Here is a 70,828-nt window from a genome sequence, read left to right as displayed (position 1 = left end):
GAGTTGTTATGGGTTTGTTGGGGGGGTACACAGGGTTGTTATGGGTTTGTTGGGGGGTACACAGGGTTGTTATGGGTTTATTTGGGGGGTACACAGGGTTGTTATGGGTTTGTTGGGGGGGTACACAGGGTTGTTATGGGTTTGTTTGGGGGGTACACAGGGTTGTTATGGGTTTGTTGGGGGGGTACACAGGGTTGTTATGGGTTTGTTTGGGGGGTACACAGAGTTGTTATGGGTTTGTTGGGGGGGTACACAGGGTTGTTATGGGTTTGTTTGGGGGGTACACAGGGTTGTTATTGGTTTGTTGGGGGGGTACACAGGGTTGTTATGGGTTTGTTGGGGGGGTACACAGGGTTGTTATGGGTTTGTTTGGGGGGTACACAGGGTTGTTGTGGGTTTGTATAATTGTTCTGACTCTTTTTGTCCCTCCCAGCACCCGTACCCATCAGAGGAGCAGAAGAAGCAGCTTGCTCAGGACACAGGCCTCACCATCCTGCAGGTCAACAACTGGTGAGACACACACACAGACACACACACACACACACACACACACACACACACACACACACACACACACACACACACACTCACACACTCACACACTCACACACAGACTCAGCAGAAATAAACATGTTTACTTTCTTACCACACTGTTCAAATGAAACAGTGTGGTTGTGAAAAGCTCCCTTTTTTATTGATCACACCTGTGGTGAAAGTCATGTGACAGGATGTATCTACACATTTGCATAACTGTTTTTTGTTTCAGGTTCATCAATGCGAGGAGGAGAATAGTTCAGCCAATGATCGATCAGTCCAACAGAGCAGGTAAGTCTGAAATCAAAGTACTAACATTAGGTTTTAACACTCCTGATGTTCGCTGAAGGGAGTTTCATGTTTTAATGCAAACAGTCAACCGACAGTTTCTCCTGCCAGAACGCAAGTATTTTTTCTGCTGCAAGTCTGAAAGATGCAGGAAGAGGGACGTTTATTGTCTGACTGCTGAACGGTGCATAGAGTCTATGTATGCGCCTACTATCTCCATGTACGGACTGAAGCAGCTGCATAATGTTTTCTGTTGCAGTATGGTCTTCTCCACAGGACAATATTCTGACATTATCTAGATATTTTCAGAATAACGGCTATACTTCAGATTGTGTGGGTGTGTGAGTGTGTGTGTGTTCGTCTCTCTTACACTGTGCCCTGTCGTCTCAGTGAGTCAGAGTACCGCCTACAGTCCAGACGGCCAGCCAATGGGTGGCTTCGTACTTGACGGACAGCAGCACATGGGCCTCAGAGGAGGTAAGACAACATCAGGACGTTTAAATATCACAGATCTTCTAGACAGTGTGATGGTTCACATGTTTGTATTTCCTGGAGATCTTCTGTCAACATCTTTTTTCTGTCTGTCCTCATTGTGTCCTCTTGGTGTCCTCTTCTGTCCTCTATTTCTTCCTGTCAGGTCCAATGGGTGGCATGGGGATGAACATGGGGATGGATGGACAGTGGCACTACATGTAGAGCTGCCCACCGAGGCCTGAATCTCTCACAGGGTTATGTAAGTAACGTATGTCACTTGTATGTCATAACACTGCAAATATTTTCAGTTTTCTATTTCAGAAATGTTTTGTGTCCCTGTAGATTTATTCTGCAACGTTTTTTAAATCTGCAATCAACGAGAGAATATTTAAACATATCCCTTTTTAGAGTCGGGTAGGGGAGATTCTGAGATCAATTATAAAGTATTAAAAATATTCAGCCGACACACACTCGATGATCCCCCCCCACCACCACTGACAGTTATAAATGAAGATGTATGGCAGGCTGAAGGAATGGAGCTCTGAGTTTTATTTAAGAGCTGCTGAGCTCAATGAGCCTCGCTGTAATGACACTCAGAGTGATTAATAGAGCTCTTTATATGGAAATAAGACACATTTTTCTCCCCAAAGCCTGATACCCCCCCTCTCTGTCTGTTACCCCCCTCTCTGTCTGTTACACCCCTCCCTGTCTGATACCCCCTCTCTGTCTGTTACACCCCTCCCTGCCTGATACCCCCCACACTGTCTGTTACACCCCTCCCTGTCTGATACCCTCCCTCCCTGCCTGATACCCCTCTCTCTCTGATACCCTCCCTCTCTCTGACAGAAAAGAAACATCATTGTGTACTAAGCAACCTGCATGTAATCATTTCTCTTTTGGATCATTAAACAAACGGTATTTTCATTAAAGCGTGACACTGTCACTATGATGACAGCAGCCATGTTTGTAGTCATACGAAAATTCATACACGATAAAAGTTGAACCATAACCATACGAGTGAACCATTTCAACCATTTCATTATTTATATGTTAAATAATGACACATGTACATGAGTATGTAAACACTGAGGCTCTGATTCACAGAATAATCAGTTTCCAATATCTCCATAAATCATTCAGAAATCTGCTCCATCTCTGAGTTTAGTGCAATCACACCAGGTAATCCGTACCCTGCCTAAGCACACTTCGAGTGAGCGCTCTGCTCTGTGCTTAATCACTTCCTTTACCCTGGCACACTGTATACTCAGCGTGGACAGCCTCCTGATCAAGAAATCCCGGCTGTATCTGACAAACATGAATAAGCCTCAAAGTCAGTAAAGCAGCCGTCCTGTTCTTTGTGTTGTTCTCCATGTGCACACACGGACTCCACAGTGCGTCCCTTCATTTTCTATCATTTTTACCTTTGAGTCTGCCTGTCTTGTAAACAAAGTATGCTACCTGATCACGTAGGATGATGATGTCAGGGGGGACAACTTTGCATACTTTTAGTGCGCTCTAATTCTCAAAGAAGAGTTCTGCTGATATTCACAGTTAGCTCTTGTTTAAAGTGTGAATAAGGAGAGAAGCTATCTGCAGCTTTATTCAGCATGGAGTCATACTCTCATGCTAACAGAGTGATACTCTCATGCTAACAGAGTGATACTCTCTTGCTAACAGAGCTATACTCTCATGCTAACAGAGTGATACTCTCATGCTAACAGAGCTATACTCTCATGCTAACAGAGTGATAGTCTCATGCTAACAGAGTTATACTCTCATGCTAACAGAGTGATACTCTCATGCTAACAGATTTATACTCTCATGCTAACAGAGTTATACTCTCATGCTAACAGAGCTATACTCTCATGCTAACAGAGTTATACTCATGTTAACAGAGCTATACTCTCATGCTAACAGAGCTATACTCTCATGCTAACAGAGTTATACTCATGTTAACAGAGCTATACTCTCATGCTACCATAGTTATACTCTCATGCTAACAGAGCTATACTCTCATGCTAACAGAGTTATACTCTCATGCTAACAGAGTTATACTCATGTTAACAGAGCTATACTCTCATGCTAACAGAGCTATACTCTCATGCTAACAGAGTGATACTCTCATGCTAACAGAGTTATACTCTCATGCTACCAGAGTTATACTCTCATGCTAACAGAGTTATACTCTCATGCTAACAGAGTTATACTCTCATGCTAGCAGAGCTATACTCTCATGTTAACAGACTTATACTCTCATGCTAACAGAGCTATACTCTCATGTTAACAGAGTTATACTCTCATGCTAACAGATTTATACTCTCATGCTAACAGAGTTATACTCTCATGCTAGCAGAGCTATACTCTCATGTTAACAGACTTATACTCTCATGTTAACAGAGTTTTACTCTTATGTTAGCAGAGTTATACTCTCATGTTAGCAGAGTTATACTCTCATGATAACAGAGCTATACTCTCATGCTAACAGAGTTATACTCTCATGTTAACAGAGTTTTACTCTTATGTTAGCAGAGTTATACTCTCATGTTAGCAGAGTTATACTCTCATGATAACAGAGCTATACTCTCATGCTAACAGAGTTTTACTCTCATGCTAACAGAGTTATACTCTCATATTAACAGAGTTATACTCTCATGCTAACAGAGCTGTACTCTCATGTTAACAGAGTTATACTCTCATGCTAACAGAGTTATACTCTCATGTTAACAGAGTTTTACTCTCATGTTAGCAGAGTTATACTCTCATGTTAACAGAGCTATACTCTCATGTTAACAGAGCTATACTCTCATGTTAACAGAGTTATACTCTCATGTTAACAGAGCTATACTCTCATGTTAACAGAGCTATACTCTCATGTTAACAGAGCTATACTCTCATGCTAACAGAGTTATACTCTCATGCTAACAGAATTTTACTCTCATGTTAGCAGAGTTATACTCTCATGTTAACAGAGCTATACTGTCATGTTAACAGATTTATACTCTCATGTTAACAGAGCTATACTGTCATGTTAACAGAGCTATACTCTCATGTTAACAGATTTATACGCTCATGTTAACAGAGCTATACTCTCATGTTAACAGATTTATACGCTCATGTTAACAGAGCTATACTCTCATGTTAACAGATTTATACTCTCATGTTAACAGAGCTATACTGTCATGTTAACAGATTTATACTCTCATGTTAACAGAGCTATACTGTCATGTTAACAGAGCTATACTCTCATGTTAACAGATTTATACGCTCATGTTAACAGAGCTATACTCTCATGTTAACAGATTTATACGCTCATGTTAACAGAGCTATACTCTCATGTTAACAGAGTTATACTCTCATGTTAACAGAGTTGTACTCTCATGCTGTGGTCTGCGCGTTGCATGAGCTTGCTCACTAAATGGAGCGAGAAAGGATGGCTCAAAGACAAGAGCAAACACTATCATCGTTACCATGGAAGCAGTTTCACTCTCTTAAAGTTCAGAAATAAAACCAGGCTTCACATTGGTTCATAGCGGGGCCCCAGCAAGGGGGAGTGTAGTCTTATACATCTTGAAATATCTGAAAGTATTTGGATTTACATCCGTACTCATCTGAACTCCCCCTCCCATCGGCAGGTCTCCATGGTGACTCAGGGCTCTTCTTCTATCACGCTGTGAGCAGAGGACCACATACCCCATCGGACTGGATCACCCCTCCACCAACACACTTACACACAGGGGGCATGCCGCAGAGGATCACCATGGAACACCCCCCCCCCCAACGAAGAAATACTTAGCAGAGATTTGACTATGGGAGGTCTCACTCCTCTACATTCCCTTTAAATTATTTATTTATTTATTTATTTTGTTGGTACGGGTGTACTGTATCACCATAGGAGCAAGTGACGTTTTGACGTTTTGTATTTGTAAATAAATGTTTGTGTGTGTCTGTAGATGTTAGAGTGACCTTTGACCCTTGACACAAACGTTTTCTAAAACAGATTTGTAAACAAAAGAAACAGTTCAAGTTTGTGTTCATCACTTTTTACAAAAATGTTAAAAACTGTGTTTTTTTATCATCGAGTGCGCACTCACACCAAATAAACACTCTCTGATGAAGAGCCACAGCAATGTGTTTTATTGTGAAAGGGTCTGCTTCCTGCCTTACCATCACATTCTCACCCCGGGTTGTCACATACTGGTGCCTTTAAAGACCTGTGTGTGTTAGTTTGAAATAAAACCCATGTGCAGTTCAGACGAAACAAAACAAACAGACAAACTGTTTTATTTGTTTGTTTGTTTTCTTTCTCTCTGCTAATGAGCCGTCGACCTGCAGAGCTGGAAAAGCTGAATTTACATTTTTAAATGTGTGTTTGTCAAACACACAAACGTCTGAAAACATGACAGAATTATCGTCTGATTTTGTACGAAACCATTGACAATATTCTTCCACAGTTTAATTATTGGTTTGATTCTGCCTGTCATATTTTGTCATTTGTGTTATTTCAGTGTCATTTAATCCTGATGCACACTAAAGCTTCTTGCTGCACCTCTCTGCACCATGTTGCACCTTCCTGTATCCTGCTGCAGGCTGAACTAAAGCAGGATGCAGACTCTGCTTTAAGCGCTGCACACCATAAATGAAGATAAATGCGTTTTGAGAGCTGCCGGAAACATGTGTGTGTGTCAGTGTGAAATGTGGGTCAGAGCTCTGCAGAAACCTGCATCATCACACGATGCACAAACGGAGCTTTACTCATGACCCTTCCCCAGAACGAAAACACAAGCTGATGGAGGTTCTGCAAGAAGAAACATTCATAAAACAGTTTATTAAGACAACACTGAGAAAACAGATGAACAAAAGTTCGAATGAAGATGATGAAGATGGAGATGATGAAGATAATAAGGTGATCAGACTCAGTGTCCCTCCAGTTTACTTTCAACTGAAGCTGCTGTTCTGTCAGCGCCTGCAGCTCTGTCAATCCTGCTCTGGATCCACAGTTCTCTCCATGACGGGGGCAGAGGATGATTTGGGCGGGGGGGGGGGGGGTCAGAGGAGGATTCATACGGACGTTCGGACTCTAACCTCTCAGTGCCGACCTCGACTCCAGATTCAAAGTGACACCTGTCATCACAGGTTCTTCACCTGACAGTTTTGGCTCCTCTGTTGTCAAGTGTGTAGGACAGTTCCTCTCTCTGAAGTTGGCAGATCTTTGCAGCCCCTGACCCTGCTGACTCCCCCCCCCCCCCCCCCTCCTCTCTTTTTGTCGATGTTATCCTCAGTTTGTGATGTCCTAATGAACCCGAAACACTGTGTGGAGCTGAAGTAGGTATCTCAGACTCTGATAGGTCGGACCGGGACTGAATGGTCAACAATGACTTCCACCTTCCATCAGTGGCTCCTCCAGAAAGAGGACCCGTCCTGTCAGTGCTTCATCAGCTGTGAGAGTCTTTACATTTTATATGCTTCCTCTGGGTGAGATGATGAGGACACACTCCATACATGTTCATTGTTATGTAGACAATACTCAGCTATACGTATCAATGAAGCCAGAAGACCAGCTACGTAAACTGGAACGGGATTAATGGGGGCGGATCTGTGGGCAGAGTTCTGGACCCGTTAAAAGAGAAGGGAGCTGCAGTAGTCACTGAAACGAGTGTGTTAGCATGCTGGGTGTGTGTGTGAGGGGGGGCAGAGAGGATTACTGTTACACAGATGGAAATAAGCAGACAGAGTGACATTACTGATGTCAGCTTGGATTCTCAACCTGAGGGGAGGAAGAAACTGAGGAGTGATCAGTAGTGAGAGAAAAACATTCACATGTTGAAACAGCAGATTGGTGCCGATGAGGAGAACCTCGGTTTGGTCAAGTTTAAGGATTTGATTTATTGAAGGCAAACAGAAAGGAAAGGAGGTGGGATGGAGGAGGAGGGTTTGGTGGACATGTAGAGCTGGGTGTCTTCTGTGAAGCAATGGAACTGGATGTTATATATATAGAAGATATGGCCACATATGGACAGAAGGACAGAACCCTGAGGGACACCGGCAGTGACATGAGAACCTTTCCTGCTGTGGACTGACCCATCTGAGCAACCTTTGACCTTTGAGCAGGAAGGTGAAGGTGTGTTTGGTCAGAGGGACGAGGTGGACGTGGATCTGTCCTTGTGTTTGAGATAATATGGTCAGAACTTGAGTGCATGGATGTTTTACATGTCAAGTTCAGGTGACTGGTGTGAACGCAGCGTTTTCCTCCAGGTGTGAACGCAGCGTTTTCCTCCAGGTGTGAGCGCAGCGTTTTCCTCCAGGTGTAAACGCAGCGTTTTCCTCCAGGTGTGAGCGCAGCGTTTTCCTCCAGGTGTGAGCGCAGCGTTTTCCTCCAGGTGTGAGCGCAGCGTTTTCCTCCAGGTGTGAGCGCAGCGTTGGTCAGTAGGAGTTCATCTGTAAAGCTCAGACCGTGGAGAACATTCTGACCATCGTTTGAATGTTTCCTCCCCATCTGAGTGAGAGGAGGAACGAGCGGTCTGACCAACAATCAGACGATCTGTGAGTGATGGATCGGTTCACAAACACACAGTCACTGAGGCGTCCTCATCCATCACTGCCGCTCCGCCCGCACGCTCCACCCTGACAGCCGCGGTCAAATAACGTTTAGCCCGGGATCCCCGTGTTTGGCCCTGATCGTAACTGTCAGCGCTGTAATGGATCAGCTCAGACCAGCTCAGGCTCAGCCAATGAGGCGCGAGGAAGCAGCATTAGCATCGCTATCAGGGGACGGCCGGCCAGCAGCAGGTCGGTGATTGACAGATGAGAACGCCGCCCAGCAGACACACAGCCGGTCTGAGAGCAGGATCCAACAGCCAATTATACGGAGGAACAGGGCCATTCATCATCCAGTTACACACCTGTCCGCCGACACAAAGAGGGCGGGGAGACACACACACACACAGAGAGAAGCATGCAGACAGAGAGCGTCTTCTGTTTCCTCAAAACATTTTCAAAGAGTGAGTATGAACAAACAGACAACTCTGAAAAATAAATACAATTAAACTTATTTAGATCAAATCAACATTTTCCACAGAACATCAATTCCTCCTACAAACTGAGGAGCAGGAACGCTTTAGGATCATGCCAACACTTTCAGCTGAGAGTCAAGAAGGTGTCTTCATGTTTTATTAACACGAGGGGCGGGACTTGATTTCAAAAAGGAATTTACTCACAGCGTTCTAATTCATTAATACAAATTAATCACATCAGTTCAGCCGGTGAATTTCAGGCTTGGTCGAGTTTGGGCTGCAAACGCTTCTTGTCTGTACTCGTACCGGAGCTGCTAATGCTAGCACCCTCATAGATATAATGTACATAGACCCTGACAGACATAATGTACATAGACCCTCATAGACATAATGTACATAGACCATCATAGACATAATGTACATAGACCCTCATAGACATAATGTACATAGACCATCATATAGACATAATGTACATAGACCATCATATAGACATAATGTACATAGACCATCATATAGACATAATGTACATAGACCCTCATAGACCCTCATAGACATAATGTACATAGACCATCATAGACATGATGTACATAGACCATCATAGACATGATGTACATAGACCATCATAGACATGATGTACATAGACCCTCATAGACATAATGTACATAGACCATCATAGACATAATGTACATAGATCATCATAGACATAATATACATAGACCATCATAGACATAATATACATAGACCATCATAGACATAATGTACATAGACCATCATAGACATGATGTACATAGACCATCATAGACATAATATACATAGACCATCATAGACATAATGTACATAGACCCTCATAGACATAATGTACATAGACCATCATAGACATGATGTACATAGACCATCATAGACATGATGTACATAGACCCTCATAGACATAATGTACATAGACCATCATAGACATGATGTACATAGACCATCATAGACATAATATACATAGACCCTCATAGACATAATGTACACAGACCATCATAGACATAATGTACATAGACCATCATAGACATAATATACATAGACCATCATAGACATGATGTACATAGACCATCATAGACATGATGTACATAGACCATCATAGACATAATATACATACACCCTCATAGACCCTCATAGACATAATATACATAGACCATCATAGACATAATGTACATAGACCCTCATAGACATAATGTACATAGACCTCATAGACATAATATACATAGACCCTGACAGACATCATATACATAGACCATCATAGACATAATATACATAGACCATCATAGACATAATATACATAGACCCTCATAGACATCATATACATAGACCCTCATAGAAATAATATACATAGAATCTCATAGACATAATATACATAGAATCTCATAGACCCTCATAGACATAATATACATAGACCCTGACAGACATAATGTATATAGACCATCATATAGACATAATGTACATAGACCCTCATAGACATAATGTACATAGACCATCATAGACATGATGTACATAGACCCTCATAGACATAATGTACATAGACCATCATAGACATGATGTACATAGACCATCATAGACATGATGTACAGAGACCATCATAGACATAATGTACATAGACCCTCATAGACATAATGTACATAGACCATCATAGACATGATGTACAGAGACCATCATAGACATAATGTACATAGACCATCATAGACATAATATACATAGACCCTCATAGACATAATATACATAGACCCTCATAGACATAATATACATAGACCATCATAGACATAATGTACATAGACCATCATAGACATGATGTACATAGACCCTCATAGACATAATATACATAGACCCTCATAGACATAATATACATAGACCATCATAGACATAATGTACATAGACCATCATAGACATGATGTACATAGACCATCATAGACATGATGTACATAGACCATCATAGACATAATATACATAGACCCTCATAGACCCTCATAGACATAATATACATAGACCATCATAGACATAATATACATAGACCCTCATAGACCCTCATAGACATAATTTAGATAGACCATCATAGACATAATGTACATAGACCCTCATAGACATAATGTACATAGACCTCATAGACATAATATACATAGACCCTGACAGACATCATATACATAGACCATCATAGACATAATATACATAGACCATCATAGACATAATATACATAGAATCTCATAGACATAATATACATAGAATCTCATAGACCCTCATAGACATAATATACATAGACCCTGACAGACAAAATGTACATGGACCCTCATAGACCATCATAGACATAATGTACATAGACCCTCATAGACCCTCATAGACATAATGTACATAGACCCTCATAGACCATCATAGACATAATCTACATAGACCCTCATAGACCCTCATAGACATAATGTACATAGACCCTCATAGACATAATGTACATAGACCCTCATAGACTGACGTGGTCTGTTGGAGCGTATCAGTGCGGGTGCCATCTTGGATGAGGCGTCTCCATATATCATGTGTGTGCTCGCTGTGACATGCGATGGTACTGGTTGAATTGCTTCAGTGGTATGTAAAGTCTTTCTCTGTTTGCTGTTATCAAGGCTCAAGTGTCCGTCAGCCTTTAGCTACACGTGTGCATCAGTGTAACCACGACAACAACCAGCTCCAGGCCGTTTGTGAAACCAACTGATGACATGTAAAACGTAATGTGTAATTAACATGTTAAAGTCCCAGCACCAGTTAATACCTCCACCCGAACATCTGTGTCTCTGTCTGTCTGTGTGTGTGTGTGTGTGTCTGTCTGTGTGTGTGTGTGTGTGTGTGTGTGTGTGTGTGTGTCTGTCTGTGTGTGTGTGTGTGTGTGTGTGTGTGTGTGTGTGTGTGTGTTTGTGTCTGTGTGTGTCTGTGTGGGTCTGTCTGTGTGTGTGTGTGTGTGTGTGTGTGTGTGTGTGTGTGTGTGTGTGTGTGTGTGTGTGTGTGTGTGTGTTTGTGTCTGTGTGTGTCTGTGTGGGTCTGTCTGTGTGTGTGTGTGTGTGTGTGTGTGTGTGTGTGTGTGTGTGTGTGTGTGTTTGTCAGGATGATGGATGATGGGGGAGTCTCTCTCTCCCCCCCCTCGCTCTGTCAGATAAACAGTTCCTGTGCAGCAGAGCGTTTTCTTCATCCTCCTACTCTTCCTCACTGACCACCCCCCTCCATAGAACAGAACAAGGTCCTCCCAGCATGCACCACTGCACCCCCCCCCCCCCCCACACACACACACACAGCTTCCCCTTTAATTATGAAACAGATTCAATCTGATTTCACAGAATAATTAAAATATTAATCAGAATATTTTATAACACACTCTTTGTGTACACATACAAAGAAACACACACACACACCCAAGGACACGCACTCACACATACACTCACACTCACATATACTCACTCTCTCACACACACACACACACACACACACACACGAACAAAGAAACACACACTCACTCTCTCACACAAACACAATCAAACACACACTCTCTCACACACACACAGAAACACAGACACTCACACACACACACACACTCTCTCACACACACACAGAAACACAGACACTCACACACACACACACACCCTCACAAATACACACACACACAGACACACACACAGACACTCACACACACACTCTCTCTCACACACAGACACTCACACACACACTCTCTCTCACACACAGACATAGACACACACACACACACTCTCACACACACAGACACACACACACACACACACAGACACACACACACACACACACACACACACACACACTCTCTCACACACAGACACACACACACACACACACACACACAGACACACACACAGACACTCACACACACTCACACACACACACACACAGACTCTGGTCATCATTAATCTTAGTCAGCAGCGGTCTCAGTGACAAATGCAGCGGCGGGACGAGGGGGTCGCAGCTCCTCGCCTTCATTTCCTGTTAATGTCACATCCATCATGGCGCCCGGACCTCCAGCTGCAGCCATGACACTGGACGACGGGGTGGGGTGGGGGAGGAAAGAGGCCGGCCACAGGAAGTGACTTCAAGACAAGACGTGAAGAAGACTTGGAGTGAAGTCCTTAAATCCTTATTTCAGATGATGCAGGAATATTCTCACAAACATTTAAGATCAACTTCATTCTGAAATGACGTGACGTCAACGAGCCCTCGTGCCCACTGAGCACGCAGCAGGCCACACAGGTTGTTATTCTACCCTCAGCAGAGCCGCTACCACACAGCACAATGATGACGATGATGAAGGCCCCGCCAAGCAGCTCCTTTTTTCAGCTTCACTTCTCACGTGTCAGTGAAGACACGTCATCAAACAACAGCCCAGACTGAGTGTGCAGGCAGAGAGCACACAGCTCAGACTGAGTGTGCAGAGAGCACACAGCCCAGACTGAGTGTGCAGACAGAGAGCACACAGCTCAGACTGAGTGTGCAGACAGAGAGCACACAGCTCAGACTGAGTGTGCAGAGAGCACACAGCTCAGACTGAGTGTGCAGTGAGCACACAGCCCAGACTGAGTGTGCAGGCAGAGAGCACACAGCCCAGACTGAGTGTGCAGAGAGCACACAGCTCAGACTGAGTGTGCAGGCAGAGAGCACACAGCTCAGACTGAGTGTGCAGGCAGAGAGCACACAGCTCAGACTGAGTGTGCAGGCAGAGAGCACACAGCCCAGACTTAGTGTGCAGGCAGAGAGCACACAGCCCAGACTTAGTGTGCAGGCAGAGAGCACACAGCCCAGACTGAGTGTGCAGAGAGCACACAGCTCAGACTGAGTGTGCAGAGAGCACACAGCTCAGACTGAGTGTGCAGGCAGAGAGCACACAGCCCAGACTGAGTGTGCAGGCAGAGAGCACACAGCTCAGACTGAGTGTGCAGGCAGAGAGCACACAGCTCAGACTGAGTGTGCAGGCAGAGAGCACACAGCCCAGACTTAGTGTGCAGGCAGAGAGCACACAGCTCAGACTGAGTGTGCAGGCAGAGAGCACACAGCTCAGACTGAGTGTGCAGAGAGCACACAGCTCAGACTGAGTGTGCAGGCAGAGAGCACACAGCCCAGACTGAGTGTGCAGGCAGAGAGCACACAGCCCAGACTGAGTGTGCAGGCAGAGAGCACACAGCTCAGACTGAGTGTGCAGGCAGAGAGCACACAGCTCAGACTGAGTGTGCAGGCAGAGAGCACACAGCTCAGACTGAGTGTGCAGGCAGAGAGCACACAGCCCAGACTGAGTGTGCAGGCAGAGAGCACACAGCTCAGACTGAGTGTGCAGGCAGAGAGCACACAGCTCAGACTGAGTGTGCAGGCAGAGAGCACACAGCCCAGACTTAGTGTGCAGGCAGAGAGCACACAGCTCAGACTGAGTGTGCAGGCAGAGAGCACACAGCTCAGACTGAGTGTGCAGACAGAGAGCACACAGCTCAGACTGAGTGTGCAGACAGAGAGCACACAGCTCAGACTGAGTGTGCAGACAGAGAGCACACAGCTCAGACTGAGTGTGCAGAGAGCACACAGCTCAGACTGAGTGTGCAGAGACTACACAGCATCATCTTCCTCTTCATCCTCTTCATCATTAACTGGCTCCCTCCAAGCTCTTCTCGAAGGTCTAAGAAGTGTGGTATCCTGATAATTAGACCTTTAACCCTCGATTACCCGACCCGAGGCTGCCAACCTCACAGGCCTCACTCTCCATCATCTTCATCCTCGTCTTCATCAACTGGCTCCTTCAGAGGAAAGGACGAGTGGCTCGGCTCCATCCTCAGACACCACACTCTTCATCATCTTCATCAATAAGGCTGTATGTTTACCGTGTTTGGTAGACAGCTCAGCCACGCACACACACACACACACACACACACACACACACGCACACACACACACACACACACACACACACACACACACAGAAGATGATGATTATTGATATGATAATTACATGTGTATTTATTACAGTGTAGATATACTGTTATTACAGGTATGAAAATAAAGTCTTTTTAATGACCATTCCCCTTAAACTGCAGAGATATGTCACCATCTAGTGGTCACAGTGACTCATTGCATGAATGACAGAAAGGAGGGTTTGATTAAAAATGAATCCAAAGAACAGTGATCAATACGGAATTAATAACATCAACGCGGGGTCACAATCATAATCATGAGCTTTAACATTTTGCACTTTAATATTTGACCACTTCAACAACATGAAACTTCAGCTGAAACCCAGCGCTGCTCTCTCTAATGTGCTGCTGCAGTTTGACCACAAGGGGGCAGCGTGTTTCTGCAGAGAGAGAGGAAGCACTGAGGGAAACTGTGACCTGAAGGAAAACATTTAGTGCACTCAGGGGTTTGAGTCTGTGGGCTCGATCACACACGTTCCTCTTGTTTATGTTTCTCACACATCCTGGTACTTTGGGTCCAGGAGGGGACCCCTGAGCTCTGAGGTTGAGGTCCAGTGTCCGCGGGGGTCAGGTTGAACCCTCCCTCTCTCTCTCCTTGCTCCTAGCTTCTGGCCCTTCAGTGTCAAAACGTTTTCGCACTTCTTTTTGACCACATTTTCCTCCACTATGAAGAAGCCTTGGTATCTGAAGCCATCTCTGTCACAGACCAGGCTTTGAGGAAGAACGAGGAGGCGTTCACTCCTACTGCAGTTTACCTTTGCAGCAGATATAACATCTTGTTTTTTATAGAACAACAACACCATCAACATGAGCAGGGAAAACTAGACTGCTATGAAAACCTGGTCCATAAATCCAGCCTGCTGGGACACTGGATGAGGCTCTGCATGATTACAGTCAAACAGCTCATTCTCTGTCATACACACAAACAAATAAAAACAGAATCAGATCACAATCCTTCACGTTTTCTCTGACCTTTCAAAAAAACATTTTCACTTGTATGAAACATAAATCTTCATAAAACGTTCTAATTTAAAGACGCCTGCCCCGAAAAACATGTTGCACCTCGAAGGACTTTGGATGAAGAAGAAGTAAGGCTTTAACCAATCACCATCAGAGGGTTTACCTTCATCAGACCGACAGACAGACAGACAGACAGACAGACAGACAGACAGACAGACACACAGACAGACAGACAGACAGACAGACAGACGTTAATCTGATAATCCACACACGCTTCTGTGCGGCGGAGTGATTAAATGGGACAGACCCAGTTGTGCTGTAAATAAATTCACTAATATTCCCAGATGGTTCATGGAGGGACGGCCAGATGTGCCTGATGTTGGAGTCAGACAGTGACAGCTGACAGCAGGTAGGACATGATGAACTACATGTATAAAAGTACACAGTGCAGCCTGCTGTGATCCAGAAACATGACAATACATCATTCTAGCTGCTCTTACATGTTTATCATGCTGAGGTCTTGGATGGTGAAGATGTAAAATGATGCCTGTTCCATTTGGAGGCAGGGATGATAAAATAAAGCCTCCTCTGACCTTTATCCACTCACTGATATCCACCCATGTCTGTGTGTCTCCTCTTTGGTCACTTAACTCTGTGGCTGGTATTCAGGGGGCGTCACAAAGGAAACTGACTCTTCTGCTATCATGTCAGTCTGTGTCCAATCAGAGAGCTGCTCTCTTCCTCTGTGATGATGAAGGAAACCTGCTGTGTTGAAGCTTCTCTGACAACAATGCAGCAGCCAGTATGTCCTCCTTCTAACTTTAGATTCTGCTCCTGAATGCTCTGGATCTGATTGGACCAGAGAAGGTAGGCGGGGCTTTGAAGGCCGTTTTGGACGCCCCTGGGTTTGCCAGATATGAGAGCAGTTATCAGGTCAACAGGTGTTGCAGCGATGGAAGCGGGCAGTGGAACTGCTTCAGATAGAAGTGATTGTACCCGAAACAAAAAGAACTTGAGTTGTTTTGTTGTGCTAGCAGGCTAATGGAAGTGCTCTTTCGTTAGCTTGTAGCTTCACATTCATACATTTACATAAAATGAGCATGATCTAAAACGCTATCGTTACATTTAAAAAAGGAGTGAGTACAGTATTCTTCTATAGACTCGTATAGTAATGACGTATTTTTGAAGGCCAACACAAAAAAATGGCGCCTGTGGTTCCTACGAAGATTCGTCTATGGGATTTTTACATTGGATTTTGGATCATTGCAGAAAATAAGCTCTGCGTCAAACACACATTTCTGACGCGTTGTTGTTTAGTTCAGCAGGATAATCTTTACAGATGAACATCATTTATATGAAGTCTGAAGAGTTAATGCAGCCAAGAGAAGTAAAAAGCTAACGTTATGCGCTACCAAACTACACCGCGGTCAGTTTGTAATGACGTCACGACCGTTATGCTTCATCGATCTAATCATCGGATTTGACAAGATAGCTAAACGTTAGCTTAATAAGTTGTTTATTAACCTAATATTTACAAGAACACTGAAAAACATGACTAGAGGCTGTAAGGAGGATTAGGGAGAGAGTTCCCAGTGTGATGACGTTTAATGTCTGTGACAACCACTGTAGTTTCAGTTAGCTACTCGTTAGCAACCGCAGTTTAAAGTTTGTGTAAAAACTTTAAAATTCTCAAGTGGGGTCTTAGCTAACGTAGTTTATCTTTTCTAACAAAACATCTCTTCAGCTCGTGTTAACCACAGACCTTATTTCAGGCATCTAAACACAAACACATTCAAAATCCACATTGACTTTTAGAGGTTAGAACCCATGGAGCTAACATGCTAACTCACTTCCTGGTTTTAGGACTCAAAACTACACCAGTCTATAGTCCCTCAACTAAACAGCGTTTATACACAAATGGAAGAGCCATCCGGTCTGTGTAACCACGGTGTAGATACAGTTCTACAGTTCCTGAATTTCCCTCGGGATCAATAAAGTATCTATCTATCTATCTATCTATCTATCTATCTATCTATCTATCTATCTATCTATCTATCTATCTATCTATCTATCTATCTATCTTCAGACAGCATCACAGACAGACGACCAGGTCTCACTCATTGTAGACAGTCATAACTCACACAGTTACTGTCAGAGGATAGACTGGATTTCTGCTGTATTTATGTTGCATGTGTCTCATCTGGCTTGCAGCATAAACTCTGTGGATGGAAAGTGTTTAAGTCTTTCACTTTTCATCACCTGTCAGACATTAAATCACAGCATGGGGTCGTTTTTATCAAAAACAATCATTTATTATCAGAATAAAAATCATGATAAGGAACAGCTGCTGGAGACCAGCTTGATATAACAGATAAAAACTCTCATCATTGAACCTGGAGGACATCATTTATCTATCAACATGTAATATACAGTATGAACATGTTAGGCACTTTCAGGAGGAAGAGCAGAGATCATCTTCATCATCAGGTTAAAGGTCCACACTGGTTTGACCAGTGTTAGTAAGTGCACAGCTCTGGAAACACACCTGGTGTCACACAGGTGTGAAAACAAGGAGCAGCGTAGGCCACATGTAGGCTCAGTTAAAAATACAAACAGAAACCAGGTGAAACCAGAAACCAGCCTCGTCATGTCTGTCCTGCAGCCTCGTCATGTTTGTCCTGCAGCCTCGTCATGTCCGTCCTGCAGCCTCGTCATGTCCGTCCTGCAGCCTCGTCATGTCCGTCCTGCAGCCTCGTCACGTCTGTCCTGCAGCCTCGTCATGTCTGTCCTGCAGCCTTGTCATGTCTGTCCTGCAGCCTCGTCATGTCCTGCAGCCTCGTCACGTCTGTCCTGCAGCCTCGTCATGTCTGTCCTGCAGCCTTGTCATGTCTGTCCTGCAACCTCGTCATGTCTGTCCTGCAACCTCGTCATGTCTGTCCTGCAGCCTCGTCACGTCTGTCCTGCAGCCACGTCACATCTGTCCTGCAGCCACGTCATGTTTGTCCTGCAGCCTCGTCATGTTTGTCCTGCAGCCTCGTCATGTCTGTCCTGCAGCCTCGTCATGTCCGTCCTGTAGCCCCGTCATGTCTGTCCTGCAGCCTCGTCATGTCCGTCCTGCAGCCTCGTCATGTCCGTCCTGCAGCCTCGTCACGTCTGTCCTGCAGCCTCGTCACGTCTGTCCTGCAGCCACGTCACATCTGCCCTGCAGCCACGTCATGTTTGTCCTGCAGCCTCGTCATGTTTGTCCTGCAGCCTCGTCACGTCCGTCCTGCAGCCTCGTCATGTCCGTCCTGCAGCCTCGTCATGTCTGTCCTGCAACCCTGTCATGTCCTCTTTGTGTCTGTCCTGCAACCATTGTGTCCACCTAGCAGTCTTGTCTTGTCACACGTAAGCAGAGTCAACAGACTGAGTGCGTGCAAAGCTGGGCATACTCCTCCGGGGCGGGTCTTTATTCCGGATCTCATAGATGGACTTCCTGCGGGCCTGCACGCCTCTCACAGCAGTCTTTATCTTCCTCCAGCCCAGGTGGTTCAGCTCGGCCAGGTTTAGGACCACACAGATCCCACTGACTGCGAACATGAAGACCAGGAACACTGTCTTCTCTGTGGGCCTGGACACGTAACACTCTACGTCTTTAATGCAGGGGTATCGATCACACTCGTACACCGCTGGGACGTTGAATCCATACAGGAAATACTGACCCACCAGAAAGCCAATCTCCAGGCCGTTCCTGAACACCACCTGGATAATGTAGAATCTGGAGATGCCCTCCTGCCGTCTCATCTTAGACTTAGTGTTCCTCAGTGGAGGGTTAGGTATGTCTTTGACCTCCATGCAGTCAGGCTCAGTCTCCTTGTTGGAGTTCTCTGTATTCTGCAGGACTCCGTTCACGATGGTGTTCTTGATCTTTTTGCTGTTGTCCCTCTTGGGGTCGTTGTCTCTGTCCAGAGACAGGAATATGGTGGAGGAGCCGCGCTCCTTCTGCTTGGCAGACTGGTGCACAGAGTAGGTGATGAAGCAGAGACTGGGGCAGCACACCATGATGATCTGGAACACCCAGTACCTAATGTGTGAGATGGGGAAGGCCTGGTCATAGCAGGCCTGGTTACAGCCAGGCTGTAAGGTGTTACAAACGAACATGGACTGTTCATCGTTGTAGACTGTTTCTCCAACAATCGCCACGACCAGGATCCTGAAGATCACCACCACCGTCAGCAGGATCCTGTGGGGACATCAGAGAGGTTAGCATATACATGCTTTTCAAGCTAAGCATCTCTCCATGAATGGCTTTTATAAATAAACTGGGAGATAATCTCCTCCTTCAAAATGACCTCATGAACAGGATATCAACATGAAGTATTGTTTTTTACAGGGCTAAATTGAAAAGTTCCAAATTGTTCTGGATCATTTTAATGAAGTTTTGTCACGACTCCAGAAGATGACTTAACCCTTTTCTGTCATAAAACTGTAAGAGAAATGTTGGAGCTATTTACCAGCTGCACATATATGAAGACTGAGTTTTCACCAGACTCAGACTGACTGATCCTGAACCCTTCATTTCAAAGACATGAGTGTATACTATAGAGAGTTTTATTATTGTTGTTGTATCTTGTGATGCTTTGCAGCATTTTCCCTGTGTGATGAATTAGCTTCTGAAGGTTTGCTTCCTATTCCAGCAGAGTCTAAGAACAGCTCCAGGTTCATGGAGATGTCCAGTCATGAACCTCCACTTTCAGTCTGAACCTGCTCCACCCTCCATCCCACTTCAAGCCCAGCACAGTTTAGCAGATGGCTGTTCATCATGATCCGGGTCTGCTGAAGATTTCTGCCTGTTAAAGGGAAGTTTGTTCTTCTATGACGGATTAAGCTGGGCTCTTGTAATATAGTCATAAGTAAGGTCCTTTACCTGCTTTTTGTAAACATAACAATGAGCATATCTGCTGTTTGATTGATTGATAAAAACATAAACACCTACATTCAAATCATTACAAGACGTGTTTCAGTCTCTCTTTTCTCTCTTCATCCTACCTGCCGATCATGGTGGAGTGCTGCTGGACCGCTGCCTCCAGGAGACGCTCCAGGATGGTCCACTCCCCCATGACTGATCATCCAGAGCTGACTCACCTCAGACGGAGAAAAACTAGAGAAAGAATCCTGAAAGTATCCAGAAAAAAAGAAATATCTCCGGAAAAAATCCTGCTATACTGATCCTGAGCGCTCCGACTGCCTCCACTCACTGTACAGTGTGTGTGTGTGTGTGTGTGCAGCTCAGTCATAATCCCTCTTTAAGTAGACTTCTTTGCGTCACACACACACACACACACACACACACACACACACACAGAGGGGGAGGAGACACACAGCCACACGTCATCCATTCATTCATCGACACTCATTCATCCACTGACACAGCCTCCATCCATCAACCATCAGCAGTGAACCTGTTTCATTTTCAAACATCACCATGGTAGCAACCTGTCAATCACAGGGAGCCCACACTAACTCCTCCCACATTCCTGCTCCACCATTTATTAAATGAATATCATGCAGTGTTGAAGAAGACTTGAGTCTCGAGCTTGAGACCATAAACTCTTTAAGAAAACGTTTACTGAGGGAACCCATCAGCTGACAGGAAGTCATGTTTTATCATAGACCTCTATGGAATCATTCGCCCTTAGCTTAAGGTTACAGAGAACACAGGTTTAAACAAAGAGCTGAGCTTCAGCCGTGTGTGTGTGTGTGGGTGTGTGTGTTGAGTCCGCAGTCTAATCTGTTCTATATGTGGACAGGTAAAGATACACTTAAACAGATTATCACACACACACGCGCACACATGCACACACACACACACATTGCAGGTGAAGAAGATGAATGACAGGAGGATGAAATCAGAGTTTACTCTCTGTCTGGGTGTCAGAGGTTTGTTGTGGAGATCTGAGAGGTCATGTGGGCGAGCGGTTCTGTTCTTCTTATTTGTTTCAAACAACAGATGGGTTAAAGTTTGTTCCAGTAGCTAACACACTAAAAGGACATGCTCGATTCTTTAAAGTGACACACAGAGAGCCAAACCTCTTCTCAAGTCTCCTGCACTGACTGGTTCAGTAAAAATAAAAAATAAATGTTTCTACATGTCTGTGCATGTGAGCGATCATTTCACCTGTTTCAGTATTATGGCACAGCCTACTAAAGACCAGAGTCCTCTTCACTCTGCCTCACAGTGTGTCGTTGGTTGGACAACAGTCTGGTAACGTGAGTGAAGTCTGTGCCGTTTGATACCATTGTTTGATTTATCTGTAGTTTTGGTTGCAGCGCTTCATTTTGCAAGATATATGAGATATTTTGCAGTTTGGCTTGTGAATTGCAATAAGTCCATCCATTTTCTGCTGCTTTCGGCCAGGTCGCGGGGCAGCAGTCTAAGCAGAGACACTTCCTCCAGCTCTTCCGGTGGGACCCTGAGGTGTTCCCAGGCCAGCTGAGAGACATCCAGCGTGTCCTGGGTCGACCCCGAGGCCTCCTCCCAGAGGGACATGCCCTTTATAAAAGATTTTACTCACTGCTAAGACAGATGGTAGAGAGGGGGATGGGATCATATGCAGGAAGGATTTCTTCTGTTGTCCACACTTCCTGGCCGTTCAGGTCGAAGGCGCACGTTCCTTCAGCTGAAGATCCAAAACCACAGAGACATTTCAAGTAATCCTTGATGAACCAACAAAGTAAACATAAACCCCTTATTGTACAGGTGAGGAGTTCATACTTACCAGGTGATCTATACAGGTGATGAGTTTAGACTTAGTCACCATGGTGATCTGTCCCTGGTTGTACACCTCTTGGAGACAGTTACCATGGAGATCTGTGCCTGGTTGTACACCTCATGGAGACAGTTACCATGGAGATATGTGCCTGGTTGTACACCTCTTGGAGACAGTTACCATGGTGATCTTTGCCTGGTTGTACACCTCTTGGAGACAGTTACCATGGTGATCTGTGCCTGGTTGCACAACTCTTGGAGACAGTTACCATGGTGATCTTTGCCTGGTTGTACACCTCTTGGAGACAGTTACCATGGTGATCTGAGCCTGGTTGTACACCTCTTGGAGACAGTTACCATGGTGATCTGGGCCTGGTTGCACACCTCCTGGAGGTGACCATCCAGTTACCATGGTGATCTGTCCAGGCGATGATTCTGGCGTTTTTCTAGTTTTCTGACTACTCAAAGGTCTTTTACACAGCAGGTCACACGTCACATTCACACACTGATGGTCGAGGCTTCTAAGTGGAATCAATGTTTGAACGAAGCCGGAATAATTCCGGAAAGTTCACAGAGAGGGAGTAGGCAGGGAAGATGTTCACATCAGCAGCAGAGCACAGCAAGTGACTCCTGCTAGTATCCAGCCGCCTGCCTGGCCTCCCAGTATTCGGCCTCCAGCCGACTGCCCGGCCTGCCAGTATCCGGCCTCCGGCCTCCTGCCCGGTCTGCCAGTCTCCAGCCGCCTGCCCGGCCTGCCAGTCTCCAGCCTCCAGCCGCCTGCCCGGCCTGCCAGTATTCGGCCTCCAGCCGCCTGCCTGGCCTACCAGTATCCGGCCTCCGGCCACCTGCCCGGCCTGCCAGTATCCAGCCTCTGACCACCTGCCCGGCCTGCCAGTATCCGGCCTCCGGCCACCTGCCCGGCCTGCCAGTATCCAGCCCCCGACCACCTGCCCGGCCTGCCAGTATCCGGCCTCCGGCCACCTGCCCGGCCTACCGGATCAGGATCACAGAGTTACCAGGCCATCACCACCACAGCAGCCAGTAGCAGGAGCTACCAGCCCACCACAGCTACACAAGGGGCTTAAACTTAAACTTAAAGCTAGCTAAGCGCGCCACAACTATGGCTACTCCCCTGCTCTCCCAGACTTCATAACACCAAACATAACAAATAAAGACATAACTGACCTTGAGGAGGATGTTCGCCGGCTTAAGGCTGAGCTGGAGGCTAAATCCGCCATGCTTGTAGAATGTTTGAACATCGCGCACGAGCAATCCCGCCGGATCTCGTCAATGACAGCGGCTCTCCACGACACGGCGCACTGGGACGGCTCCATCTATGAATATTGAATATCACGCAATTGTTTTTAGCAACCCTCCGATTTTATGTGTCACCTTTTATCGTCCACCTAAAAGGTGTAGTCTTTTTATTCAGGAATTTTCAGAATTCTTAGCAATTTTACACAGTTCTTTTAACATGATTATTTTAACCGGTGATTTTAACCTTCATGTAGACAACCTATTAGACCCTCTGTCTAATGAGTTTTTAAATATTCTTAATGTCATGGATTTTACCCAACACGTCACACAGCCGACTCACAACAGAGGGCACACCCTGGACCTGGTCATCACATATGGCCTGTCCTGTCCTTTGTTGTTGACCTGGCTGTGTCGGACCACTACTGCGTGTTTTTTAACATCACTGGTTTTATTCAGCGGGAGACCTCTGTGAGAACTGTAACGAAACGTCATCTAACCCCTGAAGTGGCTGCAAATTTTAAAGAGGTTTTAGAAAAATGTCCACCTACTGTTTTACCTGCCCCCTGCGATCTTATTATTGATGATTTTAACAGCAGACTACGGTCAGCCATCAACACAGTTGCCCCACTTCAAACAAAAATCATCAGTAATAAACCAATACCTCCCTGGATAAATGAAGTACTTAAGAAACTGAAACGTAATTGTAGGGTCGCAGAGAGAAGATGGAGAAAAAACAAAATTACAATAAACCATCAAATGTATGCCGAACAGCAAAAAATATACAATAAAGCAATAAGAAACTCACGCAATAATTATTTCTCAAACCTTATCAATAACCATAAAAATAACACCAAAATTCTCTTCTCAACAATAGACAATCTACTCAATCCAGATTTTAACAAACCTCATTTTAACGCCACTGACTCCCTTTGTGAGGAGTTTGCAGACCACTTCATGGGGAAGATAGACACTATCAGATGTAACATTTTATCCTCCCAAAGTAATATGGTTTTAAGCACATCTGGGTGTCTGTCTTCACCGGAGGAAACACTGAACAGTTTTGTCCTGGTTAATGCTGAGACTCTTGATAAAGTTTTCTCCTCAGTGAGGCCCACCACGTCTTTTAGATCCAATCCCAACCTCATTTTTTAAATTATTTTATGGATCCTTCAGAGAAGAGCTTTTAAACATGATGAATTGCTCTCTTCAGACGGGGGTCTTTCCTGCTGCCTTTAAAAGGGCAGTGGTGAGGCCCCTGCTGAAGAAGAGCAATTTAGACTTTAATGATTTTAATAATTTTAGACCAGTATCTAACTTACCATTTTTAAGCAAAATTTTAGAAAAACTTGTTCTTATTCAGTTGAATGATTTTATTAACTCACATAATGTCCTGGAGAAATTTCAGTCTGGTTTTAGGGTAAACCACAGCACCGAGACGGCCCTTTTAAAGATTTTAAATGATTTTAGATTAAATTATGATGCACAGAAGCCGACAGTGTTGATCCTACTGGATCTGAGCGCCGCCTTCGACACAGTAGATCACACTGTCCTTTTAACCTGCTTGCAGCACATCGGCCTGTCCGGTGCTGTTCACAAATGGTTTACCTCCTATCTCACAGACAGGACATTCATGGTAAGTCTAGATACTTGCTCCTCTAAGGTCCATAAAGTCACATGTGGTGTGCCCCAGGGTTCGATTTTAGGCCCAGTGCTTTTTAACTTGTATATGCTCCCTCTAGGCAGTGTCATCAGGAGACATGGAGTCAGCTTTCACAGCTACGCAGATGATACACAGTTGTACATCTCCATGTCTCCTGATGACACAAGGCCAATGGATGCACTTTTTAATTGCATTTTAGACATCAAATCCTGGATGGCAGATAACTTCCTCCAGCTTAACCAGGACAAAACTGAAGTTTTAGTCCTCGGTCCTGAGGTTCAAAGAGAGAAACTTTTACCCAAATTACAGGCACTATCTTTTATTCCATCCACACAGGTGAAAAACCTGGGCGTGATTTTAGACTCTGAGCTGACTTTTATTTCACACATTAAGAACACCACCAAAATAGGTTTTTATCATTTAAAGAACATAGCCAGAGTCCGCCCCATTCTCTCTCGGGCCAACACGGAGACGCTAATGCATGCTTTTATCACCAGTCGTATCGACTACTGTAACGCCCTGCTCTCTGGTCTTCCTAAAAAGAATATTTCATGCCTACAACTCCTACAAAATTCAGCAGCTCGTGTCCTGACGAACACCAGAGGGCGGGCTCACATTACTCCGGTTTTAGAATCACTGCATTGGCTCCCCGTGTCTTTCAGGATCGATTTTAAGGTTCTTTTAATGGTTTTTAAGTGTATTAATGGTCTTGGGCCTTCTTATCTGTCAGAATTGCTTTTACCATATGAGCCTTCGCGGTCCCTGCGCTCCTCCGGCAGAGGTCTTTTAGTCATTCCAAAAGTCAGGACACACACCCACGGCGAGGCGTCCTTCAGTTTTTACGGCCCTCGCCTCTGGAACAGCCTGCCGGAGGACCTCAGGGCCGCAGAGAACGCTCATATTTTTAAGAGCAGGCTCAAGACCCACCTTTTTAGTCTAGCTTTTAAATAATATTTATTCATTTTATCTGTTATGATTTTAGCATTTTATGTTTACTTATATCTTACCATCATTCTATTGGTTTTAGCTTTATTCAGTTTATTGTTTGGCCTCATTTTAAAAGTTTTATGTATTTTACGTCTCTTGCCAGTGTTTCCTCCGAGGGAGCCCTCTGTGTCGGGAGTGGTGGAGGGCTGTGGCTGCCTGGGCGCCGTCCTGCGGTGTCTGGGTGGAGGTCAGGGGTCTCCCCTGGGCACCCTGTGATGGTGCCCCTGATGGCCGCGGCCGATCTGCCGCTCTCGATGCAGACGGCTCCTCTTTGGCGTTTACTTACCTGGTTCATCCGTACTCAGCCTTCTGTCCATATCATTGATGCTGGTGTTTGTGCATGTGTGTGTATGTGTGTGGGTCTGCGCGTGTGTGTGGAGCGTGGGGTGACTGTGAGTATGAGTGTGATACTGATTGTATGCGTGGGGGGTGGGGGGAGGGTGGGAATGATTTTAATGTGATTTTAATGTGATGTTAACATGTAAAGCACTTTGTGCTACTTTTAAAAAGTATGAAAAGCGCTTTATAAATAAAGTTTGATTTGATTTGATTTGATTTGATTCCTCACAAGTAAATAATCCAATCATACACATTCAGAAGTGTCTTATAAGGACACATTGAAAATGTTGCTGCATGAGCTGGTAATCAAATCCACAGCCTTCCAGTTGAGTATACCTACAACTAAGCCACAGCCCCACCCCCCAGTTACCATGGTGATCTGTACAGGTGATGATCCCTTTAAAGACTGTTACCATGGTGATCTGTACAGGTGATGATTTTAAAGACTGTTACCATGGTGATCTGTACAGATGATGATTTTAAAGACAGTTACCATGGTGATCTGTACAGGTGATGAGCCTTTTAAAGACTGCTACCATGGTGATCTTTATAGGCGATGATTTGAAAGACAGTTACCATGGTGATCTATACAGGTGATGATTTTAAAGACAGTGACCATGGTGATCTGTACAGGTGATGAGCCTCTTAAAGACAGTTAGCATGGTGATCTGTACAGGTGATGAGCCTCTTAAAGACAGTTAGCATGGTGATCTGTACAGGCGATGAGCCTCTTAAAGACTGTTACCATGGTGATCTATACAGATGATGATTTTAAAGACAGTTACCATGGTGATCTGTACAGGTGATGAGCCTCTTAAAGACAGTTACCATGGTGATCTGTACAGGCGATGAGCCTCTTAAAGACTGTTACCATGGTGATCTATACAGGTGACGATTTTAAAGACAGTGACCATGGTGATCTGTACAGATGATAATTTTAAAGACAGTTACCATGGTGATCTGTACAGATGATAATTTTAAAGACAGTTACCATGGTGATCTGTACAGGCGATGAGCCTCTTAAAGACTGTTACCATGGTGATCTATACAGGTGACGATTTTAAAGACTGTTACCATGGTGATCTGTACAGGTGATGAGCCTCTTAAAGACTGTTACCATGTTGATCTATACAGGTGACGATTTTAAAGACAGTGACCATGGTGATCTGTACAGATGATAATTTTAAAGACAGTTACCATGGTGATCTGTACAGATGATAATTTTAAAGACAGTTACCATGGTGATCTGTACAGATGATAATTTTAAAGACAGTTACCATGGTGATCTGTACAGGTGATGATTTTAAAGACAGTTGCCATGGGGATCTGAACAGATGATGATTTTAAAGACAGTTACCACGGTGATCTGTACAGGTGATGAGCCTTTTAAAGACTGCTACCATGGTGATCTGTATAGGCGATGATTTGAAAGACAGTTACCATGGTGATCTGTACAGATGATGAGCCTCTCAAAGACAGTTACCATGGTGATCTGTACAGGTGGTGTAAAGAGCGTCAGCTTCACAAATACAATGAACACACAAGTAAAGTTTAACTTTAATTTAATAATGTGTCGAAACGATGAGACATGGTTAAGTTCACAAGAAGAAAAACTCACTTCAAGTGTGAACGTCACATACCTGCACATGAGCGAGCACACACACACACACACACACGCACAGAAGAGTCACCGGAGGAACGATCTCAGAGGAAAACAGAGCAGGTCCTCAAATGAGACAGAGACAAAGACGAATGGACACACAACATGATGGACAGGACACACACACACATACAGGAGATAACACTATAAGAACACACACACACCAGCATCCAGGAGACAACACTGTAAGAACACACACACACACACACACACACACACAGAAACAAACTGACCTCTAGCTAGAGACATAGAAACAGATCACTCCAAGCTTTGTTAAAAGTGTTTACAGAAAGACGTCCAGCTTTCCTTGTCTTGATGTGATGACATCATGCTGAGGGTCGACGACCTCTCGTGTGTAAATACAAGATTATAAAACACAGATTTTATTCAGACAGAGTTGCGGTTGATCAGCTATCTCCAGCAGGATAAATGAGGGTTAGAAAGTTTAGTGTCACGGTCCTCTTCAGGCGTCATGACAGGTCAGACTGCAGCTCCCGACTAGTTTAGACCTGACAGAGTCCACGTTACTGGGTCCTGAAGGTCTCGTCTTTACTTTGAATACTTGAGAGCGAGCTGCAGAGCAGATCAGACCATGTCAGACATGTTTTTATGACCTCGATCAAAGAGGATGAATAAAATAATAATAATAATTCACGAGTCACCTTATGCGCCGTGTCTGCAAACTGCTGAGCTCGGTGCATCAGGTCCACAGTTTTATCTTCAGCTCGACTCAGCCTGTCTCCTCTCTCCCCCAGAGCCACGTTCATCCTCTGAACTACATTACCCATAGTGCCGCCTGACACATGTGGCCTCACTGCACCTGTTTAAACACAACCATCGTCAGAAACAACCAAGGAAGAAGACTGCACTAAGAGCATCTAAACATGACAGACGGGGTAATCGACCAATAGGAGGGCCTGTAGTGGGCTGAGACACAATCCATACCGCCCAAGCATGTCTGACCCCAAATGTCCCGTTTGTGTGACGGAAGAGGTGAGCTTCAGCATGGACAGGACGTGTGACCCCTCCTCTGATGCCAGTTGTCATGGGGCTGATGGAGAGTGTGAGTGCACCCTATTAGACGTCATTTTTTCATTTCACATGCAAGAAAAACACTGAGCTATAATCCAGACACACTCAGCCATGTACAGAAGTGTGAGTGTGGGCTATAGTGATATCTAGTGGTGAGGCTGCAAATTAAAACCAGCAGTCGACAGATCTATTTTATTAAAGAGGGAAAAAAACATCAAACTATGACACTCAGTTCATCAGTGACTGAACAGTCCTGAATCCTTCAACAGCTAAAGTACTGCTTCAAGTCTGACCCCCTGAACTCACAGGTCATCTGAGGTCACCGTGGACCTGTGACTCGTGTTGATTTGGTGACCTGCTGCAGCTTCGCTCTGAATGATGATCAGTACTGTCTCCATCAGTCCAGACGTCAGAGGGTTCAATGGGAGCTGCATCCCATCACTCCCTGCTCCCCCGAAACACTTACTATTGTACTAAAAACACACAAAGTGCCGTCTGATCTGACCGCACACAGAGACATCTTTGTACTGCCGCTCAGAGACACAAAGGACAAACAGAGAGACCGAGTTAAGAGAGAAACACCCAGAGAGACACGCTGTGGATGATATGACCTGAACAAACAGACTAAAAACACAGAGACACACTGTGGATGATATGACCTGAACAAACAGACTAAAAACACAGAGACACACTGTGGATGATATGACCTGAACAAACAGACTAAAAACACAGAGACACACTGTGGATGATATGACCTGAACAAACAGACTAAAAACACAGAGACACACTGTGGATGATATGACCTGAACAAACAGACTAAAAACACAGAGACACACTGTGGATGATATGACCTTTGTGGTGTTTCTTCTGCCGTGTTGAACAGAGCACTCATCCCAGTACATCTCAGTACTCATCCCGTCCTTACCTCCAGCTGCTGAGCGACCCCGGTTTGCTACCATCCTGGTCTTGATGCGGTTGAGGAAGGCTCTGCAGCGGTAGATGAGCAGGTTCATGGTGCAGGCGTCTGAAGGAGCAGAGAGCAGACGTTAGAACTTGGATCCTCCCAGCAGACAGTGTTCTGACAGTCCGACTCTACCTCCGGTCAGTTTGGACTGGCAGTTGATGAACTCTGTCTGTTTAGGGGGGACGTAGCTCTTGCGTCGGGCCTGCATGGTTCTGGATGCAGGTCCAGGCGGGGCGTCCCTGGATCCAGCCTCCTGCTGAGGTTTTTGAAGCGGTTTCATCTGGCGGCCCACCTTTCCCAGACTCCCTGCTCTCCCCTCCCAGTACGTCTGACAGGCATGATACAGGATCTGAACAAAGATGCACTTCTCTGCTGAGGAGCGGGCCACCCACTGGTCCTGGGTGTTATCAAAGACCAGGTCAAACTCGGGACTGTCCTGGAGCAGCAGGGGACAGAGAAATAAGGATTCATACATTCAACTCGTGACTGTTTACTGATCTGGGCTGTTCAAAGATCTCAGACCCTCTAAGCCTGCAGCAGGTGGTGAGTCAGGTGAAGAGGTGCGAAGAGGGAGAAGCTCCACTGAGAGCCGGGTGGTGGGTCACAATCACACGTGAGACAGGTTTTGAATGATAAATGGACTCGATGGAGCTGCGGTTCAAACGGCTGACCTTCTGCTTGAAGGCTCGTCCTCCTTCAGCAGGAGGTCGAGGTGACTCTCGTTTGCAGGGTCAGTCGTCTGAAGTTTGGAGTCCATATGAGACTCTAAAGGGTCTTTGAACCTGGAAACAGACTCTATGCTGAAGGTAGACCCTGAAGTGGCTGTGACAGAGCATCAGAGCATCATGAGAGAGTGTTTGAAGGAAAGGTTGTGCTAAACATTTTATGAATAAGATGCCACACAAACAGACACTAAAATCCCGTTCGGTTCACCTCGGTTTGGCGTGGACTTTGCAGCGTTTCCATCGACTAAAGAAGGATCTCCAAATAACCGATCCATACCGTCCCACTTTTTGGGACCCTTCCGTTAAGGTGCCAAGAATATTGATCTGACCATAAAAGGTGGAGCTAAACACTGCAGCCTGTTGATTGGTCAAAAGAATCATCACTTCCTGTGTGACAGCGGCAAACACAACCCCGCCGTGTTTAAACAGTCGGTTGTTTATTGGTCTGTATTTGTCCTCGCTGCACACAGCCTTCAGTGAAACACAGCTGGATGAGTTTAGTAATAAAGAGTCACATGACAGTGACAGAGGAGATGAACTGCTGGATGTCTTCTTCATTGGTTTTGTTTGTGTAGCATTTTTCTCCTTTGTCCAATTCATTAGGTTAGCTGTTAGCGATTAGCCATGTGAAGCTTATACGTAGCTGACGTGGCTATCGGCATGCTGCTTACACGCCGCCTACCAAACATAGCAATATGGCAGGGTTGACCGCAGAAACACAAACGGAGTCAGGCTTCACCGAACCAAACTGTGTAGATCCATAACGGACCGCTGTGTGGAAATGGGGCTTAATACATCAGAGGTCTGTCCATAGAGCTCTATGGGTGAGAAGAGAGTGTGTGGAATTTGCTGACCTTGTTGGGGTTGATGCCGTTGACCTGACGGAGCTGCTCCACCGTCCACTGCGACCTCCTGGTGAAGGAGGGCGAGCCTTCAAACTGCTTCACCTTGGTGATGAGGAGCTGATGTGGCCGGCTGTTGGTCACTAACACAACAAATACAAAAACAGATCAGTCTCTAAACATACATATCCCAACCTGTTAAACTGTGGTGTTCACACACTGTACATGAGTCCTGGGTAAACAGTGTATTGACAGATCATCAGTTTGAATGATGGTTCAGACTGGCTGAAAATATCCCTGATAGATTTGAGCTTTTACAGCAGTCAGACATCTTTGTTTTGTTTTGATCAGACAGAAAGGATGACCACTTAATGAACTAAGTGTTGTTTGTGTAGATGCCACAGAGCGCTCAGTGTGAACGTACCGAACGGTCCAATCAGAGCGCCTGTTACTATCTGGTTTGGACCCTTCTACAGTTTGTGAGAGTGCATCATCATGAATAAAGAGAGAGCGGACCTGACACACAGATGAATGTGTTGTATTCTGCCTGAGCTGCAGCAGGAAGGAAGGACATCCTCTTCCTCCTCCTCCTCCGCACCTCCACTGCCACCAGCAGCCGCTCATCCCGAGGGATGAACACGTCTTTGTTGATCGCTGACTGTACGCTCATTGTCGTCCTCAGACCTGCAGGTGACGGATGGACGGGTCAAGACAATACACACACACACACCCACACACACACACACACACAGGAAGATCAGCAGAAAGGGTTAAAATATCCTGAGCCCACTCTCCACTCTTTACTGTTTAAAACTAACATTCTGGGGCGCCGGTGGCCTGGTGGCGAGCCATGTGACCCATCTACAGAGGATAAAGTCAATGAGAGTGGGCGGTCAGGGTTCGAATCCGACCTGCGGCTCATCTCTCTCCCTCTCTCTCTCTGATTTCTCACTCTATCATCCTTTGCAAGAAAAGACACATAAAGCCCCCAAAATAAACCTTAATAAACCTTCTCTGAACGGGGTTCTGCTGCCCCTAGTGGTCCTTCAGCATACTGCAGTTGGTACTGTGGGATTTTAAAACAATGTTAATCAATCTTGTTTCATTTCTGAAATAAATAAACTGTAGTAAGTTCAATAAGATCAATAAAACATGTCTGATGAACTCAAATCACTATAGAGTCCAGGTGTGTTTGTTCTGTTTGTTTCCTGTACAAATGTTCTCCTGCAGTCCTGGGTTTAAACATCTGCACAAAGTCAGGGAGCGTTTATATGACGACACAGCAGGAAAGATTCAGCGAGAGGAGGTGATGATGTTCATCGTTTCAGCGAGTTAGATATTGTTCAACAATCCTCCATGCCCACACCTCCTCTGATGAAGATTTACTTCCCTGCTCTGTAAATATCACATTCTCCCTGTTACAGTATGACATCTGGTGCTTTTATTTTGAAGGTGGAGAAACAGAAGTGTGGATGAGTCTTTGACGGATCTTATTATTGCAGCACTGTCTACACTTTGTTGGACAAGTTAACGAGCTCTGGGAGGTTTTCCATCAACAGAGCTGAATGAAGCTCAGGCATTTTTCAAGAAGCTTCAACTCATTATATGAACACAATGCAGCCGTTTTTAACCAAGGCTGATTTAAGACAGGCTTGCATAGCATAGCTCGCATAAAAGGAGATCAAATGAGTCAAAGAGATTTTTCATAGAGAGTATTATACCCAACAGACATGCAAAGGGAGGAAACATCACCACGGCCCCTCTGGATCCTGATCCTGCTGCCTCCTCACACCAGCTCACAGATAGAACCGTCAGGTCAGGGGTCGATCCCCAGAGCCTGCATGTCTGATATGTTCCTGGGCAACACATTTAACCCTGCTGCTTTGTTGGCAGCGTATGGGTGGCATTAATGACTCTGCAGCAGCCTCTACCATCAGTGTGTGAATGTGTATGAATGGATGAGTTAATACTGATGGACTCTTTACTCTGCAGCAGCCTCTACCATCAGTGTGTGAATGTGTCTGAATGGATGAGTTAATACTCATGGACTCTGCAGCAGCCTCTACCATCAGTGTGTGAACGTGTATGAATGGATGAGTTAATACTCATGGACTCTTTACTCTGCAGCCTCTACCATCAGTGTGTGAATGTGTATGAATGGATCAGTTAATACTGATGGACTCTTTACTCTGCAGCAGCCTCTACCATCAGTGTGTGAATGTGTATGAATGGATGAGTTAATACTGATGGACTCTTTACTCTGCAGCAGCCTCTACCATCAGTGTGTGAATGTGTATGAATGGATGAGTTAATACTGATGGACTCTTTACTCTGCAGCAGCCTCTACCATCAGTGTGTGAATGTGTATGAATGGATGAGTTAATACTGATGGACTCTTTACTCTGCAGCAGCCTCTACCATCAGTGTGTGAATGTGTATGAATGGATGAGTTAATACTGATGGACTCTTTACTCTGCAGCAGCCTCTACCATCAGTGTGTGAATGTGTATGAATGGATGAGTTAATACTCATGGACTCTGCAGCAGCCTCTACCATCAGTGTGTGAATGTGTATGAATGGATGAGTTAATACTCATGGACTCTGCAGCAGCCTCTACCATCAGTGTGTGAACGTGTATGAATGGATGAGTTAATACTGATGGACTCTTTACTCTGCAGCCTCTACCATCAGTGTGTGAATGTGTATGAATGGATGAGATAATACTGATGGACTCTTTACTCTGCAGCAGCCTCTACCATCAGTGTGTGAATGTGTATGAATGGATGAGTTAATACTGATGGACTCTTTACTCTGCAGCAGCCTCTACCATCAGTGTGTGAATGTGTATGAATGGATGAGTTAATACTGATGGACTCTTTACTCTGCAGCAGCCTCTACCATCAGTGTGTGAATGTGTATGAATGGATGAGTTAATACTGATGGACTCTTTACTCTGCAGCAGCCTCTACCATCAGTGTGTGAATTGTATGAATGGATGAGTTAATACTGATGGACTCTTTACTCTGCAGCCTCTACCAGCCTGGCAGGATATATGTGTTGTTGTCATAAAGAAGAGAACATGAGTCCCTCATTATCCCTGTTTAACATCTTGATCAGAATAATAGTTTACTGATCTTTTTATCCGGGTCGTTGTCTTCAGAATGATTTAACTAGGAAGATACTGTTCAAGTCTTTGAACAGACGGTGTCCCACAAGGCTCAATTTTACACCCAGTTTTATTAACTATTTACATAAACAACATGCGTATGCTGAGGACACAGTTCCCTGTACTCTGTACATCAGCCAAGGATCTGCAGCAGCTCTTTAATGTTCCTAAAGGACCCGAGACAGACAACACCAAACTGATGCTTTCCTCCAGAGATATGAAGATAGTCTCGAGGAATGGGCTCATGAGTGAAAGAGTCTGGATCAGAAAACCTGTCATTAAACATTCACATTAATCATCTTATAGGAAGCTAATTCCTACAGAGATACATGTATGTTCCCAATGTTGTGTAGGTGTTTATGTCAGTCTTGGACTACATATAAGACTATATAAGGATGTTATAAGACACGGGCCACGTTCCTTAAACGTTTTGACTCTGTTGATCACTCTGTGTTAAGACTTATCACAGGTTGGTTGGTTGGGATTCACTTCAGCATCTTTATAAACGTCTCAGAGGAAAACGATCTGTAATCAATCTTTATCTGTGTGGATTCATAACAAGTGTTTAGACCTTACTTACTGATCTATTACAAGAGCCCAGCTTAATCCGTCATAGAAGAACAAACTTCCTTTTAACAGGCAGAAATCTTCAGCAGACCCGGATCATGATGGAACAGCCATCTGTTAAACTGAGCTGGGCTTGAAGTGGACCTTCGTACTGAACAGAACTCAAGCATCTGTGTGTTCTCCGTCACGCTCCTCAGAGCAGTGACTGCTAAATGTTCCTCGAGTCAGAAGACACAAAGGGAACCTTTGGGCATTTTATAAACATCTTTGTTAACCTTCCAGTGTAAGTGTATTTTACGTGTTTGTAATGAAGTCCTTGGATTCACTTCACTCTGACTCTCGTATTCACTGATTCCTTTTCATTCTCTTAGAAATCTCCCAGTCTGTCGTTCCAGTTTGATATTTAATCTTTGCAGAGTTTCATGGATTGACAGAGATATTTGTATCTGCTCAACACGATTAAATACATGTTGATAGACTCAGAGGTCTGCTCCTACCTGCTCAGGTGTGTTCAGCTGTGTCAGTCCAAAGTGGAAGGAGCCTGTTGTTCCAGCTACAAGTTAGAGCGGGGCACACCGGGCGGTGAGCCTCACTGCGAAGGCACAAAAAAACCACAGAGCATCTCTTTAACAGGATGACAGAGACAGAGAGGGGGGGGGGGGCAGAGAGAGGGTGGGACAGAGAGAGGGGGAGAGAGAGGGGGGGGGGGGAGAGAGAGAGAGGGTGGGACAGAGAGAGGGGGAGAGAGAGGGAGGGAGAGAGAGAGAGGGAGAGAGAGAGAGAGGGAGAGAGAGAGAGAGAGGGAGGGAGAGAGGGGGAGAGAGAGAGGGTGGGACAGAGAGAGAGAGAGAGAGAGAGGGTGGGACAGACAGAGGGGGGAGAGAGAGAGGGTGGGACAGAGAGAGAGAGAGGGTGGGACAGACAGAGGGGGGAGAGAGAGAGGGGGAGAGAGCGTTGGTTCACTTGGTTGTTGTGCGTGGTGAGTAACGTGGAAAAGAAGTTCACCACTGAAGGAAGGTTTCGTGTAAAAAATGTGTCCAGCTGTGTTTCATTCGCCTCAGATCTATTTAAGATTAAGATCAGATTATTACTTCATTGTTCCTGCAAGGGGAAGTTCTGTGTTCACACTCCGATAATCAGACTACATGCACATGAGCTGAAATATACAGTACACATGCACAAACCTCTCCAGCTCCGCACCAGGACTTGAACCGGCAACCCTCTCTGGTTCCCGGACTGAGCTACTGCCGCCCATTTCAAAAATCAAAACCACTCTGCCCCCTGCTGACAGGCAAGAGTCTTCTGACAGCTTTTAAAGCTCACCTCGACTGTTCCTCCACAGTTGACCGAGTCTCCACTTTGGATCGAGCAGAGTCACTGACATCTCTGAAATCACTTCTTCAAACTCACTTTTATAGACTGATGAATCTATCCCTTAATGTATTGATTTATCCTTTTATCCATTCTCTCTTCTGCTTTTATTCATGACCAGCCATCTTTTATTTCACCTCTTCTTGTCTTGATTTCTGTTTTTATTAGCAGTGATGTGACGTTGTCTTCTTTACGTTTATATTACTGTGGTTAGCTTGTTTAGTTTTCTGGAGTAATTACTCTAAAATCTTAACAGTGTTTTGGACTGGCCAGTTGTTCATTGTTTCCTTTTCTTATATCTGGGGTTTACATTTGTATACATGTGGCGTTGGGTACGTCAGTGGTTTGGGAAGTATCTTTATTCTTACTTTTAGTTAAGTTAACCTGAACACAAACCCAGAAAACTGATGCACGACGGCCATCATGTTTGCTGCAACTAACACCATCCTGACAGGAACAAACTAAGAGCAGCCTGAATGTAGACAGCAGGGTGAACCAGAGAGGGCGACGCTGAGTCATCGTCAGACCGAGTCAAAGCCAAGCAAAGCCTGCACCGACTTAATCCAGCACGCCACAGCACAGCAGAGGAGCAGGTAAGAGCCCAGCAAGCAGTGGATGAAGAGTCGGGGTATCTTCACTGATGTGTGGATGAAGAGTCGGGGTATCTTTACTGATGTGTGGATGAAGAGCCGGGGTATCTTCACTGATGTGTGGATGAAGAGTCGGGGTATCTTCACTGATGAGTGGATGAAGAGTCAGGGTATCTTCGCTGATGAGTGGATGAAGAGTCGGGGTATCTTCACTGATGTGTGGATGAAGAGTCGGGGTATCTTTACAGATGTGTGGATGAAGAGTCGGGGTATCTTTACTGATGTGTGGATGAAGAGTCGGGGTATCTTCACTGATGAGTGGATGAAGAGTCGGGGTATCTTCACTGATGTGTGGATGAAGAGTAGGGGTATCTTCACTGATGAGTGCATGAAGAGTAGGGGTATCTTCACTGATGAGTGGATGAAGAGTCGGGGTATCTTTGCTGTTGTGTGGATGAAGAGTCGGGGTATCTTCACTGATGTGTGGATGAAGAGTCAGGGTATCTTCACTGATGTGTGGATGAAGAGTCGGGGTATCTTTACTGATGTGTGGATGGGGAGCAGGTGTGCAGGTCTCAGCAGGCGGATGGAAACAGTTCAAATCAGACCTGAATAATGGAGCTCAGACTCCTCAGTCTGTGTTACATGATTCCACTGTACACAATACCAAAGATTATTCAGAACCATTCAATACTGTACAGAACATATTTTATCAGTAAAGGAATAAAAAACACAACAGATTATCAGTCCAATCATTTAATTTGGACAAAACTTAAGAAAAAGAAATAATTTCTTACAAACTGTTTTTTTACATCACTCTGTGTGTGTGTGTGTGTGTGTGTGTGTGTGTACAGACAGAGAGGGCAACACAACAGAACAACAACAGTCCAATCCTTGCTTTGTAAGGTGACCTTGAGAGTTTTGAAAGCTGCCTTTAAATAAATAAAAAGAAATTATTTTTAATATCTCTCTCTCTGTGATCGTTCCTCCTGTCCTACATGGAGTGATCTCTCTCTCTGTGATCGTTCCTCCTGTCCTACATGGAGTGATCTCTCTCTGTGATCGTTCCTCTTGTCCTACATGGAGTGATCTCTCTCTCTGTGATCGTTCCTCCTGTCCTACATGGAGTGATCTCTCTCTGTGATCGTTCCTCTTGTCCTACATGGAGTGATCTCTCTCTCTGTGATCGTTCCTCCTGTCCTACATGGAGTGATCTCTCTCTGTGATCGTTCCTCCTGTCCTACATGGAGTGATCTCTCTCTCTGTGATCGTTCCTCCTGTCCTACATGGAGTGATCTCTCTCTGTGATAGTTCCTCCTGTCCTAGATGGAGTGGTTTTATTAAAGAAGCAGAGCTGCAGGCGTCTTAAAGCTAACAATGTTTTCTTCACAGTAGTAACTTCAGGCTGAGGACCATTTACACCATTTGCTACACTGGCAGCACATATTACTTTACAAACCAATGCACATCAGCATGTTCAGAGTTTTTCTGCATGTTAAAATGGACTTATGAAAATTCACTTCCACAGTGTTTTTGAACATTTATTTGGGTGTTCTGAGTGTCTATCGACACACAAGGCTTGAAATAAATCCATCCAGTCCGTTGATTGTGGAGTGCATGAGTCTTACAACACAGAGAATGCAACTTGTGACGTCACAAGTTGCATTCTGGTAAAAAAAAAAAAAACGTTTCCACCTCCAGCCTACAACCAAACTATTGCACATGTCCACCATTTGTATTGTCTCTTCAGAGGAGTGATGTCCACTGGGAAAATTCAAGGGGATCATTGCATTTAAAGAGACACACACACTAAAACGGGGCGTGCTTAGAGAGCTGGTTTGTGCAGGGTCACAAACCTCCTCCACTGCTTGATTCATGTTACATTTGGACCAGAGCACAGAAACACAGATGTTTCATTTAGACCACAGAGGACTGTTTAATAAGGTGAATAAGGGGAAAATACACTCAACAAAAATATAAACGCAACACTTTTGTTTTTGCTCCCATTTGTCATGAGATGGACTCAAAGATCTAAAATTCATTCCAGATACACAATATTACCATTTCTCTCAAACATTGTTCATAAATCTGTCTAAATGTGTGATAGTGAGCACTTTTGCTTTGCTGAGACAATCCATCCCACCTCACAGGTGTGCCACATCAAGATGCTCATCAGACACCATGATTAGTGCACAGGTGTACCTTATACTGCCCACAATAAAAGGCCACTCTGAAATGTGCAGTTTTGTCTCACAGCAAAATGCCACAGATGGCGCAAGCATTGAGGGAGCGTGCAATTGGCATGCTGACAGCAGGAATGTCAACCAGATCTGTTGCTCGGGCATTGAATGTTCATTTCTCCACCATAAGCCGTCTCCAAAGGCGTTTCAGAGAATATGGCAGTACATCCAACCGGCCTCACAACCGCAGACCACGTGTAACCACACCAGCCCAGGACCTCCACATCCAGCAGGTTCACCTCCAAGATCGTCTGAGACCAGCTACTCAGACAGCTGCTGAAACAATTGGTTTGCATAACCAAAGAATTTCTGCACAAACTGTCAGAAACCGTCTCAGGGAAGCTCAACTGCATGCTCGTCGTCCTCATCGGGGTCTTAACCTGACTCCAGATCGTCGCCGTAACAGACTTGAGTGGGCAAATGCTCACATTCGATGGCGTCTGGCACGTTGGAGAGGTGTTCTCTTCACGGATGAATCTCGGTTTACATTGTTCAGGGCAGATGGCAGACAGCGTGTGTGGCGTCGTGTGGGTGAGCGCTTTGCTGATGTCAATGTTGTGGATCGAGTGGCCCATGGTGGTGGTGGGGTTATGGTATGGGCAGGCATCTGTTATGGACGAAGAACACAGGTGCATTTTATTGATGGCATTTTGAATGCACAGAGATACCGTGATGAGATCCTGAGGCCCATTGTTGTGCCATACATCCATGAACATCACCTCATGTTTCAGCAAGATAATGCACGGCCCCATGTTGCAAGGATCTGTACACAATTCTTGGAAGCTGAAAATGTCCCAGTTCTTGCATGGCCAGCATACTCACCGGACATGTCACCCATTGAGCATGTTTGGGATGTGCTTGACCGGCGTATACGACAGCGCGTACCAGTTCCCACTAATATCCAGCAACTTCGCACAGCCATTGAAGAGGAGTGGACCAACATTCCACAGGCCACAATTGACAATCTGATAAACTCTATGCGAAGAAGATGTGTTGCACTGCATGAGGCAAATGGTGGTCACACCAGATACTGACTGGTTCTGAGTCCCCAGACCCTCAATAAAGCAAAAACTGCACATTTCAGGGTGGCCTTTTATTGTGGACAGTCTAAGGTACACCTATGCACTAATCATGGTGTCTGATGAGCATCTTGATGTGGCACACCTGTGAGGTGGGATGGATTGTCTCAGCAAAGCAAAAGTGCTCACTATCACACATTTAGACAGATTTATGAACAATGTTTGAGAGAAATGGTAATATTGTGTATCTGGAATGAATTTTAGATCTTTGAGTCCATCTCATGACAAATGGGAGCAAAAACAAAAGTGTTGCGTTTATATTTTTGTTGAGTGTATGTCCTCTCCAAGTGTTTTCAGCTTTCAGAACATGAAATCCTCCTGTTATTCACATCTCATCGCTCTCATTTCAAAGTTTAACTTAGAGAACATAACTCCTCAATAGCAGTCGTGAGCTATAACACATCTGTTGTTGTTGTTGTGGCGTGTCTCTGACGTGTATCTTGTTGTTGTTATAGCGTGTCTCTGACGTGTATCTTGTTGTTGTGGCGTGTCGCTGACGTGTATGTTGTTGTTATGGCGTGTCTCTGACGTGTATGTTGTTGTTGTTGTTATAGCGTGTCGTGAAGTGTCTCTGACATGTATCTTGTTATTGTGGCGTGTCTCTGACATGTATCTTGTTGTTGTGTTAGCGTGTCTCTGACGTGTATGTTGTTGTGTTGGCGTGTCTCTGACGTGTATGTTGTTGTTGTTGTTATAGCGTGTTATGGCGTGTCTCTGACATGTATCTTGTTGTTGTTGTGGCGTGTCTCTGACATGTATCTTGTTGTTGTTGTGGCGTGTCTCTGACATGCACCTCATTTTTGTCATGGCTGGTCTCTGACGTGTATCTTGTTGTTGTTGTGGCGTGTCTCTGACATGTATCTTGTTGTTGTGTTGGCGTGTCTCTGACGAGTATCTTGTTGTTGTTGTGGCGTGTCTCTGGCATGTATCTTGTTGTTGTTGTGGCGTGTCTCTGACATGTATCTTGTTGTTGTGGCGTGTCTCTGACGTGTATGTTGTTGTTGTTGTTATAGCGTGTCGTGAAGTGTCTCTGACATGTATCTTGTTATTGTGGCGTGTCTCTGACATGTATCTTGTTGTTGTGTTAGCGTGTCTCTGACGTGTATGTTGTTGTGTTGGCGTGTCTCTGACGTGTATGTTGTTGTTGTTGTTATAGCGTGTTATGGCGTGTCTCTGACATGTATCTTGTTGTTGTTGTGGCGTGTCTCTGACATGTATCTTGTTGTTGTTGTGGCGTGTCTCTGACATGCACCTCATTTTTGTCATGGCTGGTCTCTGACGTGTATCTTGTTGTTGTTGTGGCGTGTCTCTGACATGTATCTTGTTGTTGTGTTGGCGTGTCTCTGACGAGTATCTTGTTGTTGTTGTGGCGTGTCTCTGGCATGTATCTTGTTGTTGTTGTGGCGTGTCTCTGACATGTATCTTGTTGTTGTGGCGTGTCTCTGACGTGTATCTTGTTGTTGTGTTGTTGTGTCTCTGACATGTATCTTGTTGTTGTTGTGGCGTGTCTCTGACATGTATCTTGTTGTTGTGGCGTGTCTCTGATGTGTATGTTGTTTTTATTGTGGCGTGTGTCTGATGTGTATCTTGTTGTTGTGGCGTGTCTCTGACGTGTACCTTGTTTTTATGTGGCGTGTCTCTGTCGTGTATCTTGTTTTTATTGTGGCATGTCTCTGACGTGTATCTTCTTGTTTTTATGGCGTGTCTCTGACGTGTATCTTCTTGTTTTCATGGCGTGTCTCTGACGTGTATCTTCTTGTTTTTATGGCGTGTCTCTGACGTGTATCTTCTTGTTTTTATTGTGGCGTGTCTCTGACGTGTATCTTCTTGTTTTCATTGTGGCGTGTCTCTGACGTGTATCTTGTTGTTGTGGCGAGTCACTGACGTGTATCTTCTTGTTTTTATGGCGTGTCTCTGACGTGTATCTTCTTGTTGTTAGTATCTTATTGTTGTTGTGACGTGTCTCTTCTTGCTCTCACAAGTCCGAGGAGTTTGTTTTTGTCGAGACTTGTCTCTTTTAGTTCTGACGAGTCTCTCATTGTTACGAGGTGTCCGGGCTTTCTTCTGCAGGTTCAGGATGTTCCTGTGGTCTGTACATGAAGGTGAGCAGGAACAGAGCCACATCATAGGAGCACCAATAGGCTGTGTGTGAAGTCACTGCTGACCAATAGCGGCTCTCCACCAAACCCTCCCTCAGCTCAAAGTCGATGCGTCTCTCCAGCTCCACTGGAACAGAGAAATCACAGATCAGTGTCAACAATAAATAGAGCAGACATTAAAAGAACTGTTTCTCTTTAAGGTGGAATACGTGTCTTTACATCCAGTAAGGTGTCGCTGTCAGCACTAGTCTCTCAGACCACAACTAAGTACCTGAGCTCCTCCCCAACCCCTCTCTCACTGTTCCCTTCTCCCCAACCCCTCTCTCACTGTTCCCTCCTCCCCAACCCCTCCCTCACTGTTCCCTTCTCCCCAACCCCTCTCTCACTGTTCCCTTCTCCCCAACCCCTCTCACTGTTCCCTCCTCCCCAACCCCTCCCTCACTGTTCCCTTCTCCCCAACCCCTCTCTCACTGTTCCCTCCTCCCCAACCCCTCCCTCACTGTTCCCTTCTCCCCAACCCCTCTCTCACTGTTCCCTCCTCCCCTACCCCTCCCTCACTGTTCCCTTCTCCCCAACCCCTCCCTCAATGTTCCCTTCTCCCCAACCCCTCTCTCACTGTTCCCTTCTCCCCAACCCCTCTCTCACTGTTCCCTCCTCCCCAACCCCTCCCTCACTGTTCCCTTCTCCCCAACCCCTCTCTCACTGTTCCCTCCTCCCCTACCCCTCCCTCACTGTTCCCTCCTCCCCAACCCCTCCCTCACGTTCCCTTCTCCCCAACCCCTCCCTCACTGTTCCCTCCTCCCCAACCCCTCCCTCACGTTCCCTCCTCCCCAACCCCTCCCTCACGTTCCCTCCTCCCCAACCCCTCCTTCACGTTCCCTTCTCCCCAACCCCTCCCTCACTGTTCCCTCCTCCCCAACCCCTCTCTCACTGTTCCCTCCTCCCCAACCCCTCCCTCACGTTCCCTTCTCCCCAACCCCTCTCTCTGTTCCCTCCTCCCCTACCCCTCCCTCACTGTTCCCTCCTCCCCAACCCCTCCCTCACGTTCCCTTCTCCCCAACCCCTCCCTCACTGTTCCCTCCTCCCCAACCCCTCCCTCACGTTCCCTTCTCCCCAACCCCTCCCTCACGTTCCCTCCTCCCCAACCCCTCCTTCACGTTCCCTTCTCCCCAACCCCTCCCTCACTGTTCCCTCCTCCCCAACCCCTCCCTCACGTTCCCTCCTCCCCAACCCCTCCCTCACGTTCCCTTCTCCCCAACCCCTCTCTCTGTTCCCTCCTCCCCTACCCCTCCCTCACTGTTCCCTCCTCCCCAACCCCTCCCTCACGTTCCCTTCTCCCCAACCCCTCCCTCACTGTTCCCTCCTCCCCAACCCCTCCCTCACGTTCCCTCCTCCCCAACCCCTCCCTCACGTTCCCTTCTCCCCAACCCCTCCCTCACGTTCCCTTCTCCCCAACCCCTCCCTCACTGTTCCCTCCTCCCCAACCCCTCCCTCACGTTCCCTCCTCCCCAACCCCTCCCTCACGTTCCCTTCTCCCCAACCCCTCCCTCACGTTCCCTTCTCCCCAACCCCTCCCTCACTGTTCCCTCCTCCCCAACCCCTCCCTCATGTTCCCTTCTCCCCAACCCCTCTTTCACTGACCCCTCCACCCTGACCCCTCCCTCACTTATGTTGCTTGCCTCCGTTTCCCAGAGTTCCCTCCAGCTGAGAGTTCTCCTTTCCAGGCCTTTCCATTGCCCCTGTTTGACAAGAAAGACCGCCTTTGCTCTTCTTTTCACCTCCTCCTGACGGCGCATCTCCTCGACCACCACTTTCCTCCTCTCTGATGTTCTTGCTGTAAGGCCAAAGCCTCCTCTTCTCAACTGGACATGCCCTACAATATCACTGTGCCTGAGGGCTGATACACTGCCTCAGATGGTGTCCATTATGTCCAGTCAACAGGGGTGGAGCAGTGTTGCTGATGATTTGGTCTCTGGAGTCCGTCATCTGAAGTCTTACTTTAGAGAACAACAAGTCCAGAGGGAGTTTGACTTCACTCCCCTCTCTCTCTCTCTCTGCTAAAATTAGACTCTGCAGTCACCATTAATTCACCCTTTGTCCCCTCCTGTCCTGACCTACTGCTTCTCGATTGTTCTGAACCTGCACTGTCCAGTCCATCAACCCTGGACTGTTTCTGTCCAGCCAGGTTGTCCTGCTCCTGTTCAACCACTTTCCCCTTTGGTGGAACTTGACAGAAAGTCAGGTATTCTGTCATGGCAGAGAGCGTGCCTGCTGGTTTCCCTGTTTTTCCCTTCACTGTGTCCTCAGAGTTCCTCTCTGTGTCCCTTGATGTCTCGGTGTGGACAGGACAAAAACTTCCTCCCTGCTGATGATAGATATCTGGAGAGCCTGCTTAACTTCTCTCCATATTCTGGACACAGAGCTGGATTGTTGACACACACACACTTACTTTTAAGATCACATTGTACATGATTTAGTTGTTTATTAAAACAGCTTGTTACATCTTTACCTGTCTCTGAGTTGTGCGTCTGGGTCCAAAATTGTTCACACATGAGTGCACCGTAACAAGAGACCCCCCCCCCCCCCCCCCCCCCCCCCCCCCGGGACAGATCTTAAAGGAAAAGGAACTCACGTGAGGAGCTGTCCATGACGACTGAGGTGGACTGGGACATTGCAGGCTCCACCTCCCTCCTCTCCTCCTCCTCCTCCATCTGTTTGTCTTTCACTTCGCTCTCTGCCATCACAGCACCTTCCTCTCCTGATGCTATGTTCTCCACCTCTGAGGCTCCGCCCTCACAATCAGAAGGCTCCTCCTCCACCTGGCCGCTGGAGCGAGAGAAGCGTGAAAACAGGATTCCTCCGATTCCCTTTCCAATACTGGCAGCACCTAAGGGGGGGAGAAGTGGGCACTTTTTAAAAGTGAGGCCAGCAGCTTCTGGTTGTCTGAAAGACTAAGATGAAATGTTGATTTATTCTCTCAAACTTTTTCTTAAAGAGTTTATGGTGTCAATCTTTATTTCAAATCTTCTCCTCACAGCATAAAGTTCATTTAGTAAATGATGGTCCATTTAGAGTCACAGAGACCAAAAGATGGGGAGGAGTTAAGGTGGGGCCACCTGTTGCTACCATGGCAACCTGAAAATGTCTTGTTGCTCGATTGCCATTGTTGGGTCCAGCCAGGATGGCAAAGTTCAGGCTGTGTATGTTTGGAGAACTACAACAAAAGACTCTTTATCCCAGCATGCCTTGCAGGTACTCCCAGAATGCCTTGCCACACCTAACACATAGGTGTGAAGTCTGGGAGGTATAAAGCCGGCCATGCCCCATTGTTCACTCTCTTTCAAACGTCGTCTGGCGACGTCCGAGGATACCCAACTCTGTTCCTGTTTCCAGCACGCTGCTCTTTGTTTAAAAGTTTTGGCGCGCAGCTGATCCAAGGCCTTGAAGCACACCGACGTCCTAATTTCCGAGCCTAGATCATCCACTTGAACGCATCTCAGAAGTATAGCGTTCTATTTCTCCCGTATCAAAACGGTATTGAGAGAGACTGTAAGGATTACGTCTCGTTCCGTCCTTTAAAGAAAGGACACCCACGGAGATCACCTCGCTCGACGGAGGACACGACGGCCCTGCTCAACCCCACTGGACACGCACCGCCATCACCTTACAACTGCAGAAAGGCCACTCCAGAACCTCTTTTCTTCCTTTCATCAACCGTGGACAAACGGTTACAAGTGAGGCTTAGCTAGGTCTGGGCAGTTAGATATAGAGAGTGTGTTTAATAACTGAGTTATTGTGGTGAAACGGTGATAATATTTGCTTGGTGTTTGACCACTGTGTCTTAGATTTTACCAGAGTAAAATCTCCTTTGTTCTCTTTGTTTGACCACTGTGTCTTAGATTTTACCAGAGTAAAATCTCCTTTGTTCTCTTTGTTTGACCACTGTGTCTTAGATTTTATCAGAGTAAAATCTCTTTTGTTCTCCTTATTTGTGCCGCTGTGTCCCGGGTGTTTATCTGTGAGCTCCCACGTCATAACCGGGTAATAGACTCACTATCAGAAAGACTAGTGTGAACGCCGTCTGATACAAATCCGGCCACTAGCTTCTGGTACGCGACGTAAACTGTGCTCTGAGTTGTGGTGAGCTCCAGTCCGAGATTGAGCTGTCGAGGTGCGTTGTTTTCTCTCGCTCTCTCGCCTTTACACACACACCTTTCGGTAAACGCACACACATAGAGACCTGTGGCTTTCCAGGCGCTGCTGAAACGTAGATCACGTTCTGTGTCCGCCATCACGTGACCACGCGTGGTCGCCGCCATTTTTGATCGCTACCATTTTGTCTGTCTCTGTCTGTCTGTCCCCCCCCCCCTTTCTCTCTCTCTCTCTCTCTCACTCTCTCTCACACACACACACACACACACACATGTGCCACGCTTGTTTGTTTTGTTTGTTAATTGTAGTTTGGCTTATGATGGTTATTTGTTTGATTGGGTTTCATTGATTTACTTGATGTTGCTTTGTTAAATAAATTCTATTATATCTTAAAAAGTCGTTGTTTGTGATCACTGTGAATTTGCTTTGTGACTTAGGCTGGGTGAAAGGGCTTTGTGTTCGGATTTCACACCTTCAATTAAATACAGATTATTAATTATTAATGATATTGGTATTTAATTAAATAATTTGAGACTGATATTGGTAATATTTTGATTGTTCCCTGTTTACAGGGTGGTGCCCCGAGGTTTATTAAACGCAGTTTAATAACAATTATTGATTTAGATTAATAATTAAATAAACTTAGTTATTAATTTATTTTGACAATCAAATTTTACGTCATAAAACCCAACATAACCGTTGGTCAGGTATTCGCTCCTGAAAATTCCCAACATAATGATGCATCCCGTGTGAGGCCCTTAATAAACCAGCTTTGTTACATTGTTTGTTCACAGTGATCCAAACTTTTTAATCCTGAAGTGATTCTTCTAAGGGAAATTCTCTTTTCTTTGGGAGATTACTTTTTGTTGTTTTTAAAGCAAAGCAAACATCAAGTTGTGTGTTAGTTGTGCTGTTGCATGTTGATGAGTGAGTAGTTTAATAATTTTTTTTGTGCTTATTGTTGTTGGAGACAACAAGTTAGCCATTTGTTCAGTCAGGAGTGTAACTTTAAAATTGTTACAGAGCCAGCTGCCTGAGAGGTGTGTCTTCCCCCAATCCTCAAAAGGACTTGAGGTGTGAATGCTCGCACCTAGCTGCCAGGACAGACTGCACTGACCCGGTTTAGAACCATTGGTCAGAATTGCCTCCTGCTGACTTTTTATCTTGCAGCTTCACAAACAGTAATACACTAAGGTATTCTGTTTTTTTACCACATTAACATGGGCACCTAGACTTCTTGTGAGCCAGGAGCTAAGACTCCTTTTGGATCAGACCACCACACATCACCACAAGAAACTGTTGCTGGTCTGACACACCGCTCCTTAGAGGAGATTTCAAACCTGAACAGCTATTTAATTAGCATTTGTAAGAACACCTTGAGAAAGGTAGGTGACCAGGCCAACCCCCGAGCCAAGATCACCCCCAACAAAGACAGAATGTCTGCGAAACACCTTCAGCAGCCAGGGACCAAGGCCCCCTGTGGATCACACAATCCACCCCCTCAGGTTGGAGTTGCAGGTTTAAACCATGTCCCTTTAAAGGTCAACAGTCTGAACTCCTCCATCCTCAGCACAGGCGAAGACAAATTAAATGAATTGGTTGAGTATATGACTCATCTAACGGGGAAACCACAGTACACAACTTCGACTGTTCTCGGCCAATTTCTCCTCCTTTTCCAGCGCAAATCATATTTGCAGCAAAATAGACACCAGGCACAGCTCGCCCAGGTGCAAGAAGATAACCAGATCCTAAAGGACGGCTTCAAAAGGAGGCAGGATAAACTTAAGACCTTGCAAGTCGAATGCAAGGCCCTGCAGGAGGAGAATAATATACTGCAAGAAAGTTGCAGGTTAGCCAGACGAATGAAAGAAAGTGTCATGGTACCCGGAATTCAGGAGGAGCAGGTACGCACCGCAGCCCCCACGCCAGCTGAGGAAGCCCTACACAAGGGATGGGATACTGAACCAGATCCCTGGAGGAAGGAGACAGACATGTTGGACGACCAGAGGACTTATGAGTCTTCAGACGACTCGGGCAACTCCCGCCAGGCTGTTCCTCATGGTTTACGGACCAGACAGAGTGTCAGCGCCTCAGTGGAGACACTCCAGCCAGAGGTCCAATCCCTGCCGAAAGAGAACAAATCTCTTTGTCAGCACCGACAAACTGCCAAGCAGAAGGTGTTAGACACGTTTGAATTAATTCAGGGAGCCACGTCGTCAGGATACGACTCTGATCGTGCACCAAGCCCCTTAAAAAATCAAACGCCCCTGCTGAAAAAGCTCAGTAGAAAACCGAGCAGCCAGGTTAGTCTAATGACTAAACAAAGTCTTGTTCCCCCTGTCAACCCTGAACAGAAAGATTTTGACTGTAGAGCCCCTCCCTTTGACAAAACGCTCCAGTATATTGACAGCTGTCACACCTTTTCACACCTTCACAGGTTTGAATCACCCCATGGGAAGGGGGGTGACATCTCAGCCCCCTCAGGCAGAGATTACAGCAGGCCCTCTCCTACTACCTGCAGGTTCCCACACATACACCCTGAGCGTCACAAAGGTGACGTAGCACTTGAAGGCAACGAATTGCCTCGTGCTATGAAGCAGTCCAAGAGACCACGTCACCGGCAGAGAAGACGACAGAGCCAGGGGGGTGAAGGGTTGAGCCAGCCGTAGGGTAGGTTCCAGCCTGAGGAGTCAATCACTGACAGACCTGAACAGAACTCTCGGGATGACCGAAGCCTAAGACAGAAGGGTAGGTATAACCAGAGTTCCCAAGAGGAACTCTCGGGATGGCCGAAGCCTAAGTCAGAAGGGTAGGTATAACCAGAGTTCCCAAGAGCTTCACAAGGAAGCAGGTCTCGGCAGTGAAATGACTAGCACAATTCCGAGGGGGGTGATAGATGGGGTAAGACAGTGTCAGGCCTCCAGCCCTTACAAAGAACCAGGTTCTGACTCCACATTGGGGAGGCGGGAGTAGCTCCCATTTCAAAATCCAGTAACTCTACTCACGCTTTTGTTGTTGTTGTTTTTGTTTTGTTTTGTGGCCTCACACCCATAGTGAGACCCTACATGTACATGTACATTACACACTGACATGCCACAAACACACACAGGCTTTCTCCTGCCCAGTCAAGGAGTTAGCCCACACATCTACACATGAAACTGTTCTCTTTCTCTCTTCCTCTTGTTTGTTTGTTTCATGTGTTTTGTCCAAGAATGCACCTTGAGCAGCAAAGCTTCGCTAATGTCTGATTATGTTTTGATGTTTAGCGTTAGACATAGTTAGACAGTCTGCCCAGACTTTGCCTCAATGCCTGCCCAGAACAAATTCCTCTTGAATTTATGGACTGTTTGCCAAATTAACTTTTGTACAAGTATCTCCAAAGCACGTGGACTGGTGGCCCATAGTGCCCTGAAGACCATGACCTGCATCCCGCTCTTCAGGCCAGGGGGGATGTTGGGTCCAGCCAGGATGGCAAAGTTCAGGCTGTGTATGTTTGGAGAACTACGACAAAAGACTCTTTATCCCAGCATGCCTTGCAGGTACTCCCAGAATGCCTTGCCACACCTAACACATAGGTGTGAAGTCTGGGAGGTATAAAGCCGGCCATGCCCCATTGTTCACTCTCTTTCAAACGTCGTCTGGCGACGTCCGAGGATACCCAACTCTGTTCCTGTTTCCAGCACGCTGCTCTTTGTTTAAAAGTTTTGGCGCGCAGCTGATCCAAGGCCTTGAAGCACACCGACGTCCTAATTTCCGAGCCTAGATCATCCACTTGAACGCATCTCAGAAGTATAGCGTTCTATTTCTCCCGTATCAAAACGGTATTGAGAGAGACTGTAAGGATTACGTCTCGTTCCGTCCTTTAAAGAAAGGACACCCACGGAGATCACCTCGCTCGACGGAGGACACGACGGCCCTGCTCAACCCCACTGGACACGCACCGCCATCACCTTACAACTGCAGAAAGGCCGCTCCAGAACCTCTTTTCTTCCTTTCATCAACCGTGGACAAACGGTTACAAGTGAGGCTTAGCTAGGTCTGGGCAGTTAGATATAGAGAGTGTGTTTAATAACTGAGTTATTGTGGTGAAACGGTGATAATATTTGCTTGGTGTTTGACCACTGTGTCTTAGATTTTACCAGAGTAAAATCTCCTTTGTTCTCTTTGTTTGACCACTGTGTCTTAGATTTTACCAGAGTAAAATCTCTTTTGTTCTCCTTATTTGTGCCGCTGTGTCCCATGTGTTCATCTGTGAGCTCCCGCGTCATAACCGGGTAATAGACTCACTATCAGAAAGACTAGTGTGAACGCCGTCTGATACAAATCCGGCCACTAGCTTCTGGTACGCGACGTAAACTGTGCTCTGAGTTGTGGTGAGCTCCAGTCCGAGACTGAGCTGTCGAGGTGCGTTGTTTTCTCTCGCTCTCTCGCCTTTACACACACACCTTTCGGTAAACGCACACACATAGAGACCTGTGGCTTTCCAGACGCTGCTGAAACGTAGATCACGTTCTGTGTCCGCCATCACGTGACCACGCGTGGTCGCCGCCATTTTTGATCGCTACCATTTTGTCTGTCTCTGTCTGTCTGTCCCCCCCCCCCCTTTCTCTCTCTCTCTCTCTCTCACTCTCTCTCTCACACACACACACACACACACACACACACACACACACACACACACACACACATGTGCCACGCTTGTTTGTTTTGTTTGTTAATTGTAGTTTGGCTTATGATGGTTATTTGTTTGATTGGGTTTCATTGATTTACTTGATGTTGCTTTGTTAAATAAATTCTATTATATCTTAAAAAGTCGTTGTTTGTGATCACTGTGAATTTGCTTTGTGACTTAGGCTGGGTGAAAGGGCTTTGTGTTCGGATTTCACACCTTCAATTAAATACAGATTATTAATTATTAATGATATTGGTATTTAATTAAATAATTTGAGACTGATATTGGTAATATTTTGATTGTTCCCTGTTTACAGGGTGGTGCCCCGAGGTTTATTAAACGCAGTTTAATAACAATTATTGATTTAGATTAATAATTAAATAAACTTAGTTATTAATTTATTTTGACAATCAAATTTTACGTCATAAAACCCAACATAACCGTTGGTCAGGTATTCGCTCCTGAAAATTCCCAACACCATGTAGCAGGATTTTTTCTAAAAGGTATTTGGAGTGTCATTGAAAAGTGAAACAGTGGAGACATGCTGCTGGTACTGCAGTCTGCAGTGAGTAACATCAGTGCCAGTCCTGCGGGCGGCAGCTCGCAGCATTATCGACTTGTTTGGAGCGTGCTCAGTAACGATGCTTGCCTTGCTACAATATGAGCAGAGGCAGCAGCTCCTAACTCTCTCCGGTCTGATCTGAGTGAGTGCTTGTTGTCACTGAACGATTGGATTTTCTCAGAGTCTTTAGTCCTCTGTTTATTTCACTGTGCTCTCTCTTTATTTGAGGCTGATTGATTGAATGCTGACCGTCCAAACGGTGGGCACACGTTCAGAACTGTCTGCTTCCACTCAGATCTCTGTCTGTCCTCCTTCAGTCCTGTCCTCATTAAAACATTTCCTTTTCACGTTTCTGCTGATGCCTTTGTCAAAACCCCTCGACCAATCAGATACCAGGTTTAGAGTTGACCAATTAATGGATTCCTCTCTGTCCTGTGTTTTTTGCTCTCTTTGATATGTTGTCTTTATCCCAGAAAATACAGTTTTCAGGTCCGTCACAGCTCTTCTTCTATTGTCTTATTTCTGGTACAACTTTATAATCACAGGTACTAACCCCCCCCCCACACACACACACCCCCCCCCCCTCACCCATTATGCTGGCTTTGCCCAGACTGGTGATGGATTCTCCATAGTGGCGTCTGGCCTGAGGGGGGGAGGTGCAGGGGCTGGGGATGCTCTCAGAGTCGGACACGGAGGTGGTCTCCTTGGGCGGGTTGAGCAGCGTGGGTCTGATCTGACTGTACGGCGTGGGACTCGTGGTGTTGTACCTGCAGACGACACGGCCTCAGGTCACTGACTCACTCCCTCGCTGTCTCATTAAACACAGCTGCTTATGACCTCACCACACTGTGAGGACCAACACAAGGGTTGTCATGACAACAACTTTTTACACTTTGATAGGATTCTACTAAAGACCAATCGATACCTGTTACCACGGCAACAAAAAGAATTATAGGAATACAGTAATCCTCTGTCTCTGATGTCAGTCTGTGAAATTATGATCACATGATCACACATGATGGATATCAACACGTCAGAAATGATGATTAATCATGTGTTCTTACCAGTGTATCTGAACAGGAGCCACGTTACTGTAGTGCTTTAAGATCAGAGGCTCCAGTCTGTACGCCTGAACCACACACACACACACACACACACAGGAAACAAGGTGTATACTAAGGTCCTGTTTACACAACAATCAATAATCCAATCAAAATATCGTTTGTTGTGTTTCGGTTGTTCGTCTCCATGGTGACGCATTTCAGGTTAGAGTACACAGTTGTCCTCGAAACGATAGCTATACACACGTTTTTTGTAACTAGTCGTGTGTGTGTGTGTGTGTGTGTGTGTGTGTGGGGGTCTCACCACAGGGTCTGTGGGGTGGAAGATGTTGAAGAGGCGTCTACAGATGGTTGTAGGGAGGATGTGGTCCTGCACGCTGTGGTTTCCCGGTCTGATCCCTCTCAGAGCGAGAAACACAGCCAGAGGAGAACCCATGCAGAAGAAGTTCTCCACCTGCAGCACAGGGAAGAACTGTTACAGAGCGGCTCATTGGTCGGTTATCATGTCACTCTGTTACAGAGCGGCTCATTGGTCGGTTATCATGTCACTCTGTTACAGAGCGGCTCATTGGTCGGTTATCATGTCACACTGTTACAGAGCTGCTCATTGGTCCGTTATCATGTCACACTGTTACAGAGCTGCTCATTGGTCCGTTATCATTTCACACTGTTACAGAGCTCCTCATTGGTCCGTTATCATGTCACACTGTTACAGAGCTGCTCATTGGTCCGTTATCATGTCACACTGTTACAGAGCTGCTCATTGGTCCGTTATCATGTCACACTGTTACAGAGCGGCTCATTGGTCGGTTATCATGTCACTCTGTTACAGAGCTGCTCATTGGTCCATTATCATGTCACACTGTTACGGAGCTGCTCATTGGTCGGTTGTCATGTTACACTGTTACAGAGCTGCTCATTGGTCGGTCATCATGTTACAGTGCTACGCAGCTTCAATGTTGAATGACAACAGGCCCCCTTGTGAGCATTTATGAAAAGCACAGAATGTAAAGTTTACTTCTTCAGTTTGCTCGTGGTTATCGGCTGCTGGCTCCGCTGTGTTCCAGTCTGAACTGGTGTACTTACAAACATCACATCAATCCTGTGTTTGGACACACAGAGAAAGTCAGTTTACCTTAAACTTCAGAGCTGGAACAGAGACACAGGAGGACGTCTGCAGACCCTCAAACTGATCCTCCAGGTCCCTCAGCCTGCACAGAGAAGACAGTCTGAAGTAGAGTTACTCAAAAAAGGAAACACATTTTATGAACACCTTATGAACGGATAAACAGAGTGAACCTTATTTTTCCATGTATTTAAATGATGTTCATATTTATGATGGACACATGTCACAGTGGTACTAATGTAGAGCTTACACCTCCATCAGAACCAAACTGGACCCAACATTCTGAGGCCATGCCGAGCGTTGACCCCGAGGTCAAACAGAAGAATTGTATTAATTATGAGTTGTTTTGTTATCCTGACAACATGAGAGTGCACTACAATGATCCACACACAGTCAGGATTAAACTCTGCGTGTGTGACACATCCATCACCTCAGGTGTGTGAGCCTCAGCTCCTCCTGCAGGAGGCGCTCCTGCTCGCTCGACCAGCGGGCCTCGCTCTCCTCTGGGTCGGGCGCCGCCTGATGATGGAAGCGGACGGGGTCCCAGCCCGTCATGATGTCGAAGGTGATGACACAGCCGAGCGAGTGCGACACGATGGACACCTTCCCGTTCTTCTCGAAGTCCGGATTCCTCGAACAGAAGAGCGAGTAGAGACGGTTCAACTCCAGGGTCAGACCACGGGTGATCTACACCACACGGAGAGAGAGAGAGAGAAACACACACACACACACACACATACACACACACAGAGTCAGGTGATCTTGTGATGTTTCTCACTGCAGCTCTGAAGTCAAACATTGACCCCATCTCCTCTCCCTCTGTTCCTCCTCTCCTCTCTGTTCCTCCTCCTCTCCTCTCCTTTCTGTTCCTCCTCTCCTCCTCTCCTCTCCTTTCTGTTCCTCCTCTCCTCCTCTCCTCTCTGTTCCTCCTCCTCTCCTCTCCTTTCTGTTCCTCCTCTCCTCTCCTCTCTGTTCCTCCTCCTCTCCTCTCCTTTCTGTTCCTCCTCTCCTCTCCTCTCTGTTCCTCCTCCTCTCCTCTCCTCTCTGTTCCTCCTCCTCTCCTCTCCTTTCTGTTCCTCCTCTCCTCTCCTTTCTGTTCCTCCTCTCCTCCTCTCCTTTCTGTTCCTCCTCTCCTCCTCCTCTCCTCTCTGTTCCTCCTCCTCTCCTCTCCTTTCTGTTCCTCCTCTCCTCTCTGTTCCTCCTCCTCTCCTCTCCTTTCTGTTCCTCCTCCTCTCCTCCTCTCCTCTGTTCCTCCTCCTCTCCTCTCTGTTCCTCCTCCTCTCCTCTCCTTTCTGTTCCTCCTCTCCTCCTCTCCTCTCTGTTCCACCTCCTCTCCTCTCCTCTCTGTTCCTCCTCCTCTCCTCTCCTCTCTGTTCCTCCTCCTCTCCTCTCCTTTCTGTTCCTCCTCCTCTCCTCTCTGTTCCTCCTCCTCTCCTCTCCTCTCTGTTCCTCCTCCTCTCCTCTCCTTTCTGTTCCTCCTCCTCTCCTCTCTGTTCCTCCTCTCCTCCTCTCCTTTCTGTTCCTCCTCCTCTCCTCTCTGTTCCTCCTCTCCCCTCTGTTCCTCCTCCTCTCCTCTCCTCTCTGTTCCTCCTCTCCTCCTCCTCTCCTTTCTGTTCCTCCTCCTCTCCTCTCTGTTCCTCCTCTCCTCCTCCTCTCCTTTCTGTTCCTCCTCCTCTCCTCTCTGTTCCTCCTCTCCTCCTCCTCTCCTCTCTGTTCCTCCTCCTCTCCTCTCTGTTCCTCCTCTCCTCTCTGTTCCTCCTCCTCTCCTCTCTTCTCCTCTCCTCCTCCTCTCCTCTCTGTTCCTCCTCCTCTCCTCTCCTTTCTGTTCCTCCTCTCCTCCTCCTCTCCTTTCTGTTCCTCCTCTCCTCTCTGTTCCTCCTCCTCTCCTCTCCTCTCTGTTCCTCCTCCTCTCCTCTCCTTTCTGTTCCTCCTCCCCTCCTCTCCTTTCTGTTCCTCCTCCTCTCCTCCTCTCCTCTCTGTTCCTCCTCCTCTCCTCTCTGTTCCTCCTCCTCTCCTCCTCTCCTCTCTGTTCCTCCTCCTCTCCTCTCCTCTCTGTTCCTCCTCCTCTCCTCTCCTTTCTGTTCCTCCTCTCCTCCTCTCCTCTCTGTTCCTCCTCCTCTCCTCTCCTCTCTGTTCCTCCTCCTCTCCTCTCCTTTCTGTTCCTCCTCCTCTCCTCTCCTTTCTGTTCCTCCTCCTCTCCTCTCTGTTCCTCCTCCTCTCCTCTCTGTTCCTCCTCTCCTCTCTGTTCCTCCTCCTCTCCTCTCCTTTCTGTTCCTCCTCTCCTCCTCTCCTCTCTGTTCCTCCTCCTCTCCTCTCTGTTCCTCCTCTCCTCTCTGTTCCTCCTCCTCTCCTCTCCGTTCCTCCTCTCCTCCTCCTCTCCTTTCTGTTCCTCCTCCTCTCCTTTCTGTTCCTCCTCTCCTCCTCCTCTCCTTTCTGTTCCTCCTCCTCTCCTCTCCTCTCTGTTCCTCCTCTCCTCCTCCTCTCCTCTCTGTTCCTCCTCCTCTCCTCTCCTCTCTGTTCCTCCTCTCCTCCTCCTCTCCTTTCTGTTCCTCCTCCTCTCCTCTCTGTTCCTCCTCTCCTCCTCCTCTCCTTTCTGTTCCTCCTCCTCTCCTCTCCTCTCTGTTCCTCCTCTCCTCCTCCTCTCCTCTCTGTTCCTCCTCTCCTCCTCCTCTCCTCTCTGTTCCTCCTCCTCTCCTCTCTGTTCCTCCTCTCCTCCTCCTCTCCTTTCTGTTCCTCCTCCTCTCCTCTCCTCTCTGTTCCTCCTCTCCTCCTCCTCTCCTTTCTGTTCCTCCTCTCCTCCTCCTCTCCTCTCTGTTCCTCCTCCTCTCCTTTCTGTTCCTCCCTGTGATTGAGGATCAGATTGTCACTAACATTCAGCCTGTGTAGACTGTTATAGTAATGACGTATTTTTGTAGGCCAACACAAAAAAATGGCGCCGGTGGTTCCTACGACAATTCGTCTATGGGATTTTTTTATTGGATTTTGGATCATTGCAGAAAATAATCTCTGTGTCAAACACACGTTTCTGATGTGTAGCTGTTTTGTTCAGCGGGATAATCTTTACAGATGAACATCATTTATATGAAGTTTGAAGAGTTAATGCAGCCCAGAGAAGTAAAAAGCTAATGTTATGCTACAAGCTAACTACACCGCGGTCGGTTTGTAATGACGTCACGACCGTTATGCTTCATCCATCTAATCATCGGATTTGACAAGCTAGCTAAACGTTAGCTTAATAAGTTGTTTATTTACCTAATATTTACAAGAACACTGAAACACATGACTAGAGGCTGTAAGGAGGATTAGAGAGAGAGAGTTCCCGGCGTGATGAAGTTTAATGTCTCCATGACAACCACTGTAGTTTCAGTTAGCTACTCGTTAGCAACCGCCATTTTAAGTTTGCGTAAAAACTTTAAAACTCACAAGTGGGGTCTTAGCGCACGTAGTTTATCTTTTCTAACAAAACGTCAACATCTCTTCAGCTTGTGTTAACCACAGACCTTATTTCAGTCTAAACACAAACACATTCAAAATCCACATTGACTTTTAGAGGTTAGAACCCATGGAGCTAACATGCTAACTCACTTCCTGCTTTTAGGACTCAAAACTACACCAGTCTGTTGTCACCCTGACTCCTGCATGGCTAGACGAGGGGGACAGGGAGGAGATATCCCACAATGCACTGCAGCTCTGTGTGTGAGAGCCAATAGAATCACCTCATCTCTGTAGAGCGGGCTGGTGTAGTACATGATGTCCATGGCGCTGCTGTTCAACATGTCTCTGAGCCCTCGCACCTTATCCGGAGTGATGGAGTCCACCGTGTCTGCACACACACACACACACATGCACACACACACACACACACACACACACACGCATAGACACACATGCACACACACACAGCTGTGTTCACTGGTTCATGAATCTGGTGTCTGTGGAACAGTTAACTCTGTGCTGTCGGGTTGGAAGTGTTAGCGTAGCTTTCAGCCTCTGCCTCAGCTGTGAGGATAAAGTGAAACTAAAAACAGCAGCATCAGGCCTCATTCAGTCAAAGTCAGTGTGTGACGGAGGAGCTAACATTAGACATCAACAAGCAGCTCTGATACTCTGACACACAGAGCAGAGGGCCCGCCCCCCTCGCTCCACTGACACAGAGAGAGTCCTACCTCCATCCAGAGCCAGCTTGGAGCGCCACTCCACCGGGAGGAACTCCACGTGCTCCGTGCTGCGGTCAGAGAAGTGTTTCTCCTCCATCTTCCTTGCCGCGTCTCTCATCCTGCAGAACAACACTCCTCCTTTATAAAAGTGACTCATTCATGGTTTCTCTGTCTGCACATTAAAAGCACAGCCCACTGGAAACAGAACACACTCCTGATGCTGCTGTTATATTGAAGTCACCTTCTACGGGACACACAGACGGCATCAAGGCAATGCCTCAAAAAACCTCCCATCCATTTTGAAGGAAAACAAACCACGTGACAGGTCGCTGTGAGCTCTTCATCACCACAAATGAATCAATGTTATTTCACCAAGACATCATCACAGAGGCGAGTAGGAGCGGCCGGAACATGAGTTTGATCCCCAGTGGGATGTAAGATCCAGACTTTCAGCAGGGTCTGGACTGCAGCAGGATTATACTCACGACTATACAATTCAGTCAGAGTAATAATAATAATAATTTAATAATAATAATGATAATAATAATAATAATTTAATAATAATATGGATAATAATAATAATAACAATAATGATGATAATTTAAATAATAATAATGATAATAATAATAGTAATAATAATAATAATTTTAATAATTATAATAATTATAATAATAATTATAATATAACATCAACAGTAATAATGACGATAATAACAATAATAATGATAATAACAATACTAATAATTATAATGATAATAATGATAATAATATGTTTCATGGAACTCAAACATGCTGTTGTGTTTCGTTGGTAAGTGATACTATGTTAAGTGTCATGTAAGAGTCATGTGCATGACTAACTTCCTGTTCACTTTATTAATACAGCTCTCAGTAATAAATCAATGTGGCAGCTTGTGATCATCAGAGTTTAAGATCTGTGTGTTTGTATCATTGATGTATCAAGGATTCCTCTCTCACATGGGACGCCCCGCCCCTGACTCTGATGTGCCCCAACGCCGTGACAACTGTATCTATATGAAGATGAATAACTGGTCACAGCAGGCACCTGGATATGGTGTAAAAAGGATGAATGGAAATCTTCAAGGCCCTTCACCATTCAGGACATGAAGCTAACTCAATGAGTCTGGAGTGTTCAGACATTCAAACAACGAGTTGTGACCAGGCTGTAAATGTTTCTCATCTTCTGGCCTCTTCTGGTAGTTAAACATTTTAACATAGAGCTCTATGGAGACTGGCTTACTGCAGGAGACAGACTCTAGTGGACACTGGAGGAACTGCAGCTGTAAAGTTGGACATTTTAACATAGAGCTCTATGGAGACTGGCTCACTGCAGGAGACAGACTCTAGTGGACACTGGAGGAACTGCAGCTGTAAAGTTGGACATTTTAACATAGAGCTCTATGGAGACTGGCTCACTGCAGGAGACAGACTCTAGTGGACACTGGAGGAACTGCAGCTGTAAAGTTGGACATTTTAACATAGAGCTCTATGGAGACTGGCTCACTGCAGGAGACAGACTCTAGTGGACACTGGAGGAACTGCAGCTGTAAAGTTGGACATTTTAACATAGAGCTCTATGGAGACTGGCTCACTGCAGGAGACAGACTCTAGTGGACACTGGAGGAACTGCAGCTGTAAAGTTGGACATTTTAACATAGAGCTCTATGGAGACTGACTCACTGCAGGAGACAGACTCTAGTGGACACTGGAGGAACTGCAGCTGTAAAGTTGGACATTTTAACATAGAGCTCTATGGAGACTGACTCACTGCAGGAGACAGACTCTAGTGGACACTGGAGGAACTGCAGTGACTTCTGCTTGATATAAATCTTGTGCATCCCATGTATTTATGTAATGTCTTTAATAATTCATTAGTCTCACATGCTGGTGTTCCTGATGATGCGTCCCTGGTCCATCTTCTGTCCGATGCCGTGGACAACGAACACAATGTGCGTAGTTTCAGGGGGCGTGTCCTCAGGCGCCGCCTCCTCTACATATCCTCGATGGAGACGTGTCCCGCTGCTGGAGGCTGAAGGAACAAACGGAAGAGTTTGAATAAGTTTAAAACTGTGTGTGTGTGTGTGTGTGTGTGTGTGTGTGTGTGTGTGTGTGTGTATGTGTGAGAGTACCTTTAGAGAAGCCGAGTTTCTGTGTGACAGTGCGTGCGATCTTGGAGGTGGTGGCGTCGCTGTAAAGATAAACCTCGTCCACGCTGTGCCAGTCCACGTGACTCCTGCTCAGCTTCAGACTGTGGATGGCTGACACACACATTAACTGATTAACACACATGTACACACACACACACACACACACACAATCTGTCTCATGTCCTCACAGTCCTTGCTGTCCACCGTGGTCGTCACAACCTCCATCTCATAGGTGTCCCTCATCTGTTGCCCCCGGAAACGGGCCAGGTGCTCGACCTCGATAAGATCGCTCTCATCCTCCTCCAGGGGGAGCCACGTCCCGTCGATGAACCACTGACCTCTCATCACTGGGATCCGGTCTTGTTCTGAGAGACACCACGTCATGATGTTACAGTCACACGTATACACACACACACACACACACACACACACACACACACACACACACTGACACCACCTCATGAGTGTTACAGTCACACGTATACACACACACACACACACACACACTGACACCACCTCATGTTTGTTACAGTCACATGTATACACACATACACACACACACACACACACACACACACGTCACACTCTGATAGGAATTACAGTATAGCAGTCATAGGCATAGTGTGTGTGTGTGTGTGTGTGTGTGTAGCATATAATATGTTAGTAGGCCTAGTAATAATAAGTATATTATTAATATTGTGTATAATAACATCATGACTGTATAATATGATGTTATTATAATGAGACTTTAGACTGTAAATATGATGTATAATGATAAATCATTATATAATATAATATAATGATATATATTCTAACATAATGATTTATCATTAAACAGAGACTCACGGTTCCAGTAGACCGGGTAGCACTCTTTGTCCCGGATGTCCACCTCGTAGAGTCCTCCTCGGACACACACCGCCTCCACGCTCACATCCTCCGCCTCCTTCACCTCGTCTGACCCGGAGCCCCGCGGTCCTCTGCCCCGCTGCACTGCCGGCTCCGCCCGGACTCCTGCAGCGTCCTGCACGCTGTCGGCTTGGACCTCCCCGGTCTGGGCTGCCTCGTCCGGGGGTTCGTCCGGCTGCTTGATCCGGTCCGGGTTCTGCTCACAGAACCTTCGGAACACGAGCTCAATTTTCAATGAGTCGTGTCCGACGAAAGGCTTCCAGGTCCGCCGGTCCTCCTTGTAGAACCAGCGGATCTCCTCCGGTCCCAGTTCCGTCACGATGTCCCCGCGGTGCCGGGAGCTGTTGGACCGGATGCGCTTCTTGGTGCTCACGGTCCCGTCGCTCTCAGTGTAGTCCCGCTCGATGGACAGGTACGAGGAGTCCGGGTACTCGTCATCCGGCAGGCCCAGCATCATGCCGTCCCCCCTCAGCAGGTGTCGGTCCGGGTCCCCGGCAGCACCGAGCCCGTCTCCCGGAGGTGTGTCGTCGTACCCGGAGACGAACACGTCGTTGGCCATGTCCCAGTCACTGCTGCTGACCGAGTTATTATCCGAGCTGTGCTGCCGGAGAGCCCCCGAGTCCTGCACGCTCATCCTTACACAGGCTCCATAGCACCAGATGAAACTGATAAATCCCAATAAAAACAACCAACGAGAGATTAAATCACATCACACACTCAAAACACACTCTACATCCTCAGCTGGAACATCTGGACACCGAACCGGGCCAAGCCGAACCGAACCAGGCGGAGTCTCCAAAATGTGTTAACACAGTCCTCATCAATGATGTGATCAGCAAACAAACGGCACAAAGCTACGGATGCAATCTCAGCAGCCCATGACGTCATACCTACGACGTCACTCACAACTTCCTGTTCACACTTTCAAAATAAAGTCAACATCCGCTTTAGGGACTCACATATTAAATATGAAACTCTTTTCACCTTTTTATTTTGGTTTTCTTCCGGGGCCGAGAGCGGTTCTCCTCCTGAGGGGAGATACTGAGACTTTGTTCAACCTGCTGACTCAAACGGGCCCAGGTCCAAAAACAGGAGCCAGATGTGTACACTGTATTCTCGGTAACCTCCAGCAGGGGGCGTCTGATGTCTATGACCGACGTCATAGACGTGTTTTGAGCATTTTGTTGGAGGAAGTGGAAACCATGCTCATCTCCAGCTCCACCCTTTGTCCAGTCATGGTCACTGAACTTTAAAAGGTAGAACCATGGAAGAGCAGAAAGAGGGGGGGGGGGGGGGGGGGGGGGGCTACATGAGTCCTGTTCAGCTCAGTCCTGACACACCCTGTCTGTCTAGAAGAATCACATGAATGATTTGTATAGTTCTTTTATTAAAACAAAGTGTTTCATAAGTGTTTGACACAAGAAGGAGCAGAAAGCAGAAGAATAAGAAACCAACAACAACCCCCCCCCCCCCCCCCCCCCCCCACAAGAACAGAACCCAAACATCATCAGCATCATGAGTGATCACTCAGGCAACGATAGAAACACAAACACGTGACTAAAGATGTTATCAGAGGGGGGGCCATGTTATCAGAGGGGGGAGGACCATGTTATCAGAGGGGGAGGACCATGTTATCAGAGGGGGGACCATGTTATCAGAGGGGGGACCATGTTATCAGAGGGGGGAGGACCATGTTATCAGAGGGGGAGGACCATGTTATCAGAGGGGGAGGACCATGTTATCAGAAGGGGAGGACCATGTTATCAGAGGGGGGAGGACCACGTTATCAGAGGGGGGAGGACCATGTTATCAGAGGGGGAGGACCATGTTATCAGAGGGGGGAGGACCATGTTATCAGAGGGGGGAGGACCATGTTATCAGAGGGGGGACCATGTTATCAGAGGGGGAGGACCATGTTATCAGAGGGGGGAGGACCATGTTATCAGAGGGGGGGGGAGCATGTTATCAGAGGGGGAGGACCATGTTATCAGAGGGGGGAGGACCATGTTATCAGAGGGGGGACCATGTTATCAGAGGGGGGAGGACCATGTTATCAGAGGGGGGACCATGTTATCAGAGGGGGGAGGACCATGTTATCAGAGGGGGGACCATGTTATCAGAGGGGGGAGGACCATGTTATCAGAGGGGGGAGGACCATGTTATCAGAGGGGGGACCATGTTATCAGAGGGGGGAGGACCATGTTATCAGAGGGGGGGGGGCATGTTATCAGAGGGGGGACCATGTTATCAGAGGGGGCGGACCATGTTATCAGAGGGGGGAGGACCATGTTATCAGAGGGGGGGGAGCATGTTATCAGAGGGGGGGCATGTTGTCAGAGGGGGGGGGGCATGTTATCAGAGGGGGGGGAGCATGTTATCAGAGGGGGAGGACCATGTTATCAGAGGGGGGAGCATGTTATCAGAGGGGGGGGAGCATGTTATCAGAGGGGGGGAGCATGTTATCAGAGGGGGGGCATGTTATCAGAGGGGGGGCATGTTATCAGAGGGGGGAGAGCATGTTATCAGAGGGGGGGCATGTTATCAGAGGGGGGGGCATGTTATCAGAGGGGGAGGAGCATGTTATCAGAGGGGGGGCATGTTATCAGAGGGGGGGGGCATGTTATCAGAGGGGGGAGGACCATGTTATCAGAGGGGGGGGCATGTTATCAGAGGGGGAGGAGCATGTTATCAGAGGGGGAGGAGCATGTTATCAGAGGGGGGGCATGTTATCAGAGGGGGGAGGACCATGTTATCAGAGGGGGGAGCATGTTATCAGAGGGGGGAGGACCATGTTATCAGAGGGGGGAGCATGTTATCAGAGGGGGGAGCATGTTATCAGAGGGGGGGGGCATGTTATCAGAGGGGGAGGAGCATGTTATCAGAGGGGGGGCATGTTATCAGAGGGGGGGGCATGTTATCAGAGGGGGGGCATGTTATCAGAGGGGGGAGCATGTTATCAGAGGGGGGGCATGTTATCTGTAATAGCCTGTAGCTGTGGATCCATGTTTGGAGGAAATGAAGTGGACATAAATACAGCTCAGCTGATAAGTATCTTCATGAAGATTGTTGTGAATTTATAAGAAAGCAGAAGAAATCTAACTTCTTTCAAACAACGTTTGATTTCAGACATTGGGACAAATGTCATAAGACAAAGTGTCTGGGTCTCTCTGGTCTCCTGTTCTGGTTTCTCAGAGAACCTGAGCTGGATCTGTCCCTGCTTGAACAGAGGCACAGTCAAAGTGTTTCTGGGAGCTTAGGCGTGTATGTAAATCAGATGTAGGCTGGATATGTGCAGATTTTCCCAGACAGGTCCAAGGATCCGGTCTCGGGGAAAGCTGGGTTCAGTATGTATGTGGTTCATGTTCAGATGGGATCATTTGACTGTGTTTACTTCTGAACGTTTGGTCATTGTCTGGGCCGTATGGTGAGTTGGGGAGGTTCAATCTGCTCTGACTCGACGGCTGCCTTTGAAACATCTGGTCCTGACTGGTTCAGGAGATCCTAATGAGGGGTGTCAGGTGAAGTTTTTCTGGGTACCAGGTCATTCAGGGGCTGAGGGGAATCAAATCTGTGACAACTAATGGAGTGTCTGTTAAAACAGTGTATTCACGACCCGGCTCAGGAGGTCACAACAAAGTATGGGAGACCACAGTTTTTAAGTTATTCAAATCTTTCCAATAGTTATTTAACACTATGCGAAGAATCAAAGAATGCACAGTCAGTAAATCAGTGGTGGTTGCAATGTTGAATGTGACAGAGCCAACTTTAATCCTCAGGTCCAGCCTGCTCAGGTGCATCACATCACATCAGATCTTTCTGCTTGAAGACTACCTGAGAGAAGAGAGATACAAAACAGCAGGAAGAGCAGTGACACAGTCAGGGGTGGTCACAGTATAGAGATGAATGTTCCTTTGGGGAAAGGTGAATGTTCTAGTGTTTGTAAAGAAACGTGTGAATGTCAGTGTCACAGTAAAAGGACAGCCATTGTTTCTCTCTGCTACCATCAATAAAAAAGAAGAGGCTGAAATCTAGTATGATGTGGTTTGAACTAGGCTGAGGTCAGGACATTGCCTTGCTTTGACAATCCGACCGCACATTCACTCTGTGACTTTATAATCATATTCAGTCTGCTGTTGTGGAACTACAGTTTTCAGAAAATGGACTACACAAAGCTCATCTATCTCCTTTGATAAAGGATGCTCCAGTGGTTCCTATGCTAAAGGAGGTTATAAAGGAAGCATTGAGCCACCTTTCCTTAACTTTTAGAGAATTCGAACGGCTCTCATCATGGCCGCCACTTAACTGCTTCCAGGGTTAAGGAAACAATGCTTGTTAAAGTGGATAGGAGGGACAATCCGAACGCACCCCTGGTCTGTATCAGAAGATATGAATAAAGTACACATTCATAGGCTGTAGAGGGCAGCATTACACTCTACAGTGTACAGCCTGTCGGATAAAAACAATAGAAGAGGAGGAATTTACTTTTTGGACCATGCAAGCCGCCGTAGTGGCTGTCATGGCCCCCGAGTAGGGATGTTATTCTTTTCCAGAAGGTTCTTCTTCGGTAGATGTGGACTTATCGAGTGATTTTATTTGAGCCGTAATGGCGGCAGTGTTCCTGGTCACCCTGTTTGAGTACTCTCCGCTCTTCTACATCTCTGTGGTGTCTTTATGTTTCCTGGTAACCGCCGCCATGGTGCTCGGCTGGTAAGAGACGGGCTAGTTAGCTTAGCCACAGGTGTACTGTTGTAAATAGTGGCCGTGCTAACTGGTGGCTCTCAGCTGAATACATCTGTGGTTGTCATAGTTACATGACTTTAAAGAGAATGTTCTGACGACTTCTCCAAATAAAAGTCCATATTTCTTATTATATGAATAAGTCAATACATTAATACGTAAACAGAAGCATTATCTGAGAGTCACCAGTTAGCACAGTCACTATTTACACCGTTACCTCCCTGATTCTTATTCTTATCATGTTAGAGCTCAGACATAGAATATCATGTTAGACTTCATAAAGGACTCAGGAAAGGTGTTAGGAGACTTTATAAAGGACTTAGGAAAGGTGTTAGGAGACTTCATAAAGGACTTAGTGAAAGGTGTTAGGAGACTTCATGAAGGACTTAGTGAAAGGTGTTAGACTTTATAAAGGACTGAGGAAAGGTGTTAGGAGACTTCATAAAGTACTAAGGAAAGGTGTTAGGAGACTTCATGAAGAACTTAGTGAAAGGTGTTAGGAGACTTTATAAAGGACTGAGGAAAGGTGTTAGGAGACTTCATAAAGGACTTAGTGAAAGGTGTTAGGAGACTTCATAAAGGACTTAGGAAAGGTGTTAGGAGACTTCATTAAGGACTTAGGAAAGGTGTTAGGAGACTTCATAAAGGACTTAGGAAAGGTGTTAGGAGACTTCATAAAGGACTTAGGAAAGGTGTTAGGAGACTTCATAAAGGACTGAGGAAAGGTGTTAGGAGACTTCATAAAGGACTTAGTGAAAGGTGTTAGGAGACTTCATGAAGAACTTAGTGAAAGGTGTTAGGAGACTTCATGAAGAACTTAGTGAAAGGTGTTAGGAGACTTTATAAAGGACTTAGTGAAAGGTGTTAAGAGACTTTATAAAGGACTTAGTGAAAGGTGTTAGGAGACTTTATAAAGGACTTAGTGAAAGGTGTTAGGAGACTTCATGAAGGACTTAGTGAAAGGTGTTAGGAGACTTCATAAAGAACTTAGTGAAAGGTGTTAGGAGACTTCATGAAGGACTTAGTGAAAGGTGTTAGACTTTATAAAGGACTTAGGAAAGGTGTTAGGAGACTTTATAAAGTACTAAGGAAAGGTGTTAGGAGACTTCATGAAGAACTTAGTGAAAGGTGTTAGGAGACTTTATAAAGGACTGAGGAAAGGTGTTAGGAGACTTCATAAAGTACTAAGGAAAGGTGTTAGGAGACTTCATGAAGAACTTAGTGAAAGGTGTTAGGAGACTTTATAAAGGACTGAGGAAAGGTGTTAGGAGACTTCATAAAGTACTAAGGAAAGGTGTTAGGAGACTTCATGAAGAACTTAGTGAAAGGTGTTAGGAGACTTTATAAAGGACTGAGGAAAGGTGTTAGGAGACTTCATAAAGGACTTAGTGAAAGGTGTTAGGAGACTTTATAAAGGACTTAGGAAAGGTGTTAGGAGACTTCATAAAGGACTTAGTGAAAGGTGTTAGGAGACTTTATAAAGAACTTAGTGAAAGGTGTTAGGAGACTTCATAAAGGACTTAGTGAAAGGTGTTAGGAGACTTCATAAAGGACTTAGTGAAAGGTGTTAGGAGACTTCATTAAGGACTTAGGAAAGGTGTTAGGAGACTTCATAAAGGACTGAGGAAAGGTGTTAGGAGACTTCATAAAGGACTTAGTGAAAGGTGTTAGGAGAACTCATAAAGGACTTAGGAAAGGTGTTAGGAGACTTCATAAAGGACTTAGTGAAAGGTGTTAGGAGACTTCATAAAGGACTTAGTGAAAGGTGTTAGGAGACTTCATAAAGGACTTAGTGAAAGGTGTTAGGAGACTTCATAAAGGACTGAGGAATGGTGTTAGGAGACTTTATAAAGGACTTAGTGAAAGGTGTTAGGAGACTTCATAAAGGACTTAGTGAAAGGTGTTAGGAGACTTTATAAAGAACTTAGTGAAAGGTGTTAGGAGACTTCATAAAGGACTCAGGAAAAGACGATCGCCTTGTTTTGACTTTCACTCGGTGACGTCATAATAATGTGACGGCGGCGGAGGTTAGTGACGCGAGTCTGCCGTGGTGGAACTACAGGCTCACACATCTAAAAATGTGTGAGCCTTCTTACCAGTGAAATAATCCTAAAAACACGAGGTGTGAATAGAAATAAAAGGTCGGTTTTATTAGACAACAGGAAACTTCACTGTGATGGTTTTATAACAGGTTCAACAGGTTCAGAGTTTAACTCTGGGTTTAAGATAGTTTAAAGTTAAGGTAAATTATTACAGTGCTAACCTCTATGATTTTTTTCTTTTTTATAAACAAGGTTTTATAGGCCTGTTACAATTTCATCAAATAACAGCAAATCATATCCATAAACATGATACAAGAAAGCAAGCTTCACCTTCTTCACACAATAAAAAGAAAATAAATATATACAAAGGCTGTAACTAAGTTAAGTCAAATCAATAGGCCGCAATGAATTGTGGGTCGGCACTTTCTTATCTCCTTTGGTAAAGGATGCTCCAGTGTTTCCTAAAGGAGGTTATGAAGGAAGCATCGAGCCACCTTTCCTTAACTGTTAGAGAATTCAAACGGCTCTCATCATGGCCGCCACCTAATTGCTTCCAGCGTTAACGAAGAAAGGAGAGTGGACAGGAGGGACGATGTGAACGCACCCTTTGTTTGTCCTGCAGGTTCGGGGTCGACGTCCCAGTCATTCTCCGCAGCTCTGATGAGTCTGAGTCCGTCCTGCCCACCCCTGAGAAGCACATGGTCCAGGTGACGAACCCCTTCGGCCTGCAGGTGGGCCGCGGGCCGGCCTCCGTCTCAGGTACGAGCTCATCGTGGCATCAAGGGGGGGGCGCTACCTGACCTCTCCATCCAACAAACCCAGTAAACGTGAACAGAGCTTTAATACACACACCTGTCGGTTACCGTGGCAACAACATTCAGAGTCCTACACGCCTGATGTGACAGTTCCAGTATTACAGCTGAACTCCTGCACAGTGTCTGTCTCTGTACACAGTCATTAACACAAACTTCACCTGTGTCCCGCTCCCTCGCAGGCGGCCTGAACCTGACGCCGCGCTGTCTGCAGCCCTGTGTGCTCACCTGTTTCTGGGGCTGTGAGATCAAAGCCCTGCAGGGGGCGCTGCACGCACACCGCCACAGCAAGAGGATCAGCACCCCCCAACACATGGAGGAGGCCCTGCAGCGCCGCTACCTGCACTGTGACCACTTCACGTATCCTTGAGCAAACGCAGTGCAGCCATCAATGACTCACACTCATGGTTTATCCTCTTTGACTCCGCCCCCATCAGGATCAGCTGTGAGCAAGGGGAGGAGCATCACACACAAATACCTGCTGACAGAGGGGTCACTGACCTCGGCCCCATGCCCCGGGAACGCTACCCTCTGGTGGCTGTGCTGATGCCAACGGAGCAGGACGCCAGAGAGACGCACGACATCGTGAGCCCCTCTTACACACACACACACACACACACACACACACACACACACACAAAATGTTATTAGTGTGATAAAGCTTCAATAAAACGGGCCCAGGAACATGAATGTAATCAGTGTGTGTGTGTGTGTGTTGTCTCAGGTGGTCAGTGTGAGCGTTCTCCATGTTCCTGATGATAGATACAGCCTCTCTGCCCGGGTTCTGTTTCAGTACCTGCTCACGGGGAACATGTACGAGTTAAAGGTATTTACTTCATTCACCATCTGTACATGTTTCTGCCAGGAAGGTCTGCATGGAAGAACCCTCCTCTACCTCCTGTAGTACATTTAGAGACTGTAGGTACCAGCAGGTCTGATAACTGCAGACTCTACCTCCTGTAGTACATTTAGAGACTGTAGGTACCAGCAGGTCTGATAACTGCAGGCTCTACCTCCTGTAGTACATTTAGAGACTGTAGGCAGTATAATATATGATGTCATCATCAAAACGTGTCTCATCAGTAATGGTTTTCTAAACCCCGCCTCCTGCAGCCTCTCTTCATGTCAGCTGACAGTGGGGAGACGTCCAGCATCTCAGAGCAGAGTTCAACACATGAGTCCAGAGAGGCCGGCAGACCTGAGCAGAGTCCAGTCCTGGAGGAGCAGCAGGACGAGGATCAGGAGGACGAGGAGCTCTGGTCAGCCGGGGAAAGCAGAGACTGTGTGGTGTGTCAGAACGCAGCAGTGAACCGCGTGCTGCTGCCCTGCAGACACGCCTGTGTGTGTGACGGCTGTGTGTCACGTTTCCAACACTGCCCCATCTGCAGAGCCTTCATCCTGGAGTCCTTCAGCCTCCACCTGGACCAGACACCAGTCTGTACACAGGGGGGCGGCCTATGATCCTCTACAGAATCCACCTGGACCAGACACCAGTCTGTACACAGGGGGGCGGACTATGATCCTCTACAGAATCCACCTGGACCAGACACCAGTCTGTACACAGGGGGGCGGACTATGATCCTCTACAGAATCCACCTGGACCAGACACCAGTCTGTACACAGGGGGGCGGACTATGATCCTCTACAGAGTCCACCTAGACCAGACACCAGTCCGTACACGGGGGGGCGGACTATGATCCTCTACAGAGTCCACCTAGACCAGACACCAGTCCGTACACGGGGGGGGCGGACTATGATCCTCTACAGAGTCCACCTAGACCAGACACCAGTCTGTACACAGGGGGGCGGACTATGATCCTCTACAGAGTCCACCTAGACCAGACACCAGTCTGTACAC

At 46.3% G+C, this 70,828-nt stretch overlaps 5 protein-coding genes and 1 long non-coding RNA gene across 7 annotated transcripts in view; 3 read left to right on the top strand and 3 right to left on the bottom strand.

Moving 5' to 3' along the window:
* Positions 1–5,396, top strand: part of meis2b (Meis homeobox 2b) — a 21,111-nt gene extending 15,715 nt beyond the window's left edge. The window contains exons 9-13 of the mRNA XM_079366925.1: positions 434–510; positions 767–825; positions 1,213–1,299; positions 1,460–1,555; positions 4,929–5,396. Of these exons, the coding sequence (XP_079223051.1) occupies positions 434–510; positions 767–825; positions 1,213–1,299; positions 1,460–1,518 (282 nt within the window). The 3' untranslated portion in view covers positions 1,519–1,555; positions 4,929–5,396. The remainder of the gene's footprint in view (positions 1–433; positions 511–766; positions 826–1,212; positions 1,300–1,459; positions 1,556–4,928) is intronic.
* A 13,092-nt stretch (positions 5,397–18,488) lies between these two features.
* gjd2b (gap junction protein delta 2b) lies at positions 18,489–21,862 on the bottom strand. Its single transcript, XM_079359978.1, has 3 exons — positions 21,808–21,862; positions 20,282–20,407; positions 18,489–19,475 (listed from the first exon to the last, which is right to left on the bottom strand). The coding sequence occupies exons 2-3, from the start codon at positions 20,350–20,352 to the stop codon at positions 18,635–18,637; spliced, it is 912 nt and encodes a 303-aa protein (XP_079216104.1). The 5' UTR covers positions 20,353–20,407; positions 21,808–21,862; the 3' UTR covers positions 18,489–18,634.
* Positions 21,863–28,177: 6,315 nt separating this feature from the next.
* Positions 28,178–35,817, bottom strand: stxbp6l (syntaxin binding protein 6 (amisyn), like). Its single transcript, XM_079339679.1, has 7 exons — positions 35,698–35,817; positions 31,984–32,151; positions 31,480–31,610; positions 30,033–30,336; positions 29,862–29,960; positions 28,567–28,724; positions 28,178–28,477 (listed from the first exon to the last, which is right to left on the bottom strand). Exons 2-7 carry the CDS (start codon positions 32,135–32,137, stop codon positions 28,454–28,456), a joined length of 870 nt encoding a protein of 289 aa, XP_079195805.1. The 5' UTR covers positions 32,138–32,151; positions 35,698–35,817; the 3' UTR covers positions 28,178–28,453.
* A 4,942-nt stretch (positions 35,818–40,759) lies between these two features.
* On the top strand, positions 40,760–42,222 carry LOC306821403. 2 transcript variants are annotated; one of them, XR_013778787.1, is made up of 4 exons: positions 40,760–40,959; positions 41,035–41,099; positions 41,178–41,449; positions 41,637–42,222. It is a non-coding gene; the product is annotated as an uncharacterized lncRNA (long non-coding RNA). The 2 variants fall into 2 exon arrangements; XR_013778788.1 differs by having other exon boundaries at positions 41,178–41,477.
* A 94-nt stretch (positions 42,223–42,316) lies between these two features.
* ddhd1b (DDHD domain containing 1b) lies at positions 42,317–62,089 on the bottom strand. Its single transcript, XM_079339319.1, has 13 exons — positions 61,320–62,089; positions 60,662–60,838; positions 60,456–60,584; positions 60,208–60,355; positions 58,319–58,428; positions 57,869–57,975; positions 54,583–54,839; positions 54,162–54,237; positions 53,331–53,480; positions 53,030–53,094; positions 52,554–52,732; positions 45,212–45,466; positions 42,317–42,706 (listed from the first exon to the last, which is right to left on the bottom strand). The coding sequence occupies exons 1-13, from the start codon at positions 62,011–62,013 to the stop codon at positions 42,522–42,524; spliced, it is 2,532 nt and encodes an 843-aa protein (XP_079195445.1). The 5' UTR covers positions 62,014–62,089; the 3' UTR covers positions 42,317–42,521.
* A 3,760-nt stretch (positions 62,090–65,849) lies between these two features.
* cgrrf1 (cell growth regulator with ring finger domain 1) overlaps positions 65,850–70,828 on the top strand; it is a 5,034-nt gene continuing 55 nt past the window's right edge. Inside the window, exons 1-6 of the mRNA XM_079339664.1 lie at positions 65,850–66,086; positions 68,781–68,917; positions 69,153–69,330; positions 69,408–69,555; positions 69,695–69,796; positions 70,084–70,828. The exon at positions 70,084–70,828 is cut by the window's right edge and continues 55 nt beyond it. Coding sequence (XP_079195790.1) covers positions 65,983–66,086; positions 68,781–68,917; positions 69,153–69,330; positions 69,408–69,555; positions 69,695–69,796; positions 70,084–70,431 — 1,017 coding nt within the window. The 5' untranslated portion in view covers positions 65,850–65,982 and the 3' untranslated portion in view covers positions 70,432–70,828. The remainder of the gene's footprint in view (positions 66,087–68,780; positions 68,918–69,152; positions 69,331–69,407; positions 69,556–69,694; positions 69,797–70,083) is intronic.

Source organism: Symphodus melops (genome assembly GCF_947650265.1).
Source record: "Symphodus melops genome assembly, chromosome: 1".
Taxonomy (NCBI): Eukaryota; Metazoa; Chordata; class Actinopteri; order Labriformes; family Labridae; genus Symphodus; species Symphodus melops.
This window is presented reverse-complemented; position numbering and strand designations above follow the sequence as displayed.

Bases quoted from the DNA above. Each gene is read 5' to 3' on its own strand.
- stxbp6l (XM_079339679.1), bottom strand. From the start codon at position 32,137: ATGAGCGTACAGTCAGCGATCAACAAAGACGTGTTCATCCCTCGGGAT. The intron at 28,725-29,861 runs GTAAGGACGGGA...GTGTTTAAACAG, and splicing joins GGGTCGCTCAGCAGCTGGAG to GTGCAGTGAGGCCACATGTG. The intron at 28,478-28,566 runs GTGACTCGTGAA...TCTGCTCTGCAG, and splicing joins TTGCAGACACGGCGCATAAG to CTCGCTCTCAAGTATTCAAA.
- gjd2b (XM_079359978.1), bottom strand. From the start codon at position 20,352: ATGGGGGAGTGGACCATCCTGGAGCGTCTCCTGGAGGCAGCGGTCCAG. The intron at 19,476-20,281 runs GTAGGATGAAGA...ATGTCCCCACAG, and splicing joins CACTCCACCATGATCGGCAG to GATCCTGCTGACGGTGGTGG.
- ddhd1b (XM_079339319.1), bottom strand. From the start codon at position 62,013: ATGAGCGTGCAGGACTCGGGGGCTCTCCGGCAGCACAGCTCGGATAAT. The intron at 60,585-60,661 runs GTGAGGACATGA...TGTGTGTGTCAG, and splicing joins CACGGTGGACAGCAAGGACT to CCATCCACAGTCTGAAGCTG. The intron at 53,481-54,161 runs GTAAACTGACTT...CCTGTGCTGCAG, and splicing joins TTCCAGCTCTGAAGTTTAAG to GTGGAGAACTTCTTCTGCAT.